Consider the following 72,089-nt stretch of genomic DNA (forward strand, 5'->3'; position numbering starts at 1 on the left):
GATTGGCTTAGACCCAATTGGTGTAACTTTATTTACTTATAAGTCTCTAGTATATAACAGGGGATACCCAGGGTCTCTAAGTTAAAGTGTCCCACCAGGGATGTAGCACTTGTTGTGCCACCCTGGATCTGACAACGTGAACACATGGCTTCCAGCCTGCCACTAAAGACTGGCAGAGAAGTTTTAAACTGCTAACTTGACTTCACCATTTAAACTAACAGCAAAGCCCAAACCTTCCTTTTCAATATATACAAGTCACCGCTACAGCAGGCCAATCGTGCCTTAATGTAGGGTGCTGTATATTAAAAAGTATTTTTATAAGTCCTAACAGTAAAAACCTCAAATTCTCATTTTTACTGCAGAAAAGCTAGTAGCCCCGTTGTCGAGTAGAGGGTTACTTGTTGACAACTCAGATTCTGAATGGGACTAATAAAGTTGGTACTCCAATATATCAAAATAATCATTGCATTAAATCTTTTAAGCTTTTAATTAAATGCAACTTTTAGAAAGTTGCCACTCTGTTGCCCAAGTTTTCCAATGGCCATTGTCTTGCTTCGCCTTTCAGATAATACAGCTCACACACGGTGGCTCAACACTCGGCGAGGCAGGAGACATTAACACAAAACAAACGACACCTTTAGAAAAGGGTTTTACTTTACAAAATGCAGAATAAGGCTTGGGGTTTTAGTTTACACAATACTTTTTAACAGAAAGGCTTTCCCAGATGCCAAATGCACAACATTCAAATACACAAATATATATATATATATATATATATATATATATATATATATATATATATATATATATATATATATATATATATATATATATATATATATATATATATATATATATATATATATATATATATATATATATATATATTACCTACTGGCGGTCGCCAGTAGGGTAGTTATAGTTAGGACCACATTTCCATAGGAAATCCGCAACATTCTATTTTGAATAACTTTGGCGCCGGTCGACGAATCCTCGCGAATTTTTCAAAATAGGTGGGGCGCTACGCTCCGCTCCTACCCTGAAAGTCTCGGGGGGATTCGTCAAGCGGGGGCTGAGATAAAAGGGGGGTCTCAAAACGCGTTTTTCCCATGCATTTTTCCATAGGACCTTTAGACAGGGCTACAGCCCGAACGGCTGAACAGAATTACTAGAAATTTGGCAGAGAGGTAGTCCTCAGGTCAAGGAAGTGCCTTTTGTAGGTTTGGTGTAAATCTGTTCAGTAGATTCTGAGAAAATAGCCTTTAAATCAATATATATATCTGAGCCAGCTTACGGTGCGCTTACGGTACGCTTACCGTACGCGTACGGTGGCGTGCGCGAGCGCGATTCTGATTGGCTCTTAGATCTTAGTAAACATTCGAATCGGCCGAAACCAGGAAGCGGCGTCCGCCATTTTCTCTCTCGCACTGAGAGTGATGTTTAAAATATAAAGGACAAAAACATGTAAAGGGGCTGTTTAGACAGCTCCCACACACATAGCCATGTGGAGGGGGTCCCCAAAGATCCCTCAAGGGCAAAAACGGAATTTTAATTTTTTCGCTAATTTCGCCGATTACACTTACCGTACGCGTACGGTAAAAAATTATAAAAAAAAAAAATTATCCACACTCTCCCCACCCCGTGTGCAATTAGTGGCCGAAGGCCACCAATTGAGCATGGCTTATAACCTGTGAGATAAACTATAATATTTAAAAAAAAATAATAAAAAAAAACGTATCCACACTCTCTCCACCCCGTGTGCAAATGGTTCCCGAAGGGCACCATTTGTGCATGCCTTATAAAAATTACGAAAAATTAAAATATTACCTTTCAAAACGAAGTGCATCATATGTCCTCCATGTGCGCACGGTGCGCGAAGCGCATCGTGCGTACATGGCCCATCTAGCGTAACGTGGGCACGCGGTGCGCGTAGCGCACCGCGTGCCCACCGTGCGTACACGGCACTAACTGCGTAAAGTGGCCGCGCGGTGTGCGAAGCGCACCGCGTGCCTACTGTGCGCACACGGAACGAACTGCGTTAAGTGGGCGCGCACGCCACGAATGGCGTAAAGTAACTTAGCATTTAAAAAACCATACAAATTCACTGAAAAAACCATAGGTTTCACACACGTTATAGTTAGGAATTAGCATTTAAAAAACCTTGCAAATTCACTGAAAAAACCATAGGTTTCACACATGTTATAGTTAGCGGAAATTTTACTGATAAAAAACCATTGAAATTCCCCCGTTATAGTTACTGTAGGCAACTATAACTCACGCGACCGCAATCTTCTGCTGATGACATATGTGTCTTTATGAAAAAAAAATATTTGTAATATATGTATAGCTAAAAATGTATGGAAGAAGACATGGGCAAATAAGTGTCTAAATACAGTATTAGCATCAGCAGAGGATTGCGGTCGCGTGAGTTATAGTTGCCTACAGTAACTATAACGGGGGAATTTCATTGGTTTTTTATCAGTAAAATTTCCGCTAACTATAACATGTGTGAAACCTATGGTTTTTTCAGTGAATATATATATATATATATTACCTACTGGCGGTCGCCAGTAGGTAGTTATAGTTAGGACCACGTTTCCATAGGAAATCCGCAACATTCTATTTTGAATAACTTTGGCGCCGGTCGACGAATCCTCGCGAATTTTTCAAAATAGGTGGGGCGCTACGCTCCGCTCCTACCCTGAAAGTCTCGGGGGGATTCGTCAAGCGGGGGCTGAGATAAAAGGGGGGTCCCAAAACGCTTTTTTCCCATGCATTTTTCCATAGGACCTTTAGACACAGCTACAGCCCGAACGGCTGAACAGAATTACTAGAAATTTGGCAGAGAGGTAGTCCTCAGGTCAAGGAAGTGCCTTTTGTAGGTTTGGTGTAAATCTGTTCAGTAGATTCTGAGAAAATAGCCTTTAAATCAATATATATATCTGAGCCAGCTTACGGTGCGCTTACGGTACGCTTACCGTACGCGTACGGTGGCGTGCGCGAGCGCGATTCTGATTGGCTCTTAGATCTTAGTAAACATTCGAATCGGTCGAAACCAGGAAGCGGCGGCCGCCATTTCGTGTGTTTCACTCAGAAAAAAAAGAGTGATATCTTGAAAAGGGGGCAAGGAGGAGAGTTACAGACCCCCTAACATTTGTAAGGGGGTCAAAGAAGGACAGAAAAGTACAAAGAAAACATTTATTGATTTTAAAAAAAATCGCGGGGTACGCGTACGGTAAGCTCAACGTACGCGTACGGTAGAAAAAAAATAAAATAAAAGAAATGAAATGCAGATTTAAGAGTTTAGATATTAGGGGGCTCTAAAAAGAGCCGTTGTGTTTATGAAGTGATTTTTTAGTGGTACCTACAAGTAAGTACCGATGCAGAGTCTAAGGTTCAAGAGGAAGACTCTGTTCCCTTCATCATTGAAGTGCACACCATCTCCTCTATAAATGTCTTGCATGTCGTAACGCAAGTTGTTGTGGTAAATGGAACCCATACCATAGTCACGGAGGAAAGCAGAAACAGATTTGTTGACGTGCTTTCTTGCTTTGTCAATCTGCGGACAGAAATGATTGGACCAGTTCCATTTTTGCCTTTGGCATATGTTAGAAAACACAAAGGCAGTTTTAGGGAAAAGTGAAAACAGTTGTGCAAAGGTGTCCTTCATAAGCATTTCCAGACCTACCCCAGTCAAAGTGCCTAGGTCATTGCCACCACAGTGCACTATTATGAGGTCAGGGTGTTGGATTTGCATGAAGGATTTCACCAATGGCATCAATTGGTGCCACTTTAACCCTCTCTGACCAATCCATTTAATGTCTACATTTGGCAAAGCAAGGTCTCTCACCATATCTGTTTTCTCTGCATACTTTTCACTCCAGAAGACATAGCTGTGCCCTACAATCCACACTGTGAACATCTTCAAAGGAGAACTGGATGCACTCAGGAGGTGTAATTCAGTAGAATGGTAAAAAGAAATGAAAGACAGTTTGGAAATGGAGGCAAACATATTTTTTTCATAAAAAAAAGAAATGATTGGCTGTTTCATACCATTCTAGAATAAAAACTAGGCTGTATGTGTAAATTAATAGAAGCATGTTTTGTATTGGTACAGAAAAATGTGTTACCAAAGAACAGTACTATGGATTTGCTGTTAGGTTTGAAAAGTCAAGCACTCTTGCTCTGTGGAATTGAAACATTGTTTGGTGAACTTCTGACCTAACTCCACACAGCAGTGTTCCATGAGCTGTTGCTATGGTAGCAGGCAGAAGTCAAGTTGGGGGAAGGGTACTAGGCAGAAGTCAAGTTGGGGGAAGGGTACTTTTGGAAAAGGGTTGGTTTTCAACCAATAGAAATGTGTGATTACATTTGAAAAAAAGGGGGAAGCACTGAGATTTGAAATTAACATGTATATGTGTGGAAAAAGAGAGGGAAAGTTTGCCATTATCTGGCTCTGCTGAGAGGAGAGAGGTGTAAAGAACAGAGATCCTGGCTCTGATAATCTGCTGTTTGAGTGCCACATTTCTTTCACAGCTAACTAATTTTAAAGGTGAGTTTAGAGTTTGAGAGGGGATGTATATGGTAAATTAAGAAATGAATAATAGAAATGGAATTCCTTTTGTTGAAGTTGTGTTTATTATTTTCTGTTTTGGGAGAAATTTAAATGTGAGGAACATGTAAAATAATATGGACTATGTTTTCACGATAAATTAAGGTGTACTGGTAAAAATAAAGAATACTTTAAGGGTTTGAGGTTGGACTCAGTAATGCAAATACATACAGCATCAGTAAGGCTGGTTGCCCTTGCTGGAGTGTAGGCAGTCACCCAGGTTACACATGGTGCTGGTCTGAAAAAGCAGTTTGGACATGTGCTTTTTTAAGAATCTGAAAAGTGGATTCAAAATGTGACAGACTGTAAAAGTGTTTATCACTTGCCAAAAAAAAGAGTAGTAAGTGTGCTTTCAACATGGCAAAGAAATTTCGTTTTGTGACTAATGTGAAAACATGACTCTGTGTGCAAATAGGAATTACAGGCAGAGATTTATTGCGTATTGCTCTGGTGATTTCACAGTTGCATTAGATGGAAAGGGGGAGCCATTTTTTGGTGCAGAAGCAGACTCTTAGCACACACCCAGCTGCTTACCCTGTGGAATCATGCACAGTATTCACAAGCGAGTGGGGTTTGAGGTTTCAGTCAGTAATGCAAATACATTCAGCATCACTAAGGCTGGTTGCCCTTGCTGGAGTGTAGTCAGTCACCCAGGTTACACATGGTGCTGGTCTGAAAAAGCAGTTTGGTCATGTGCTTTTTTAAGAATCTGAAAAGTGGATTCATAATGTGTCAGTCTGTAAAAGTACTTTTCACTTGCCTAAAAAGTAGTAGAAAGTATGCTTTGCAATTGGCAAAGAAATTTCGTTTTCTGCCTAATTTCAAAGCATGACTCTGTGTGCACACAGGAATTGTTTTTAGATATTTAATTGGTGAAGGTGTTATTGTGATTTTCATTTATAGGAAAGGGGTTTATAGTATTTTAAGATTTCTAAAGAACATAAAAAATGTAGTAATATATTTAAATAAAATAAAGGAATTTTTTTTTAGTTTTTTTCAGGTATTGCTGAAGAGCAGTGAACAAAATTTAAGATGCCTACAAAATCCAGAGTAAAGAAAGACCAGAAAAAAAAACTATATTTGAAGACAACTGGAGGACCTAAGTTAGTTGGAGATGCTCATGTTGGGAAAAAGAAAAAATCTTCTGGTAAGCAGACAAAATTTTTTTTAAAGAACATATTCAAAAAAAGGAAAAATGTACAAAATGTCTGTACTGGAAAGAATGTTTTCAATAGAAAAGGACAGGAAAAAATTGAGAATTTAGTTAATGCAAATATACCTTCTGCAACTAAAAAGATTAACTTAAACAGAAAAACAGCGTTTAAAGAGATACGTAGAAAAATGTTTCAGAGAAGAGTTATGTCCAATTTGATAAAGGATGTGAAGAAATATAAGCAAAAGGCTAAGTTTTATAAGAGAAAAAAAGAAATTGAAGCCATTGCAGCAAAGGCATTAGAATTAAAAAGGAAACTATTCATTTTAATTTTGAATAGGATGCGTACATTAGATAAAATGGTTAATGTACTGAAATCACAAAGCAAAAGGAAAAGAGTAGTGAACAGAACAAACTTTTCTAAAGTGTTTTTAGGAAAATGGATGCATAGTTCAAGTAGTGAACCTTTTTTTAATGAAGAGAGCTATTTTCAAAGTAATAGTTTGCTGCATGCAGTTGACACCAGAGGTCGTGCTTACGAAGTGAAAAATGGTTGCATAATGGAGAAGGAGATAATGGTTCCAAGAGATGAGGTACAAGTGATGGCGGATGAGGCTATGGGGAGACGTCCTAAAGCCCCAGTGTACACTTGGAATTGTAGTAGTATTTGCACTGTGCGTCAGGAATCTATTGATAAATTTCGTGAGTTTCTAAGAGAATATAGTAAAAAAAAGTGTAAAACAGAAGATTAAGGTGCTTCAAAGTCTAGATCCATGCAGAGTGAGAGAGAATACTGGTTTGCAGGGTCATTCTCTGGCTTGTCTATCTAGAAAAGTGTGTAATAGTGTTTTACATCATTTTAGGATGCTGGCTGTTCATCATACTGAAATGAGAAAGTTTGTGAGACGGTTGTATTTTGCTAAAAGTCCAGCAATAAAGTTAGATGAATTGAATAGGGCTCTGTTCCGTGGATCGGTATCAGATGTAGAGAAGGTTGTTGATGAAATTCAGTTTTGTTACTTTGGTCCTGAACAAAACAGTGCAGAAAAGGACACAGTAAATGAGGAAGAAGTGGAAGAGAATGTAGAACCCTCTGTAAGTAAGACATTTAATGATCACATAACAAAATTTGCAATAATCTCTAATGAAAGACCAAATATTACTTGTATTTGTTGCCGCAGAACTCATTATAGAAAACAAACTAGGAATGTTGATCTCTACAGAAAGAGTGAAAATGAAGATAATTATAAGTGGAAGGATTTTGCCACATATATATTTCTTGAAAATTGTTTTGAATTGGGTGAAGATCAGCGTATTTGTAAATACTGTTACAACAAGTTAGAGGAAAATAGAATGCCGACCAGAGCTGTACATAATAATTTAGAATTGGATGCTATTCCTGCTGAACTTTCTGAATTAAATACATATGAGTCTATACTCATTCAATGTGTTCATCCGTTCCAGACCATAGTACGTATGGAGCCCAAAACTGGTAAATTACCTCCTTCAGATTTACTGAGAGGTTTAAAAGGTAGAGTGGTGTATTTGCCCTTGGATTTGAAAAAAAATATGGAAACTATTGATGCGGATACTTTGGAAACTGAACCATTAATTATTCTGGTTAATGGTGTACCTACAAAGAATAAGAAGATTTGGCAGGAGCTGGTAGATGTACGGAAAGTACAAAGAGCAAATTTGTATTTGAAAAGGAATAACAAATGGTATGAATCAATTTATATAGAAGAAGAAGAAGAAGAAGATTTACAAGAAGACACAGAAACACCAACTGGACAAATTGAAAAAGTGGACAAGTCAAAGGAAGAAGAAATTTATGAACATTTTAGCATACATCCTCTTCATTCAAAAGAAGTTATGGGAGACAATATTGATCTGTTTCAGATGAAGAAAGCAAAAGGAACTCCCGTGAGTGTATGGGAGGAGAGCTTGGAAGCTCAATGTTTTCCCAGCTGTTTCCTAAAGGAAAAGGAGGACGATACGATGAACGTCCGGAACAGATTCCAGCTTCTGAGTATCGGACTACAAGACTATATGCTGAAGATCCCAGATTTCGACAAAGTATTCCTTATTTGTTCCATCTTTTATTTGAAAGCGACTTGTCTGCACTGTCTTATGCAGTAAATCACATTTTAAAAAGTGGAGTACATTTACAAAATGTGTCTGCTAAGGATTTTATGGAGAAAGTGCAGCACCGAGATGATCATTTGGAAACACAACTGATCAATCTGATGGCTTGTCAGCGTGGGACAAATGAATATTGGTACAGACGCCATGGTGAATTAAAATGCATGTTACGGAATTTAGGAACACCAACATGGTTCGTTACCCTAAGCTGTGCTGAGTACGCTTGGGATGATTTACTGGATTTTCTACGAGAGGCAAATTCAAACATTAAAAACATCGAATACAAGACAGCAGGAGAACTGTGCTCATTGGATCCGGTTAATGTTTGCAGATATTTCAATCATAGATTTGAGGCTATGATGTCGTTCATCTGCAATAAAAAAAATCCACCTCTAGGAGAAGTAGTGGATTTCTTTTGGAGAAAAGAGTACCAGGCAAGAGGTGCTCCTCATATTCATATGCTGTTGTGGATCAAGGATGCCCCAAAGTTTGGAACAGATGCTGATGAAGCAGTGTTATCTTACATTGATGAATATGCAACATGTGCTATACCAAAAAACACAGAAGAGAAAAAGTTAAAGGAGCAAGTTTTACGTTTCCAAAGTCATCGGTGTGGAAAATACTGTCGGCGGAAATACAAGAGCAAAGATAAATACTACACTAAATGTCGATTTGGATTTCCTAGACCTGTTCTTTCAAATGGAAGAGTAAACAGTTTTATGTCATCTGTGAGACATACTATCACAAGAAAATCACCTAAGAATACCTACAACCTTAAAAGAAAAGAAGAATCAAAAAATATAAATGACTACAACCCAGTCATTTTATCCATGTGGAATGCTAACATGGATATACAGTATGTAGCTGACAATTCCATTACTGTTGCTCGATATGTAACGTCTTACATTACGAAATCAGAAAAAACAGAATTGAAGGAAATGTGGGAAGAGATTTCTCACGAGAAAACTGTCAGTAAGAAGCTGTACAGTTTCAGTTTGAAGATGTTATCGCATCGAGAAATTGGATCCTACGAATGTTCAGATAGGTTATCTTCTGCAAGTCACTACTCGAAATCAAGAAGAATAATTTGGGCAAGTTTAGGCCTTGCAGCAATGAGAAATCGGGTACTTAAATCTGTTGGAGAAATTGAATATTTGGCCGAGAATGACCCAGAAAGTACAGATATTTTGAAATCAAACATGTTGGACACATATTATCCCAAGAGAAGTCATCATCTGGAGAACATGTGTCTCTATGAAGTGCTGCAGAACTACATTTATTCACGGAAAGCCACAGAAGACATCAACAATGGAAAATATAAAGTCATTGGTGAGGAAGGATGTTTGGTGAAGCAAACAAAAGGAAGTTTGATAAATCACAGGAAGCTGAGTTGCGACACTACTGACAAAAAGGAATTTTACTACTTGGCTCTTTTACTATGAAGATTCTTTTAATGCTTGCAAAGACAGCATACAATGCAGTACATTCTCAACTTATCTGCAAATGTTAAATGAAGAAATTGAACAGGAAACTACAATTGCAGCAGAAATAGCTAGAGACAGTTCTCAGGACAGCCAAAGTTCAGGAACACTCAGTCAAGATCCCCTAGGACAACCAATCGTTGAAAATGAAGCATCAATAGCCATGAATGAAGTGGAAACGGCTATGAATCAAGCTCAAGAAGAATTTATAGACTTACAAAATTTGGAAAGACAACTGAACAAAGAGCAGCAACAAATTTATGAAGAGATCAGAAACAAAATTGATCACGGATTTCTACATGAAAAAAAAGAGTGCTCATGCACATCATTTCATCCAATCAGGATGTATGTAAGCGGACAAGCTGGAACTGGAAAAAGTTTCCTAATAAAAGTCATCAGAAGCTACCTACAGCAAAAAACGGATTCTACTTTGTCTTGTGTGGTTACTGCTCCAACTGGGTTAGCAGCATATAACATAAAAGGAATCACTTTACATCGTTTGCTAATGTTACCAGTGGAGCATGAGAACAAAATACAATACAACAAGCTAACTGGAGAAGCATGCTTGGAAGTTTCAAGAGTATTGAAGAAGATGCAAGTTCTCATTATTGATGAGGTGAGCATGGTATCAAACTTAATGCTTGCCTTTGTGCATTTAAGAATGCAGCAAATTCTGAAGACAGACTTTGACGTGTTATTTGGTAGAAAACATGTCCTAGTTTTTGGAGATCTTTTGCAACTTACTCCAGTTAAAGGACAACCAGTGTTTAATACTGTGACACATGAAGACACGAAGAAGTCATTGGGAAGCATCGGTAATACAAATATTTGGTCCTTCTTTGAGTACCAGGAACTTACTACTAATATGAGGCAAGCAAACGATGAAGAATATGGAAGTATTCTGAAAGATATCAGAATTGGACTACTCACTGAAGCTGGCAAAAAAGCATTACAGAGTCGGTTGCTACATAATTTATTTCCAAAGGAAGAAATAGTTGCAGAGAAGATATACAAGAACATTGCAGAAAACAAAAGTGTCATCTGCTTAATGCCAACTCTACGTGAATGCTCAATATTCAATGAGGAGCTTTTGAAATTGGAAAAGGAAGATATCAGGAAATTGGAAGCAGTGGACAAAATTGAGGATGGAAGAATTTCTGTCACATTAACAGGCACACTGAAAAATAAATTGGATTCACTAGAGAAGAACATTTCCAAAACAGCTGGATTAGAAAAAAATCTATATGTTTGCATGAACTGTAGAGTATTTTTAAGGAGAAATTTGGATGTAGAAAAAGGTTTAGTTAATGGAGCTATGGGAAGAGTTGTGGGTTTTATTAATTATCAGAAAAAAGATGGAATTGAATGTATAAAAATAAAATTTGATCAGATAGAAGAAGTTAAAGTCATTTGTCGTTGTTCAGTTCGTTTCATGCTTGTGAAAGACTTATATGTACGTAGGAAGCAGTTTCCGTTTTCGCTAGCATATGCTGTAACTATTCACAAGTCTCAAGGATTGACTGTAGATTGTGCATTTGTGAACATTGGTTCAACTGTGTTCAAAGAAGGTATGGCATATGTTGCTTTGTCACGAGTGAAAACATTATCAGGTTTATTCATGATAGATTTTGATGATTCAAAAGTTAGTGCTGATACAAATTGTGTAAAGGAGTATAATAGATTAAGAAGAAGCTATGCTCCTCATTTAGGTCAGTATCCTGTGTTGGAGAAACGTGTAGTTTCTCGTAAAAGGAGAAATGAGAATATCTCTAATGAAGATGTAGAGAGGAGGAAAAAAAAGAGGAGTGATGTAATTGCAAGCAAAAAGAATAAGGAAAATGAAGAAGAGGTTGTAGGATGTCATTTTGAAAATAGCTCTGGTGTCAACTGCTACGCTAATGTAGTGCTGAATGTTGCATTTTATCTGGATAGTGTGCAAGAGCAGATAATAGTAAATCAGGGAAAAAGATTCTGTTCTGAGCTGAGTTTCCTTTTTGAAAAGCTGAGTAATGATAAAACTCAAATAGAAAGTGCTACTGAAATTAGAAAACTTTTAGATGTATGTTCAGGACGAACACAGTTTTCTCAAAATGTACAGCAAGACGCACAGGAATTCTTGATCTATTTTCTTCAGGTACTGGAAGAAGAAGAGGTTCCCATTGAAAATGTTTTTGGTCTCTCTAATAAATGGGAACATAGTTGTGAAAACTGTTATAATATATGTGGCTCTAATGTTGATAATGAAAGGTTTATTTATTTAACATTGCCAGAGAGTAAAACAGTCACTTTTGCTAAATTAGTTAAAGATGCTAATCATAGCATGCAATGCAGTGAGTGTCAATCTGAAATGTTTTCAACGTTAATTTTAAAGGAATACGGACAGTATGTAATTTTAATGATGCAACGCTGTAAAGCTGATGGTTCAAAATTAGATACTTTAATAAAGAAGTTTACAGGACAGCAATTATCAATTTCAGGAAAAACTTTTGTAACAGTTGCAATAATTTTCCATGATGGACCTACTGTAACTTCTGGTCATTACACAGTTTATCTTAAATGTGAAAAAGGCTGGACACTGTGTAATGATTCCCAATTGATTTTTAAGCAACGTTTGCCTTTTGATTTAGCAAATTCCTATCTAATCTTCCTGAAACCTAAATTTTAGAGAGATTTGGCAACATCTGGACAAAACAATTTTACCATTTTATTGGATTACCATTGGAATTTACAAATAAAAAGATTTTACAAATTATCATTTGGCCTAATGGAAAGGTAACCAATTGTAATGTGGAATTTATCCATTTTTTAATGAAACTTTGGAAAACCAAAAATTTAGAAAAAATCGGTAACATCTGCACAATTTAAATTTTGGAATGTTATTGGATTGCCATTGGAAATTTATTCAAAAAAGATTTTTAAAATTACTATTTGGCCATGCGGAAAGGTAAACAATTCTATTGTGGACTTATTTAATTATTAATAAATCTTTCGGAAACCAAAATGTTACAGAGAATCGGTGAGATCTGTACAATTTAAACTTTAGATTTTTATTGGATTACCATTGGAAATTTAATCAAAAAAGAATTTTAAAATTACTATTTGGCCTTAAGGAAATGGAACCAGATGTATTGTGGAGTTATTTGAGATATATTTTTGTGATTATACTTCTGAAACAAAAATATCAGACGGTATTTTAAAGAAATAAGTATTGATATTAGATGATATTTTTTAAGAATATTATGCATTTATATAAAGTTATGTTTATGCAAAAAGAGATTGTGGGCTTTTTTAAAACAATCTTTGAGATTGTTAATTTTTTTTTTGCCCGCTGTTAAATGATGAATGCAATTGCTTTCACAATTTATAGTGAAATGCAATATATTCTGAAAACAGCAAAAAAAAGGCAACAAATTGTTTTTGAAAAATATGTAAATATGTGTACTGTATTATAAAATGTTTTATTAAATATTAATACTTTTTTCTTTTTTTTCAGATTGAGATAGAACATTTTCGAAAACTAGAACCATTTTTAAAGCAATTAAAAAAATAATTTAAATGAATAAATATTGTTTTGAGTGGGTATGGTAAGTCAAAAATTTCATGGTCCCTTTTTTCCACTTCTCCACAATCACATTTTCAGTTTTTCATTGTAGTCTCTCAAGGACCTTGTAATGTGATAATTGATTTTTAGTGTTTTAAAAAAAAAAAAATAATAATTACGCGTACCGTACGCGTACGGTAAAAAAATAAATAAAAAAAAAGTTTTAAAAAATATATATAAAAAAAGTTGAAAGGTAAGGTTGACTCTTAAAAGAGCCGTTGTGTTCATGCAGGGACAGAGGAAAGAAAGAATGGGAATATTAGACGGTACGACAAATGTGCTGATCTATTTTATTGTTCACTAGGGAAATACTGGTCTCCCTATAACAAATTAGATCATGACAAGTGGCGCACCGTATTTCAACCCTCAGAAACCGAGGGTTAATTTCCTGAGAACGAGAAAAAGGAGATGCTCCCCCCACAGATGAAGGGCTCACCTGACCTGCCGAAGATGGACTCGGCACTGCAGATGATGGTCCAGGCTGAGCTGCTGTGGATGTGCTTGGTTGACTTACTGAAGGGTTACCTTCAGTATGTCGAGCATGTGTCCTTTTGTGTACATCCTTAAGGTGTCTCAACATGGTGTGATTCCCGAAGGAATACTTCTTGTTGGGATTCCCTCTTGAAAGTACACGCTTACACAGCTTACAAGTCACTAAGGGTGCATTTACCTTTTGCTGGCCCTCTGGAAAAGAAAAATACTCCCATATGTAAGAGGTCTTTTGTTTCCTCGTTCTCTGCCTCAAGGTAGTGCTGCTAGCCTCACTCTCAGAAGGGCTCTGCTGTTCTGCCATCGTATCACAAAGACAACCCAGCTCCTTCTCCTAAGGGATCACAAGCAGAAATGAGGGGAATGGGTGTGGTGTAGGAGAGTTCTAGAACTGAAAGTTGTAAAAACCAATCAAAAGTCTTGTTTCTTGATCACATGACCTACCGTACGCTTACGGTGCGCTTACGGCAAAAGAACGCATGCGCATAAAAGAGACACGCGCACGCGCGCATGTGCACAACAGGCACGCCCCTTCACTTCCGCGTAACGTGCGCGTGCAGCGTACGCGTTACGCGCTGTGCGCGCGTGACGTGTGTCTACGCAAATTGCGTAAATAAACGCAAACAGCGTAGAAATCTAACGTAATTAAAGCAAGACGTGCGCTTACCGTACGCGCACGTTAAAAAAAAAAAAAAAAAAAAGGAAAAACAAAAAAAAAAGTTATACTAATAAATCTTACCTGTTTATTTTATAAAAATGGTAAAAAAAACATATTGTAGAATTTTTAAAATTTAACCATAGTCTTTAAAAAAGGATAGAAAATAAAAATAAAAATATGTAAAAAAAAAAAGAAAAAAAAAAAAATTAGCATTTAAAAAACCTTGCAAATTCACTGAAAAAACCATGGGTTTCACTCACGTTATAGTTAGGAATTAGCATTTAAAAAACCTTGCAAATTCACTGAAAAAACCATGGGTTTCACACACGTTATAGTTAGGAATTAGCATTTAAAAAACCTTAGAAATTCAATGAAAAAACCAAAGGTTTCACACATGTTATAGTTAGCTAGACATTTCACTCGTAAAAAACCATTGAAATTCCCCCGTTATAGTTAGTTCAGCTAACTATAACTCGCGCGCCCGCAATGCACTACTGATGACGTCACATATTACATCACTCATGACATGGTCACTGACATCACTCATGACATCACTGATGACATCTCAAATGACATCACTGATGACATCACTGATGACATCATCCTTGTGATAGAGTGGCAGACCTCCTCTTCCCCTAATATAACCATTGAAACACACATTCAAAAATAGAAACTAAAATGTTCAAAATAATGAACATATCAATATCAGTTACAACAACCTATTCAGTAATTCTAAGAACCACATACACATACAGTCATTCACCAACAGTCCTCTACAGTCACTCATACATGTACTCACTCATCATATGTATTCATACACCTATACATCCTGTTACACAACGCCACTCATCCATAGAGTTACTCACACACATAGTCACTCATGCTAATAAAGAATCAAACATCCATTTACATGCATATACAGTTATACACACACCACCACACGTACTTCTACAGAAACTTACATATACTTACTCTTTTAAACAATAACTTATAGAAACACATACTTATTCATACAGGAACTCTTCCAATCTCTCACTTTCACATATACTCACTTATATACACCAATAGTCACATATACTAGTTTAAAACATATGTAGTTACTCATAAAGACACTATAGAGACAGTCATTCACTCACTAACACACCCATGCACACACTCATCCACCCATACAGTCCTGCACACATGCTGTATTCAACACATACAAACAGTGAGTCACTCATTCATGCACCTATGCACTAAGTAATACCCCCCACCGAACCATACAGAAACTCAGACACTCATACTGATAAAAAACCAACTAATAACCTATATAGACACTCATGTAGCTACTGACCAACCCATGCAGCCACTTATACACAAAGTAAGAAACTGATACAGATATTTAAATATTTAAAGATTACTCAGTAAGCCATGTATTCACTATGATACACTTAAACAGTCAGTTACACAAATTTTTTTTTTAAAAAAAAGCATCCATTTAGACACTTATATACCCATTTATTCTTCCATTGACCTTGAGATATACATAAATATAAAAAATATTTAATTTTCAGAAAAACACACAATCACTGGATGATGTCATCAGTGATGTCATCAGTGATGTCATTTGAGATGTCATGAGTGATGTCATGAGTGATGTCAGTGACCATGTCATGAGTGATGTAATATGTGACGTCATCAGTAGTGCATTGCGGGCGCGCGAGTTATAGTTAGCTGAACTAACTATAACGGGGGAATTTCAATGGTTTTTTACGAGTGAAATGTCCAGCTAACAATAACATATGTGAAACCTTTGGTTTTTTCATTGAATTTCTAAGGTTTTTTAAATGCTAATTCCTAACTATAACGTGTGTGAAACCCATGGTTTTTTCAGTGAATATATATATATATATCTTCCATCAACAAAAAGGCTCCTTCCGGGCAGCTGACACCCCAGGAGGGTGGCGCACACGCCAGCGGAGCACACTGGCAATAATCCAAATGAGGATTTTCACAAATACGTGTGCTCTCAGTTACAGAATCAGTCACCATCCAAGTATGTAAACAACCAGGTTTATTCCACCACAACGCGTTTCAACTGCATCCGCAGCCTTGATCACGTGTACTTCAGTGCACAAAACATAGAAAGTATCTTATAGCATCAGACGACTGGCACAACAACATAAACATAGGACAAGGCAGAACAGCTCATGCATTTGGTGGCCATGTTGGAGTGTTAAAAGAAGAAAATAAATGTTTCGGCAAACAGTTGCATAGCAGTTACATCAAATGAAAGACTACACGCATATAAAAAAGGAAATCCACTTTTAAGCGTGTTATACTTGATGCTGTATATATAATGTGGCCGAAATCTGCTATATGCGCACTAAGTAAAAAATACTAACATCGCTGTATACAAGTGTAATTAAAATGTAATCAGACCAATGTCCTGATCAGCGATAAATATACAGCCAATTGCTTGGTGCATTATGTTAGACCCAAAAGTACGAGAGTGAATTGGCCATGTGTGTACACAAATGCCATGTCTTATCCACGTAAGGGCGTAGCAGAGTAGTGTGACAAATGTCCTAACTCTACGGTAGTGACGTGCTGACCAAATGTGATACTACACATGCATCTAATTCCAGAGACAGAAAGATGTAACAGGATTAGCATTGTCCATTCAAATTACACTATATAGGAAGCACTACACTCATGGTGAAAAAGAGAATCCTAGAACACAAACGTGCTATCACAAACAAGGAACCAGAATACCTAGTAGCACGACACTATCAGGACAAGCATTTTTAAAACTCTTCCTTATTGGAATATGTCATATTAAAACAGGTCCGGCTGGACCACAGAGGAGGTAACAGGGTTCTCAAGCTCAGACAGAAAGAGTCAAAATACATTGTGGACTTGCAGACTAGGGCTCCCTGGGGCCTCAATCAGGATGAAGAACTTTCCGTACATCTTAAGGAAGAATAGCTCTGTTTTTTCACCTTGATTCTCTATCCAGAGTTTTTTCACCATGATTCCCTATCTAAAGCTTTCTCTTTCTTAGTGTTTGCTCTCCGTTATGTTCTTTCGCAGTTGTGTCAATAACTGATATGCTTGTTAGTTTACTTCCACAGTTTCAACTCCTTTATTAATTTGATTGTTGATTTTAAGTCTCCTCATCCTAGACACTGTGCATAGAACCACAGCCACTGGAACCACGCATCACAATGGCACTAGTCAAAAATCAACACTTAACCTGGTGCAAACACTGCATCTTAGCCCACTACTGACCAGGGGATTAACAGCTGTGGTTAAGAGCCTCAGCAACCAGGGTTCCGCACCGAAGTATACGCGTCCGTCCCCATTCAGATTCCAAAATCCCGGTTTCTAAGTCAACAACCCTCAGCTTTATAATCTCAAAACACACTACAATGTTCGAGAGAAACCTTCCCCCCTGAGCCAAAGGAATCTTACCAGAACTGGCCAGCTTCCAAGCAAGCATTCCCTGGCAGGAAGGAGTTCCCACGTCCCCTCTCCAATCTTGCATGTTCCGGCCTTTATCTTGACGAAGCTCATGAAAGCCTTCCAGGGTACAATAAACAATCTCTCACAAAACAATCCTTGAACGTGATTAACCCAAACAACTTGCAAGTATTGCTGTGCGCGCAGATAAAGCGCAAGCCAGGCAGAGTCAGAATTCAGCATGATGTGAGGCCATGTCAAAGCCAATAGTAAGAACTTCATAATTCTTATCAATGTACAACACAATGCACATTTGTGCACCACTGCTCACAACACTACACTTCGAGACCAAAAAATACATTCCACACCTCACTCTCTCTCATGCTTTCAAATGCACATCCCACACGTTTTGTTCTTGGCAAGGCTGTTCAACTCCGTGACAGCTCCCACTGAAAGACAGCAAGATTACAAGAAATAAACTTTTAAGAGAAGCAAGGCATATGCAGGACGTTGTACATTCAGGCTAGGATAAAATAACACACCAACGTCAATTAAAATATTGGTAGTCAAAGGTCATCACAGGGTGTCACACCACAAGAGGGCCTCTAGCACTACAGCCATTCACAGATGTTGGTCACAAGATAGCCTTCAGCCTTCCTGGGGGGAGGTGTGAACAACTCCCATGAGAGGGAACATTAAAGGCCTGCTGCTGGAAGAGGTGTTACCTCTCCCTGGCAGGAAGTCACAAGGTGTGAGGCCAAAAGGCGAACTTCAATGTGGAAGCTGCCTTTAAGGGCACATAGTGGAAACACACGAGAGGGGCTACTCTTTTGTTCAGGTAGACTGGTTTACGTCAAGGACAGAGAGGGGAGACCAGTTACCAAACCATTTTTTCCATGGGCATGTATCTCTCAGGTAGTCACACATCTCTATGGTGGGATAACAAGCTCCACATAACGAGAGAAGGGATCTGCCACTTTGAGATTGGGCAAAATAGTCCACTTTGGCAAAAGGCCCTAGTAGCACATTGGCTAGGGACTGTTGTATTGCCTGAGGGCACTTTCTGGACATAAATATGGCACCCCTAGCACCCAGATAGCAGATCAGATCTGAACTGGAGCAAGGACTGAAGAAGGATAGCCCTGCTGTTTTCTGGACTTGGTCAGAGAGGCTGCACCAACTACTGAACTGCAACTGTTGATCCTTGGGTTTGTAAAGAGAGGACTATGCCTGTGGGGCCTGGCTGAAAGAAAATTTGCTCCTGAGCCCCAGACAGAGGAGGTGAGCTCCAAGAGTCAGTTGGCTTACTTCCTGTAACAGCACCAGGGCCACAAAAAGCTGAGGGAGCCTGTCCTGACTAGTCAGTAGCCACAATCGCCTAACCATCTCTAACCACCGATGTGCAGCTGGGGAGACCAAGTCCAGATGCTCAAAAGTTGCACGGACGTCTGTTGGACCTTAAAGAGTCATCAGAGAACAGTTTGGTTGCCCAAGACGGGTAGTCCAGTGGCAACTGGAGTCTTGCTGGACCAAAGGGGACTTCTAGGGACATCAACCCATGATCAAAGTTGACCCACCTGGACTGGGGACTACGAGTTGCCCCAGGAAGCCTCCCATGAACCACACAGCATCCACATCATCTTACAGCATCTTAAGCATCCTGTATACCTTGCATCAGGCCCACTATGTTAACATCTATGGCGGTTCGCCTATAGAGCCTGGACATGGAGTTGAAACTGCTTTTGTAGCAAAGTAACTGTCTTACAACTCCTTACTGGGCACCTTGACCTTCCCCCTGCTGAAGTTGGTCACCCAAAGCAGGATGGAATAGCCAAATAGAACTTTATAAAAGTTTTACAAGATTTCCAAACTTTCCACTTACCAATTCTTGTTGGACTTTGGCATCTAAAGTGGTGATTTATGATCTTCTTAAAAATATATTTCTCCAGAACCCTTTGGTAATTTTTCTCATTTTGGTGTCAAATATTTCATAAAAATAAGATATTTTTTATAAGTTGTTGTCGGATTTCTTTCGTGTTGCATGACTTCTAAAAGCTTTAGACTTGTTCCTTTGTCTAAGCCTAAATGCTCAAAGCCACAGCTACCCCGGGTTAAGCTAAGGTTAAACAATCAAGCCTGACTTGACTCAAGTCGGTATCATGAGTGCATTACACAGTGAGTTGCACAACCACACCGTATAATACCCCACCTACCTCACAATAACTGAGACACCACCACGGAACGAACCTACAATGGAACAAATCAACCAGAACCTGACTGTGCCTGAAGGAGATCCTACTGGCAGTGAGAGAATCCAGAACAGCATCTGGATACTAATACACAATACATACGACAATTGTAAGAGTAGATTACCGTAGATCTTGGTGACAATGGAGTCATTTGGCATCATGGTGGAGTCGGTGCAGCAAAGCAGGGACCTGTACGATGGGGGTACAAGACGGAAGCGAGAAGCAGAAAAAATGATTTTACCTAATTTCCTCCGATTTTGCCAAGTTAAAGAAGGCAGGATTCCCACCACAGTCGCTACAGCTGAAAGGCATGTCGTAATCTAGATGGCGTGAATTTTGGCTGGAGTCCTGCCGACAGCTGATTCTGCCTCTACTGCCGTCTAGACGTTGAGAATTCCTGGTGAAGTCTGCAGGACCGTGGCGGTCTTCACCCAAGTGACCGGCCAACATCTTAATATGATGGTCGGACCACCAAGTCAGCGAACAGGAATACCACAGAAAAAGCGACGGCGGGTCCAATTCCGCTAACATCTAAATCAGACCCTAAATGACTAAAAATAGAAAGGTGAAATCAGATGTGTGCTTCCGGTTAGGTGGATAAATGGACTCTTCCGCATACAATGTGACAATGCCCTAGATTACGCAGATTCTGGGATCGGGTCTACATCTTGTCTCAGTAAAGTTGTGGGAATTATGCAAATGAAGGTAGTAACATTGTTACTACTACGTGTATGGGGTGATGGCTCACCATCAAAACATACACAACAGGGGTCGTGGCTAGAAGCCGAAGGGAATGGCCACAAGGTAACGCGGCTCCGGAGCCCTCAACATTTATCCTGCCTCTACTCCTGTCACAATCATCCTAAATTTCCCCCAAGTAGAGGGGATCCCAACCCTAAAGTCCCGAGGCACCTGTCGAAGGCGCAGTTCGGCTGGGGGAGGTGAAAACTCTATGTGAAACTCTCGACAAACCCAGAGCTCTGGGCCAAGATGGCGGTGTACCCTCGCTCCCTTACGTGATATGCTGGAGGTGGAGGGTGGCCAATGAAGAATACCGTGCCTTTCGGCTGGCAGGAACGGCAGCAGACCCCAGAGGCAGAAGCCGCTTGGAGATTGGGGTGTTCACCATTCTGCGGGGTCCCCGTTGTGCGCGTGTGACCAGTGGGAGCAGACCGCCGGCCGGGCTGGTAGTGGGCCGACCGCATCCATAATCGAGGCCCCGGCATTGTGGACCGGGAGAACCATCAGCGGAGCCAGGTTCCTGTCCATACCAGCGGTGAGTGCTGCTGCGCTGTGTGTCCCTTACCAATGACCCAGGCCAGAGCCCGGGGGGTGCGCTCAAGATAGGCAAGCTGGGGGAAAACTGAGGCCCCGGCTTTCTGGGCCTGGGAGGCCTAAACTCTGCCACTATCCTTATTGGCTCACAACGGAGGGGGTGATCATCACTCGCTGGCAGGTGGAGCAGCACCGCAGCCCGCGTTTCACATTGAACCCCCGGAAGGCCAAGTGTGGCAGCGAGAGGCGGTTGGGCGCCTCTACACATAAATAGGACCAAAAAGAGGAGCGGATCGAGGACATCCTCCAGGGGTCCTGATTTGCCAACACAGCGGGGCCAAATGTGGGGGTCAAGGAGATAATGCTGGAGGGACACTATTGCGGCACCAAGATACACGGATGAAGCTGGTGATGTGCTTGAAACTGTTGAGTGCCTTTCTTTCTCCCTGAGGACCACCTGAACATCGTGAAGCCGTGCACAGTCCCAAACGTTACTACACCTGTCAGCTCCCGCACAGCTCGGCGACCCCAAGACCTGGAACAGCACTTTGAGTTATAGACCTCTCTATACGTGCCTGGAATCTGCTGGCATGGCCTGGCGCCCTGTCTTCCGCCCTCTCTCCTGCCCTGGTGGGGTTTGACAACCGGGAAACCCAATAGGCCACCAGGGAGCATTTTTCTCTCCCTGGGTAGGCAGCGGCGAGTACTGGAGCGGACCCCTGAGAACCCCGGACATAGCCTGAAAATGGCGACGGGAAAGGCACCAAAGTCACAACGCAAAACAAACTGGCCACATTTGCCTTGTCGGGCACTGGGGAGGGGACAAAGACTGCATCTCAGGCGGTCCCAGGCTCTCAGCAAAACCCACCGCAGCAACAGGAACTAACGCGCCAAAACATAATGGTGGCTATTACGGGGGTGCGGACTTCTCTAGAAACTCGTATTCATACTGTGAATATTAAAGTCTCCCTCATCAGAACGGACCTTAGGAAAATGGACTCCAGAGTGAAAGAAATAGAAGATGTCAAGAGAGTGGTGATCAAAGACACCGCTGCACTCAAACAGCAAGTGACCCAGCTTCAAGATCAACAATCCAAACTTGAATGACAGCTCAATGAGTATGAAGGCAGGGCGCGTAGGAACAATATACAAATTCTGGGTGTCCCAGAACGTGTGGAGGGCCCTGCAGTAGATCTTTTTGTGGAGGACCTAGTCCTGATAAATCTACAACCCAAGAGACTTTTGAAGTATTTCTCCATTTAGCGTGCTCACCGCATTCCTGGAGGGTGGCCGAAACTGGGAGTCCCCCCAAGGCCGATTATAGCGCAAGTCTTTAACTTTAGGGACCGTGACATTATACTTCAAGCGGCACGCAATACACCACCACTCAAATTGGAGGACAGTGCTATCACTTTCTTCCCTGACTTCACCGCGAAAGTTCAAGTCCAACGTCGCAGCTTCATGGTGGTTAAACGGGCACTCCGGGACAAGGAGGTAAAGTATGCCATGCTCTTCCCGGCAAAACTCCGAGTTGAATCAGAGGGAAAAGCGTGGTTCTTCTCCTCCCCTGAGGAAGTGTAGGAGTGGCTGAAGGGATGGCGCCGAGTAGAGAAATCGAAAAAAGACCGGAGCAGAGGACACCGTTCCGGCAACTCGGATCACAACACAGGACAACGTAGTGAAATTGCCGCCAAAGAGAAAGAGACTGACTCTATGTCTTGAAGCTGAACAGAAGGTACACCTAGGTCTGGAATGGACACCTCTGCCGCGCATGAGTGACTCTAAGGTGGGAATGTGGTTTACGTTGCTGTCGAGGGGTCACCTCTCCCGAACTGTGCTCACGTGCGTGGCTTGGTCGTGTGTGCCTGAGACAGGATCCCCGGACAATCTACACCTCAGTAATTATAAACTGTGATGGGGCCGGGATATATCCACAACATATAGTGTACAGTGATGGTATCCTATCAAACGGGCGGGGTGAGGGAAATGGCTGTAACCCAATCACCTTTCAGGTAGGGGGTGGGGCGACAGGCACTCTGCCTTGTTGGGGTGTGGGTAGTTTGAAATCCACTGGCAGGGGGGAAGGGAGGAGTGGGGAGGGGGGAGTATGGTTATGTGGTTTTGTTTTTGTTTTCAAATCACAATATGGGGACAGTCACACCCACTCGATGAGTCTCTCACTTCACAGGTGAAATATGCAGACAAGCTGCTCCTTAGACAGATTACACCCAAAGGCTACTCTATGTTTCAGTGCTGGATTGTGCTGTGGCATGGTGCATCTGTTGCTCCTCGCGAAGGGCAAAACCACTAGAAAAGGGGAACCCCTGAATGAATGGAGGTAGAGCAGCAGGGGAAAATTCACAAGTAAATACAATACAGATCTGCTGTACCTATAGTTATTTTATAAACGCATCTAAGTCGTTACTTGAAGCAAAGAAGAACCACTCTTACTGGACTGTGTAAGGATTACAAAACACATAAAGATGAGGTATTAATCCATATTTTAATTATTTTTGAATTTTTAACCTTGTTAGAAAAATACTCATTCAATGGATACGTGAAATTCAGACATTATAACACCATTTTTATACCAACAAAAACCCAGGACCTATTTGTCCTACAAAGCATAGGTGCCCATGGACAATCTGTGGAATAAAATTAATCACACATACTCATTCATACTCAGACGCATTCATACATTATAACACAAGGCACATGGCCCTAACTACTAAAATTGGAACAAAATGCAGGCCCAAGATAATGGTAGGCGAGTCTTCTTAAGTATTAAGCATAAACCAACAGGTGCGAAAGAAGAATGGCATATGGTAGACAGAATGAAGTAACAAGAAAAATGTTCTTGTAGTATGTTAATAAATCTGTGTAGTGAACAATCCAGTTCAATATGCCGACGCGCGTTTCGGTGTGACGCCCCCTTATGACCGGGGCAACACCTTCTTCAGGGCAAGAAATTATTCAGACATAAGTTCCATGGGACCTATCAAGTGATGAATAACAATTAGTGAACACAAAACTGTTAATTCTGAACATTTCTATTAAATGATACTGATTATTTATAACATACAAAATACAAAATACATCTAAGATAGACACTGGTCCAGATAATTGAGTGGTTGAACATTAAACATATAAATGGTATTATCATCGTTGCACACATTATGGAGAATTACGAACAGAAAATCAAATGAGAGAGGAATTAATGAAATAATACACATACAACTATTGATTAGGTCATATTGGCGATTGTTCATAAGGAATCCTAAATATAGCTAGGACTAGATATAGTCGCCAAAAAATCTGGAAAACAGTATTTAGATAAACTCAGTTGATAAAAACTATCATTTGGGGATTCATAATTCATCAAGGAGATGAAATCAATTGGGGGATGGATAAGTTTCGAGGAGATTCATAAAAAATGCGGGTGCTATATCTGCATGAAGCTCATGATCAGGAAAAGGAAGATAAGAGGCATGCTCACCAAGGGATCAGATGGAATGATTAGAATAATTATCTCTCTTTCTCCTTAAGTGAAGCAAACTCAGTGCTTTTAGTGGTACACATAGACCGCAATGAGGAGGAACTTTTCAACTATTGGGCATGCGAGATCTAAGGAAGAAAGAAGATAAGGGAAGATTAACATTTCTAACATAAAATATAGTTGGTTAGATTTGAGAAGTTTATGAACCCAGAAATTTATAAGGGTTCCCTGTTCCCATTATTTGGGTAACGAATAAGGGTCAATGGATCAGGTAAACCGGTTACAATACACTGGGCTGGTGATTCATTGAATATATGAATCCTGGAGCTAAGTCATAAGTGAAGAAGTAAATCATCACCTGTTAGGTTTGGGGAGACCACCCCGTAATTCAAACTAGATGAGCATCTGTCCTCACGCTTCCATGGCTGGTGAGGGAAGCGAAAACGAAAATCAATTCTGCCACAGTCTATGATGAATCAGACAAAGTGATTGAGGTTAGCAATAGGCTAATTATAGAGAATGAGCTAATTACTAATCATTGCCCCGTATGGAGCGTGAAAACCTCCAAGATGTGATTAATCACCTTATATGGCGTGGCGTAGTTCCTGTTCGTCGCGTGGCTGGATGAAGAGAGAAGGAGAATGGGATCCCTCCGCAGTATCTGGAGGGTCAACTAACAAAATAATTAGCATTAGCACTCAAGCCTGATACAACAGAGCGGAGAAATTGAAGTCGTGGTTATTCCGTCTGTTATCCGAGTGCTTACCGGTTTTTTGATAACGTTCAGGCCTCCGCCTACGTCCAGGTGTACAGATTAATGTGGGCGCTGCTCCACATATTGCGCGGTTGACTCCACACGTTGCTTAGTCACCGTTTCAGTTCAATGTGTTTAACCGGGGGGGAAAAAAAGGAATAGAGTTCCTCCGCCGTATCTGGTGGGCGAGATGAACGGATGGTAAATAATTAACGAAACTGAGCAGATAGGGAGGGTGAGGGAGCTGATGTCTAGGCCTAAATGCCTATTTAAAACGCGCTTACCGAGAGGAGGCTTTTAGATGGTTTCAATTGTTCGTTAGATTCCAGGCACGTCGATCAAGGTAGATGCTGCTGCACTGCTGGTCCTCTGCTTACTGCGAAGCGAGCAACGACCGGTGTGATTAGAAGCAGCTGCTTATATGCTGACAGGGGCTGACGTCATGTCCTAGGATGAGATCAAAGAGGTGGTTGTGGATTCTGTGCCGGATTCGGATCGGGGATTTTTTTTAAAATATATGGTTACCGGAGTGATCGCAGTTGGTGATGCGGCACCTTCCCGGATATAGAGATCCATGACATTCATATAGTGCAGTCGAGAACAGGTAGATACGGGCTCAGGTTGGATGAGTTAAAGAGCGCCTTAATAGTATAGTGTATGTGTCCAGAGGGTTCAGCGAAGGGAACCAACGATCGCTGTTAGTGATGTGGCACCTGCCCTGATACCGTAGTCCTAGATATTCTGCAGCGCAGTCAGTAATAGGCTAATAAGGGCTCAGATAGAAAAGAGCACCTTGATAAAATTGTGTATGTGTGTAAATGATTTAGCGAAGAGAACCAATGGAGGATCTACTGTGTTAGTTAATGACAGAGATTAATAGTGAACCAAATCGTTTTTTGGTCTCTTTCAGAGGGACACATAGCTCTAATATAATGCCTAAATAATCGCATTCTCCCATGGCAATTCCTCGTTAAGCCCCCTGTTCTTGGAATCCAGGAAGTAGATCCAGAAGACTTCTCGTTTTTTGCGTATCCGGGTACTGTCAGTGCCTTTTTGCATGCGGACCCTTTCTAGGATTGTCCAACGTAGGTCCTTCTCAGTGTGGTTGGACTCCATCCAATGTTTGACCAATGGTGCTGCAAGGTTGTTTCGCCTGATGTTGGATTTATGTTCCCCTATGCGTATTTTGCATTCTCTGCCAGTCTCTCCTACATAGGGGGTTTTGCATGGGCATAGAATAACATAGATGCAGTTGGTAGTTCTACAGTTGGTCATTTCATTGAGATTAATGGTCTTATTGTTGATTACAAGGGTGTTGTTGACAATAGCGTTGGGGCATGCTTGACATCCTCCACATTGGTGATGTCCAAGAACCGGGGTATTGCCAAAAAGGGATCTCTGTGTCAAAGTATTCCGCTCTTGTGGTTTAGCTCTGATCAATAGGTTTTTTAGGTTTTTATTCCTCCGGAATGCAAATAAAGGCTTGGGTATCTTCTCTGCTTCATTGTCCAGATTTAAGAGGTGCCACTGTGAATTGATGATTTGTCGTATTTTGTGGTTTATGGAAGAGTGTTTGGTGACACAAACCAGTTTTTCCATCTTGTTTTCTCCCCTCTTGGGTGTAAACAAGTTATCCCGATTAAAATATCTGGCTCTCTTGAGGGCATCCCTAACAAGCCTGTTAGGGTATCCTCGTAGGAGGAATTTTTGTTTCATAGACTCAGCGTGTAACAGATAGTCTTTGATTGTTGAGCAGTTCCTGCGCAATCGTAAGAACTGACTAAATGGAATGCTTGATTTTTGACTGTTGGGGTGGAAGCTTTCAAAATGAAGCAGAGTGTTCCTGGAGGTGGGTTTGGTAAAGAGTGATACCTGAAGACGGTTGCTTTCATGTTTGACATAGACATCCAAAAATTCCAGCTTTTCAGTACTACATTGTGCTGTGAAATGAAGATTTGAATCGGCTAGATTGATCCAGGAAATGAATTCATTGAGGGACTCTCGGTCACCGCTCCAGACGAAGAAAATATCGTCTATGAAACGTGACCAGTGGCGAACATTCTCATAGAACGGGGCAACCTCGTTATAAATATTATGCTCTTCGAAGTGTCCCATATATAGACAGGCGACACTCGGCGCACAGGCTGCCCCCATGCTGACTCCCTGGACTTGATGGTAGAAGTCACCATCGAACTCAAAAAAGTTCTCTTCCAGAACCACTTCCAAGCATTCGGTCAAGAATGTGCTGTTTTCTAATGATGTCACGGAATTTATTTTGTCTTTGACTACTTCCAATGCATCTCCCTGAGGTATGTTGGAGTATAGGGACTCTATGTCCATGGTGACTAATATCTCTCGTTCAGGGTCGTACTGAAGGCCTTCTATTTTGGAAATGAAATGCCCTGTATCCTTCACATAAGATGGAAGCATTGTGACAAGAGGTTGGAGGAAACGATCGATATATTTTGATAGGGGTTCTGTTGCTGACCCAATAGTGGATACAATGGGTCTCATTGGGGGGTCCGTCTGGTCTTTGTGGGTTTTTGGTACTCCGTAGATAATTGGAATCCGAGTATAGGTGGGGGTAAGATATTCTGCTTCCTTTTCACAAATTTCTCCCCGTTCTACGGCTGACATAACTATTCGGAGAATTCTCCTTTTTAGTCTCGGTTCTGGGTTGACAGTAATTTTTAAGTAGTGTCTCGGTGAACCCAAGAGTGTATTCATCCTGTTCTTATAGTCATCCGTGTTAAAAATGACTATGCCTCCACCTTTGTCACATGGTTTCAAAGTGACATCGTTGTTTTTCTTTAGGGTGTTTAATGCGTTTTTTTCTTCCCTAGAAATATTGTTCGTCGGAAAGGGTACAAAGGCTGTTATTTTTCTAATCTTGTTGAGGACAGCTTTTTCGAAGATGTCGACTTCTTTACCAACTTGGTCGATGGTAGGTGTGAAGTTGGATGGGGGTTTTAGGCCTGAACGGTTATCATTGTCTTCAGAGGTGCTTCTATTCTGAAAGAATTTTTTGAGTCTGATTTTTCGGAAGAAGGCATGCATGTCTGCCATGAATTCAAATTTATTCATAGTAGTAGAGGGTACAAAGGAAAGACCTTTGGTGAGCAGTGTCTCAGTAGGGTCATCCATAGTATAACCTGATAGGTTAAATACTGGAATTTTGGCTATGTTCGCCAATATTGGTTCTGGCGTTGGGTTGGGTTTGTTCCTGGTATCTCGGTTGTGGTGCTTGTAAGCACCACAACCGAGATACCAGGAACAAACCCAACCTCAGAGATATATCAGGACCCGCCAGAACCAATATTGGCGAACATAGCCAAAATTCCAGTATTTAACCTATCAGGTTATACTATGGATGACCCTACTGAGACACTGCTCACCAAAGGTCTTTCCTTTGTACCCTCTACTACTATGAATAAATTTGAATTCATGGCAGACATGCATGCCTTCTTCCGAAAAATCAGACTCAAAAAATTCTTTCAGAATAGAAGCACCTCTGAAGACAATGATAACCGTTCAGGCCTAAAACCCCCATCCAACTTCACACCTACCATCGACCAAGTTGGTAAAGAAGTCGACATCTTCGAAAAAGCTGTCCTCAACAAGATTAGAAAAATAACAGCCTTTGTACCCTTTCCGACGAACAATATTTCTAGGGAAGAAAAAAACGCATTAAACACCCTAAAGAAAAACAACGATGTCACTTTGAAACCATGTGACAAAGGTGGAGGCATAGTCATTTTTAACACGGATGACTATAAGAACAGGATGAATACACTCTTGGGTTCACCGAGACACTACTTAAAAATTACTGTCAACCCAGAACCGAGACTAAAAAGGAGAATTCTCCGAATAGTTATGTCAGCCGTAGAACGGGGAGAAATTTGTGAAAAGGAAGCAGAATATCTTACCCCCACCTATACTCGGATTCCAATTATCTACGGAGTACCAAAAACCCACAAAGACCAGACGGACCCCCCAATGAGACCCATTGTATCCACTATTGGGTCAGCAACAGAACCCCTATCAAAATATATCGATCGTTTCCTCCAACCTCTTGTCACAATGCTTCCATCTTATGTGAAGGATACAGGGCATTTCATTTCCAAAATAGAAGGCCTTCAGTACGACCCTGAACGAGAGATATTAGTCACCATGGACATAGAGTCCCTATACTCCAACATACCTCAGGGAGATGCATTGGAAGTAGTCAAAGACAAAATAAATTCCGTGACATCATTAGAAAACAGCACATTCTTGACCGAATGCTTGGAAGTGGTTCTGGAAGAGAACTTTTTTGAGTTCGATGGTGACTTCTACCATCAAGTCCAGGGAGTCAGCATGGGGGCAGCCTGTGCGCCGAGTGTCGCCTGTCTATATATGGGACACTTCGAAGAGCATAATATTTATAACGAGGTTGCCCCGTTCTATGAGAATGTTCGCCACTGGTCACGTTTCATAGACGATATTTTCTTCGTCTGGAGCGGTGACCGAGAGTCCCTCAATGAATTCATTTCCTGGATCAATCTAGCCGATTCAAATCTTCATTTCACAGCACAATGTAGTACTGAAAAGCTGGAATTTTTGGATGTCTATGTCAAACATGAAAGCAACCGTCTTCAGGTATCACTCTTTACCAAACCCACCTCCAGGAACACTCTGCTTCATTTTGAAAGCTTCCACCCCAACAGTCAAAAATCAAGCATTCCATTTAGTCAGTTCTTACGATTGCGCAGGAACTGCTCAACAATCAAAGACTATCTGTTACACGCTGAGTCTATGAAACAAAAATTCCTCCTACGAGGATACCCTAACAGGCTTGTTAGGGATGCCCTCAAGAGAGCCAGATATTTTAATCGGGATAACTTGTTTACACCCAAGAGGGGAGAAAACAAGATGGAAAAACTGGTTTGTGTCACCAAACACTCTTCCATAAACCACAAAATACGACAAATCATCAATTCACAGTGGCACCTCTTAAATCTGGACAATGAAGCAGAGAAGATACCCAAGCCTTTATTTGCATTCCGGAGGAATAAAAACCTAAAAAACCTATTGATCAGAGCTAAACCACAAGAGCGGAATACTTTGACACAGAGATCCCTTTTTGGCAATACCCCGGTTCTTGGACATCACCAATGTGGAGGATGTCAAGCATGCCCCAACGCTATTGTCAACAACACCCTTGTAATCAACAATAAGACCATTAATCTCAATGAAATGACCAACTGTAGAACTACCAACTGCATCTATGTTATTCTATGCCCATGCAAAACCCCCTATGTAGGAGAGACTGGCAGAGAATGCAAAATACGCATAGGGGAACATAAATCCAACATCAGGCGAAACAACCTTGCAGCACCATTGGTCAAACATTGGATGGAGTCCAACCACACTGAGAAGGACCTACGTTGGACAATCCTAGAAAGGGTCCGCATGCAAAAAGGCACTGACAGTACCCGGATACGCAAAAAACGAGAAGTCTTCTGGATCTACTTCCTGGATTCCAAGAACAGGGGGCTTAACGAGGAATTGCCATGGGAGAATGCGATTATTTAGGCATTATATTAGAGCTATGTGTCCCTCTGAAAGAGACCAAAAAACGATTTGGTTCACTATTAATCTCTGTCATTAACTAACACAGTAGATCCTCCATTGGTTCTCTTCGCTAAATCATTTACACACATACACAATTTTATCAAGGTGCTCTTTTCTATCTGAGCCCTTATTAGCCTATTACTGACTGCGCTGCAGAATATCTAGGACTACGGTATCAGGGCAGGTGCCACATCACTAACAGCGATCGTTGGTTCCCTTCGCTGAACCCTCTGGACACATACACTATACTATTAAGGCGCTCTTTAACTCATCCAACCTGAGCCCGTATCTACCTGTTCTCGACTGCACTATATGAATGTCATGGATCTCTATATCCGGGAAGGTGCCGCATCACCAACTGCGATCACTCCGGTAACCATATATTTTAAAAAAAATCCCCGATCCGAATCCGGCACAGAATCCACAACCACCTCTTTGATCTCATCCTAGGACATGACGTCAGCCCCTGTCAGCATATAAGCAGCTGCTTCTAATCACACCGGTCGTTGCTCGCTTCGCAGTAAGCAGAGGACCAGCAGTGCAGCAGCATCTACCTTGATCGACGTGCCTGGAATCTAACGAACAATTGAAACCATCTAAAAGCCTCCTCTCGGTAAGCGCGTTTTAAATAGGCATTTAGGCCTAGACATCAGCTCCCTCACCCTCCCTATCTGCTCAGTTTCGTTAATTATTTACCATCCGTTCATCTCGCCCACCAGATACGGCGGAGGAACTCTATTCCTTTTTTTCCCCCCCGGTTAAACACATTGAACTGAAACGGTGACTAAGCAACGTGTGGAGTCAACCGCGCAATATGTGGAGCAGCGCCCACATTAATCTGTACACCTGGACGTAGGCGGAGGCCTGAACGTTATCAAAAAACCGGTAAGCACTCGGATAACAGACGGAATAACCACGACTTCAATTTCTCCGCTCTGTTGTATCAGGCTTGAGTGCTAATGCTAATTATTTTGTTAGTTGACCCTCCAGATACTGCGGAGGGATCCCATTCTCCTTCTCTCTTCATCCAGCCACGCGACGAACAGGAACTACGCCACGCCATATAAGGTGATTAATCACATCTTGGAGGTTTTCACGCTCCATACGGGGCAATGATTAGTAATTAGCTCATTCTCTATAATTAGCCTATTGCTAACCTCAATCACTTTGTCTGATTCATCATAGACTGTGGCAGAATTGATTTTCGTTTTCGCTTCCCTCACCAGCCATGGAAGCGTGAGGACAGATGCTCATCTAGTTTGAATTACGGGGTGGTCTCCCCAAACCTAACAGGTGATGATTTACTTCTTCACTTATGACTTAGCTCCAGGATTCATATATTCAATGAATCACCAGCCCAGTGTATTGTAACCGGTTTACCTGATCCATTGACCCTTATTCGTTACCCAAATAGTGGGAACAGGGAACCCTTATAAATTTCTGGGTTCATAAACTTCTCAAATCTAACCAACTATATTTTATGTTAGAAATGTTAATCTTCCCTTATCTTCTTTCTTCCTTAGATCTCGCATGCCCAATAGTTGAAAAGTTCCTCCTCATTGCGGTCTATGTGTACCACTAAAAGCACTGAGTTTGCTTCACTTAAGGAGAAAGAGAGATAATTATTCTAATCATTCCATCTGATCCCTTGGTGAGCATGCCTCTTATCTTCCTTTTCCTGATCATGAGCTTCATGCAGATATAGCACCCGCATTTTTTATGAATCTCCTCGAAACTTATCCATCCCCCAATTGATTTCATCTCCTTGATGAATTATGAATCCCCAAATGATAGTTTTTATCAACTGAGTTTATCTAAATACTGTTTTCCAGATTTTTTGGCGACTATATCTAGTCCTAGCTATATTTAGGATTCCTTATGAACAATCGCCAATATGACCTAATCAATAGTTGTATGTGTATTATTTCATTAATTCCTCTCTCATTTGATTTTCTGTTCGTAATTCTCCATAATGTGTGCAACGATGATAATACCATTTATATGTTTAATGTTCAACCACTCAATTATCTGGACCAGTGTCTATCTTAGATGTATTTTGTATTTTGTATGTTATAAATAATCAGTATCATTTAATAGAAATGTTCAGAATTAACAGTTTTGTGTTCACTAATTGTTATTCATCACTTGATAGGTCCCATGGAACTTATGTCTGAATAATTTCTTGCCCTGAAGAAGGTGTTGCCCCGGTCATAAGGGGGCGTCACACCGAAACGCGCGTCGGCATATTGAACTGGATTGTTCACTACACAGATTTATTAACATACTACAAGAACATTTTTCTTGTTACTTCATTCTGTCTACCATATGCCATTCTTCTTTCGCACCTGTTGGTTTATGCTTAATACTTAAGAAGACTCGCCTACCATTATCTTGGGCCTGCATTTTGTTCCAATTTTAGTAGTTAGGGCCATGTGCCTTGTGTTATAATGTATGAATGCGTCTGAGTATGAATGAGTATGTGTGATTAATTTTATTCCACAGATTGTCCATGGGCACCTATGCTTTGTAGGACAAATAGGTCCTGGGTTTTTGTTGGTATAAAAATGGTGTTATAATGTCTGAATTTCACGTATCCATTGAATGAGTATTTTTCTAACAAGGTTAAAAATTCAAAAATAATTAAAATATGGATTAATACCTCATCTTTATGTGTTTTGTAATCCTTACACAGTCCAGTAAGAGTGGTTCTTCTTTGCTTCAAGTAACGACTTAGATGCGTTTATAAAATAACTATAGGTACAGCAGATCTGTATTGTATTTGCTCCTCGCGAAGGGCACCCGGGCCCATGTGTACTTCCCTTACCGGTCCCACGGCTGGGAACTTGATGGAAACATCCCTCTCCGTTCTGACGTGGAAAGTCAATGGGTTGGGGGACAAAGTAAAACGAGGGGTTGTGCTACAATACCATAAAAGACAAGCCCTGGACCTGGTTTTGTTACAAGAGACCCATTTAGTGGGCAACAAGTGTCATGCCCTTACACGGTGGGATATAAACTTCTGATTCATGCGGGGTTTACCTCTGGCTCTAGAGGCACCGGTATCGTCATCAGGAAAAACCTTGCACTCACCCCGACAGGCACATGGGCAGATCCCCAGGGGAGGTCTGCAGTCCTGGAGGCTAGCTGGGAAGGAAAGCCGCTCAATGTGGTGTCAGTGTATCTTCCCCCCGCACTGGGCAAGGAAGCGCATGCTGACCTGAGGAGAATTGTTGTAGATTTCCCTGTGGGCACCCTAATTCTGGGGGGCGACTTTAATATGACTATGGACGATCAAAGAGACAGATTTCCACGACGGCCTCCAACACGTCCCACTACACAGATGGAGGATTTCGTTCAAGCCATGGGCCTCACAGACGTGTGGTGCTCTCTGCAACCAGACACGGCACAATACACTTATTATTCCAACGCGCATACAAGTATGTCCCGAATTGATTCTTTCCTGACGCATATTACAGATATTGGGAATTTCCGGCACCCAAGTGCCTTGCCGCGAGACATCTCAGACCATTCTCCAGTGTGGGTCGAGCTTACCTATTTTCGTAAAAAGCAGCGTAACACCATTGTCCTCAATCCCTGGCTGCTATAAATTCCAGATATCAAAGAGTCTTTGCTTACGCAGACGGATCACTATTTTACTGAGAATGTAGGCTCAGTGGACTCAGCGCAGACAATATGGGAGACCTATAAAACTGTACTGAAATGGCAGGCACTGGCACTTAAGGTAGGGTATGTCCGGCATCAAAACCGGCACTTACTTGGGTTGGAGAGCGAACTCCAGCAGTTAGAGGTGCAAAGTGTCGCCTCGCCCAGTGAAGCCACCACACATCAGTTAACTATCAAACAGCTAGAGTATAAAACCCTGGCTAGGGAGAAGACATGGGCCAAATTATCGCAAACACAACATAAGATATATGAGATGGGGGATAGGGCTGGGAAGATACTAGCTTGGTTGGAGAAACGGGAACAGGGAGACCGATGAGTACCCAGATTGACCCTTCCAGATGCAGAGCAGATTTCTGACCCCCAAGAGATTGCAGAGGCCTTTCAATCCGGGAAAGCAATGGGGCACAATGGAGTCCCTATTGAATTTCTTAATTCAGCGGCACTTCGGGTCGCGCCACATCTTAAAAACATGTATAATGAGAGCTTCAGGAAAGGCATTTTATCCACTGATCAGCGTCTGGCCTCTATCGTGGTCATCCGAAAGCCTGGAAAACCTGCCGACAGCTGTGGTTCATATCGACCGATTTCATTGATTAATGTTGAACCTAAGGTTCTGACCAAACTCCTGACCAACCGCTTACTATCTGTAATCCCGTCGTTGTTCCACGCTGACCAATCGGGCTTCATGCCCGGAAGGAATACGGCGCTGAATATTCGTTGCCTTCATGATGTACTCGGGAGACAGCAATGTATAGAAGAAGATGCCGTGGTGCTCTCTTTAGATGCAACCATGGCATTTGACTCCATAGAATGGCCATATCTGGAATGCCTGGGGTTTGGCCCGAAATTCGGGCGCTGGATCAGGCTGCTCTATACAGAGCTGAGAGGTCAGGTTAAGGTTAACAATTGCACATCTCGGACATTTGTCTTAGGGCGAGGCACCAGACAGGGTTGTCCCCCCTCCCCCCTGAGTTTCTCCTTAATTCTAGAACCATTGGCGTCCTGGGTGAGAGGGGCGGTGTCCCTTAGGGGCTGAAGTGGACGGAGACGCACGAGGACAGGATATCGCTTTACGCGGATGATATCCTGCTGTACCTGGTGTCTCCCTACAAGTCCCTACATGTCCTCCTAAATATTTTTACTAATTTCGGCAAGTATTTCGGATATGTCATTAATTGGAATAAATCCGTGCTGTTTGTCCTTCGAGGTCCTGTCCCTAGGCGTCGAGGTCGAAGTGGCCCTTGATGGCTTTCGTTACTTAGGAATCTTTATTACCCCAGACCCTAAACTTTTTCATGAAAAACATCTCACCACCCCACTAGATAGACTTTGTAATGATGTCCTACACTGGAGATCTTTGCCGCTCTCACTGTTGGGCCGCGCGGCCCTGTTTAAAATGCTGGCTCTCCCGAGATTTTTATATATCCACCAAAATTGCCCATACAAGATCCCTGATTCTTATTTTGATAATATCGAGAGGGAGGTCCGTTCACTGTTGTGGAATGGTGGTGCACCCCGTATAGCTCTGCACAAATTGACTTAAGGGTGGTATGATGGGGGGATCGCACTCCCAGATATAGGCCTCTACTATTGGGCTTCACAGCTGGTGGCAGTGAACCACTGGTTGTATCGCTACCCCTTAGACCCAGCCTACATGCTAGATACATATCAAATTGGCAGAGAGGGATGCCTGGGAGCTCTGTATGTGAAAATCCGGAAAGGGAGATATCTGGGCCCCACTGCTCGAATGGTGGAAATTTGGCATCAGGCGACTCAACGTCTGGGCTGGTGTGTTGACCCAAGCCACGCCGCTATGGTCCACCCCCAAACTAGGCCTTCTGTGTTACCAACCGGGATTTGATAAATGGGATATGATCGGACTCTCCGCCATCGGTCACCTAGTTAAAAAAGGTAAAATCCTCACGTTCAGGGAACTAGAAGAGAAATATGACCTAGCACAGGGGGAGGCATTCCACTACTTGCAGATCCGTCATGCTCTAATAGCAGCAATCCCGGATATGGGAGATCTCCCAGAACCGTCCCCACTGGAAGACTGGCTACTCTCTGAATCAATCCCAGATAAAGCCATATCATTAACATATCGCAAGTTATGTAATAACCTGCCAGATCCCTTCCAAGCTCTCCGACATAGGTGGCAAGCTGACATAGGAGACATTGAAGACGATGAGTGGCAAACAGCTCTGATGTCCCCAAGGGAGGCGGCTATCACGCTTCGCTTCCGCTTAATTCAACTGAAAATCCTGCATCGGACTTACCTTACTGGGGTTACATTGGCAAAAATAGGAACTAGGCAAGACACATTCTGCCTGCGCAGCTGTCACCAAGACGCAACCTTCTATCACTCTATATGGGACTGTCCCTACATACGACGCATTTGGGAGGGGGCCATGACGAACTTGCAAGAGGCACTAGGGAAACAGTTCAATCTTAGTCCCTCATTGGGGCTCCTTAACATCTGGGATGCAACTGATCTCACTGAGTTAGAGCAGCAGTTCGCTACTTTGGGATACACACTATTAAAAATAGCTATAGCAATAAAGTGGGGGGAGGCGGAGAGACCATTGACAAGAGCCTGGGCGGCTGAACTCAACAAATGCATGATTGCAGAAAAAGAAGTATACAAATCTAGAGGATGTCCCAAGAAGTGGGATAAGAAATGGAGTGGGTGGAATGCGCATCGTGGAGATTTATGTATATCACCGACTGTAGAAATGGAACTGTCAAAGGAAAAACATCTCTTCGTCTGCAGTGTTTGACTGTTTAATCATTGGCTATTTCAATACGTGCACTTGATGTCATACGGCTGTAATGTTTGCATATCGATGTCAGTGATTATATGCAGTTTGTTATCAATAAAAATATATACTTTTTTAAAACATACACAACATTTTGGTATTTTAGGAATCATGACTGTGCTTACATATATTATTAGGAAGTGGAGAAGCCCAATGAAACGGTGCAAAAACTTTGACTGGTGCATGCTAGCTGAAAAAAATTATAGATTGAGGACATGAATGCCCAAAGAAATACCAAAAGTGTCATGGAGAAATTATGAAGGCTTTAGGTGACAGAGTTAAGGCTTAGTGGTAAGAAGTACAGCGTGAAAAGAAAGATGTATAATAAGTGGACACAAAGAATGGGGTAGGATGTATATTGCAGAGGATACCTAAAAAAACCTGTACTTTAATATATAAATGCTCTGGCTGTGTGCTTTGTTAAAATGATTGCTTACAGGAATTAAAATAGTTTAAAAAGTTTAAAAAACAGTCACACCCCCCCAGCTAGTCACTAGACACAGTCATTTGTTCTTGGACAACACTAAAGACCCTCAGTATGCCTTTGGATACCCCCAGATGGCCTTCAGTCACTACTCAGAGACTGTTGGGCTCCCTTTAGACACCCACACTAGGGAATCTTGGCTGCACCCCTAAAGAGCTTCTGTCTGCATTTATATAGTCTCTGATTTCCTTTCACCAAGCCCAGTCGACCCTCAGGGACCCTCCGCACATCATCAGACATCCTTACCTAGCCTTCAGTAATCCTTCCATGGCCTCCTATTTCGAAAAGGGGTTCACACATTTGGGGGTCATTGTTAATGTGGCTGAAGGGAACGCAGTAAAATCTATGGTCCTATGATTATACCAGATCTTGGAACTTGGGATCAGGATTGGACAAGGTCTCACATGCCTTCCCTGGTTGGTGAGCTTAGGTTCCTATTTAGAAAACAGGCACAAGCGTAGGACCGAAGGCTCTTCTTTTACTGGAAGTAAAATAGGTGAATGAGGACACAAAAAAAAGAAATCCTTGACTCCCTCCAAAGGTCTTTGGCTGATGTGTAGACACCCTCCAATGGCATTCAGAAACCCCCTGCAAGCTATCTGTGATCCTCAGCTGACCTCCACATAGCCACATTGTTCCATAGATATACGTAGCCTGCAATCACAAATGTTCAAATGGTGTCTACACAACAGTTCAGCTGGCAATCACACACCCTCAAAGATCTGATCTTTAACAGGCCCAAATATCTTGATATTCCCCTATTCCCTTTTTAGTTAACGACCCCCACCCAGATATCAATACACTAAAGGCAGACTTAAAAAAATACTTGGCTACACTTGTGATTGTCATGTTTTGGGAGTTTCTGGTACAAATGTGCCCAACACCATCTCCAGCATGGCTTATTGGCTATTATCAAGGAAAATAGGAGTGTAGATCTGTTGTCCACCTGTGAGGCTACATGGGTGTGCATATTAACACAAGCATAGCAATTTACATGCTACCTTCCTGCACAAAAACAATAGCCGGAAGAGTTTTCCTCTTTCTATGTGTGCTGCAGAACACATAGAAAGAGGAAAAATTAGGAGAAATAAAGGTATTTCTCCTCGCTACGCCTCCCTTGTGGAGGCGCACAGTTTTGATGCATTCCCATGTTTACAGTCCCTGTAAATATGTGAATGTGTCAAAACCCATGGGTGTTGCATGGGAAAGTCCACGCAACGTTTATGGAATGCCTCCTTGAGGTAGAGTAAGGCAACAGAGCGCTTTGCACTGTCTTGCCTTACTCCATATCTATGAGGCCTTGCAAAGCCACTCAGGGTGGCTTTGCGTCGCCTCATAGATATGATTGTGAGGCCTGCGCCACCGGGGCATCATAAAAAGTGACTCTTGTAAATGAGGCCCTGTGTATATGTTTCAAGCATGTAAGTCACTATAACTCTAGGGAGTTTATTTACAAGTCCCTGTGCGCCGCCGGAACATCGTTTTTATTGACTTTACGGCATTGCACAGTGCAGTGCCGTATCTACAAGGCCATTTAAAGCAATCCTGCATGGCTTTTCATGGCCTTGTAGATATGTGTGAGGCAACGCAGCGCAAGTAGCAGCGTTGCCTCACACTGCGATGGAGAGGTGTGCCATGGGCGTTACGGTGGGTGTTCCCATGTAACACCCATTATTTGACACATTCCTAGATTTACAACGTTCTATAAATCTGTGAATGCGTCAAAAGCCTATCGCTCTGCAGTAGAGGCATAGGGGAGGCCCTACGAGGAGAAATAACTTTACTCCTCCTGTTTTTTTCCTCATTCTATGTGTTGTATTCAGCCGCATATATAGAAGGAGGAATTTGCCTCCAGTGATTGTTTTTTTGGAAGAAGGTTTTTATTCCCGCACAAAAACAATCATTCCAACAATTGGACTGTAGTGCAGGGGTTCCTGCCTTGGCACATGACAACCAATTGTGTGCCAGCGCTGGGGAAGAGGACAGGAATGCGCGTATCTTCCTGCCCTTTTCTTTTGAGGTAGGGCAGCACAGCAAAAAGGCTTGCGGCTCTGCCCTACGGAAAAAGTTTGTAAATGAGGCCCTATGTTTTATTGGGATTGCCTTGTAGACAATGAGCTGAGACTCACAGGGCTGTATCATTAACAAATATAGCGTTGATGATCAATTCGTCAATGTAAGTTTCATTTATGCGCTTGACTCGCAGTACTTTGGAATAATAGGATTGATGAACTCTGAAGAAAGAGTGAGTGCGACATAACCTGTCATTCATTAAATGGGCAAGTAGACCACAAGCGATAGGTCATCGTACATACAACTGGTATTTGTGGAGTCAAGAGAAGAAAGAAAATGTATCTCAGTGTACTATAACGTAGGCTCTTCTGTTTGACAAGGGCAGCATGATATTGTCAAATTCTTTAAAAAAACGCAAGCACGTTTTTACACCCGCGAACTCCTAAACATTCTAAAAACAATGCGGACATTGTAAAAGCATACATAATTGTCTGGTATAGGATGATTAATATCAGCACACTTTATAAATATTATATAACCTATGTTTTTCAATGGCAAATCTATAAAAAAGTGCAATGTCTAGGATTTACAGTACATCTATTTCACCAGCAGGTGGCGTCTGGTGGTAAGATATCTGTAGGTAGCAGTTTATAACGGAAATTTCTGAACCTTTACTATGTGCAAAGCAGATGACAGGGAGGAGGCCTTTCTGCCCCTGGGGGTGTTGTAAAGAAGCCACCCTGAATGTTGCAAAGACGCCCACAGTGTCAACCCGCAAAGAAATGAGGCACATCTTGAGCTAGTAGGGCATTGCGATTTGAAGAAATTAATAATAACTCATGTTGTGTGAATGTTGCAAGATTGGAGGTGCTGAATTTTATAACCAATTGTGACAGGATAGAGTTATCACAACAATGTACTGAACGTATGAAGAACACATGCAAGCGTCTGCTTAATGTTAACACTGCGTATGTTGGATATAGGAATGCGCATCTTGATAAATGCCTGTCTCGTAGGTGAAGGTTCAATCCTGCAGCAGGATATAGATCGCACTAATGCTCTGACGTGGAGAGAGTGGGAGCAGAAGGGCGCGGTGCACATGGGGCTGAGGTCACAATGCACATACTGAATAGGTTAAGCTATCTTCTGAACAAAGGGGATTATTTATTAAGAAGTCATGCAGCGGAGCACTGCAAAGCTGCGTGACGGAAAGGGCAGGAATGCACCGTATTTATCATAATACAGCACATTCCTGCCTTTTCCCAGCGCTGGCACACAATGTGCTGCCTAGCGTCAACGCAGGCACTCTTTCACCACAGTGCAATGGTGCCTGCATTGCAGGCAGGATTGTTCATGTGCAGGAAGGGGCAGAAATGCACCGTATTTATCATAATACTGCGCATTCTTGCCATTTCCCAGCCCTGGCGCACAATGTGCTGCCTAGCGTCAACGCAGGCACTCTTCCACCACAGTGCAATGGTGCCTGCATTTCAGGCAGGATTGTTTTTGTGCGGGAAGGGACAGGGCAGGAATGCACTGTATTTATCATAATACTGAGCATTCTTGCCATTTCCCAGCTATGGCGCACAATGTGCTGCCTAGCATCAACGCAGGCACTCTTGCACCACAGTGCAATGGTGCCTGCATTGAAGGCAGGATTGTTTTTGTGCAGAAAGGGGCAGGAATGCACCGTATTTATCATAATACTGCGCATTCTTGCCATTTCCCAGCTCTAGCGCACAATGTGCTGCCTAGCGTCAACGCAGGCACTCTTCCACCACAGTGCAATGGTGCCTGCATTGAAGGCAGGATTGTTTTTGTGCAGGAAGGGGCAGGAATGCACCGTATTTATCATAATACTGCGGATTCTTGCCATTTCCCAGCTCTGGCGCACAATGTGCTGCCTAGCGTCAACGCAGGCACTCTTTCACCACAGTGCAATAGTGCCTGCATTGCAGGCAGGATTGTTTTTGTGCAGGAAGGGACAGGGCAGGAATGCACTGTATTTATCATAATACTGCGCATTCTTGCCATTTCCCAGCTCTGGCACACAATGTGCTGCCTAGCGTCAACGCAGGCACTCTTGCACCACAGTGTAATGGTGCCTGCATTGCAGGCAGGATAGTTTTTGTGCAGGAAGGCATACCTTCCTGCACAAAAACAATCCCCTCAGGCATTTTCCTCCTTGGGTCTCGCCCCCAACCTTTTTGAAAAGCCCAAAAGAGCACTGGTGGACCTTGCCATCGAAATACTTTTTAGCTTAATTTGTGGGCCCCAAGAACCCTTATGATCGAAAAGGACGCCTAGGTATGGGAAGGTACGTACCCTTGACACCTCCGCCCCCTTACAATAAAAAGTTTTTAGTTTACAGCTGCGGCTACTTCTACCCACGACCATGGCATGAGATTTGTTAATATTCACCTTCAAGTCAAGCTGGTCCATAAAAGAGTCAAAAGAATCCAGCATCCTTTGCAAGCCCACCCCCGTACGAGCCAGTAAGACAACGTCATCCGCGTATAGGAGAACAGGGATTGATAAAGCTCCTACACGCGGAAGGTCTGCCCTTGTGGTGCCCAGAGAGCTATCCAAGGCGTTTATATAAATAGTAAAAAGGAGGGGGGCCAAAATACAACCTTGTCTAACCCCCCTCTCTGAACTAAAGTGTCGAGTGCATCTTCCCTCTTGATTTGCCCTAATGGTGGCAAAAAGCTTTTCATGTAGGGCCGCTAAAAAGTTAATCAGTGGAGGATCAATGCCAATATCGTGTAGGATCCTCCAAAGCTTGGCCCTGTTCACCATGTCAAAGGCCGAAGATAGGTCCATGAATGCCATAAATAAGGACCCATCCTTTGCCACCGTATACTTGCTTATTAAAAGATGTAAATTTAAGCATTGGTCCATGGTACCCCTTTTTTCTCGAAAGCCATATTGTAAATTAGAGAGCACCCTTAGCCTCTCCACATTTTCCCTGAGTCTAAATAGAAGGACTCTGCCCAAGATTTTAACGGCGGAGTCTAGCAGGGAAATGGGCCTATAACAAGAGGGGTCCATGCGCTGTCCTTTTTTAAAAATCGGGACTATGACCGAGGTGGACCAAGAGGCTGGAAAAGGGTTGCAAACAGATGCATTAAAAACATTAGTTAAGATATTTGCCCAAAAGGTCGGTGAATTCATATATAAGTCAGCGGGGACGCCGTCTGGACCCGGGGCTTTATTTTTTAATGTCTCTTTAATTGCTCTTTCGACCTCCCCCCGATTAAAATTCATTGGGGGCAATGGGTATGATATTTCGGGGGGGCCCCGGTTACTCATTGCACCAACACCGTAAACCTCTTCAAAATGGTGAAGCCAAACATCGTCTTGAATGACACAGTCTATATTAGTATTCTCTTGGCCGGAGAGGAAAGGGTCATTAATGACAGCCCAAAACTTGCCACTATCCCGCAATACATCTATTGACAGTAATTTATCCCAAGCCTCCTTTTTAATTAACTTCTTGCGCCCTTCAATTGCTAATTTATATGCCTTTCGTAAGTTGGCTACATTCCCCCTATCTCTAGGACTTGTTTTTAGTGCTAGAAGTAGCGCCCGATGTGCCTTAGAGCAACTACTGTCAAACCACCTAGGGTCAGAGTTGCCACTGTTGCTTTTCGTATTAGTGAGGTCCACCGCAATCCGGGAATTTCCTCGAACGTGCTTATGATCTCTTTACCTTCGCGCACACTATCCAAACAAATGGACATCTGACTTCCTACCTCAGTAGTTAAAATCTCTAAAAAGGTGTCGGGCACAACCCTCGTCCACTTTATTCTCCGACCTTGGTCCTTTGCAACTAGGGGGGCCCCCACCCTGTATATACGGCTCTCGGGGGTAGAAATGTCCCCCAGAATCAGCTCAGGAAACACAGGGTTATGATCACTAAAGGACGACGGGACTGCCCCGTATGTCCCCACCAGTTGCAAAAGGCCCGTGGAGATGAAAAAGTAGTCTATCACTGTACCCGAGGATGAACCCTTAAAAGTAGGAACCCTATACACCCCTTCTATGAGGTCAGGTTCAAAAACATTGCAGTTAGCTAGGAGTTCCTCAAGGGCCTCCCCCTGCCTGGAGTGCTCAAAATGTGGTATTGCAGCTCCAGGCGGACCCTCAAAAGCCCCCTCATAGCAACCATCCCCACAAGGGTGGATATTAAAATCGCCCATTAAAACAAGCTCGAGAGCAGTGCTTTGATTAAGACTATATTCGGAGATAAAAGATCCCAGGGCGGCTATGTGTGTATTTATATTTTCCCTCTCCCTGTGGTTATAAAAATTTATCAAAAGAATGTTTCTGAAATTGGGAAGAACCCATTCTACTATTAGGGAGTTACGAGAACCAGAATCCAACTGCCTAAAGGAACCTACCAGGTTTACAGAAAACGAAAGGATGAGCCCGCCCTTAGGTCTACCCATAGTTCCCATCATAGCTGGAACCGTAAAACTAGTATACCCATCTAAGTAAAAACTTGGTGCAGTGTCCCAAGTTTCTTGTGCCGCAATGATATCGTGTTTTTTTATGAAATCCACCCAAATGGCATCGAGCCGCTTTTGCCTGATGCCAGCGACATTCCAGCTAATAATTTTACAACCTGCCGGGCCAACTCCTGGGATAGGATTATCTATTGGGGGGCCATCTATGGCAGACCGTCAATCGTTGGAGTCTCGGTCTGAAAGAGCGTTGAAACGGTTACCTAGCAGCAAAGGTGCCTGTGCCTGGTGTATAGGTTGTTGGGGAGATATACCATCAGTGCCTTCTGGAATTCGGGCCCCCCATGTCACATGCCGGGGGACACTATATTGTACCAAGTTTGAACTACGAGGAAAAAGGACCTTATGACAGGCAGAGTTATTATTAGAAGGTCTGGTGGTGTCCGCGCTTAACGGTACGGAGGGGTAAAAAAACTGTAGGGGGACTGGTCTTATCCCATCCTCTGCAACTTTTGAACCATCCCAGAACAATTTATATGCTGTGTTGGGGTTATTAAAATTGACTACAATACAGTCCCCCCTAACTGCCTTTGGGCGGTGCCCTATCCATCCCACCCTTCTGGCCGTAATTATACTGGCGGCGATATCTTTCCATCCGCTGCAGTAATTCGCGGACCAAGAACTGACCTTCCTCATTAAGGCACCTGTTGTTTCAGACTCACCGGCCTGTAGATGGGGAACGCCTACAAGCACTGCTACCAGAGGAGCTGCCTCTGGAAGCAAGTAAAGTCTAGAGGGGTTATCACGAGCCGGGTCGGCTAAACTGGGGGATGGTTGGTCGGGGGTGCTACTCCAAGCATCTTGCCCTTTACCATAAGGACCCCTCAATGTCTTACGTCCGGATGTGGCTTGGGGGACACTGACCTTACTTCTAACAGGATTATGCAAGCTAGGACTGTGACTTAGTTGGGGTTTAGTCGTGTGTACTTCAGCATTGTTCCCTGGGGTACTAACAACAGTCGCAGCCAATGTGGTCTGCCCCCTAAACTCCTTCATGAAATCATCAATTTTAGCACATTTTGCCAAAAGTCCAGCAACACAAGTATTCAAAGTGTCCACAATATCCTTAGCCAGGTCTGTAAGGATAGGCTCCAGCCGTGATGTAACCAGTGACTCTATCAAATCCCCCAAATCGTCCGCAGATGTAACATTACCAGGCTTGGATAAGTCTTGACCTTTGGTCTTCCTAAGTTTTTTCTTCTTAGGGCCCGTTACTAAGCCCTGTGTAATTGTTACTGGGGGCTCCTGGCTGTTGTTATTAGCTGTCCAAGGGGCAGCCAGGTCAGTAGTGACAGGAGGGTTGGCTATGGTGACTACAGGCTCCAAGGGGACACGGGGGGTATTTGCAGCCGGGGAATCAGACTGGGTGCAGGGGGGAGTGGTCGATTGTAGGCCAAGTTCCAACTCCGCGTTTGCTATTTCTTTCGTTAACGCCCCCACAGCTGAAGATAAATACGAAATTATAGACTCAGACTTCCTTGGAACTTTGGCGTTTTCCCCCCTTCCCCACAATGGAGCTGCTTGCGCTTACCCATTAAGACGTTGTTAGATGGGTGGCCCAGCCCGGCCTCCTTTGGCCCCTGACGGCCACAGACAGCCCGCCCTTTGCCCGGACTTCGTCCGGCGCCGCCCGAGCGCGTCCCGCGTGGCGTGGAGGAGGTGCTCCTAATCAAGTCCTTGCCAAGTAGAGGGTGGGACCGGGAATGTTGCGAGGCCCCTTTGGCTCCTGGGGCTTGTGGTCCTCTGTGCTTGTGCTGCTCACCGCTCCCGCTGACCGGCGCTGTGTCTCCAGAGAAGCGGGAGGCGCGAGGTGTTCAAGTAGCCCCCAGCAGGTAGAGGGTGGGACCGGGAATGCTGCGAGGCCCCTTTGGCTCCTGGGGCTTGTGGTCCTCTGTGCTTGTGCTGCTCACCGCTCCCGCTGACCGGCGCTGCGTCTCCAGAGAAGCGGGAGGCGCGAGGTGTTCAAGTAGCCCCCAGCAGGTAGAGGGCGGGACCGGGCATGCTGCGAGGCCCCTTTGGCTCCTGGGGCTTGTGGTCCTCTGTGCTTGTGCTGCTCACCGCTCCCGCTGACCGGCGCTGCCTCTCCCGCGAAAAGAAAGAGTTCTGCAGCACACATAGAAAGAGGAAAAATGAGGAGAAATAAAGATATTTCTCCACGTTAAGCCTCCCCTGGGGATGTGTAGCAGTTTAGGCACATTCCCAGGTCTACCACTTATGGTAAATCTGGGAAAGCATCAAAATCCATGAGTTTTGCTTGGGAACACCAACGCTCTGCCCATGAAATGCCTCCCTGCAGTAATGCAACACAGCGATTTGCGCTGCGTTGTATTACTCTCGTTTTATCAAGCCACTCAGGGCACGTAAGGGGACTCTGCGTGGCTTGATAAATCGCATCTTAAGGGTTGTGTCACTTTTGCACCCCGTTGCATGGTGCAAAAGCAACGCAGCCATCTGATAAATATGGCCCGTAGTACTCAATGCATTTTCTCTGCTTTGGCTATCTGCTGGAGCTATGGGTGAGCATAAGATCACAGATGTGAGTGAGGCGCACTACAGCACACATAAGATCCCCCTTTTACAATAGTCCAAAAAGACTGTGCAGTATTCACTGTGTGAACATGTAAGTCTTTCCTTTGAAGAGCACGCAAACTCTGGCAGCAGCTAGACTGATGTCGCCACTCCACGGCTAATTAACTCCTTCCTTGTGTTTTCTGTTACTCATGCTTGTAGAGTTGTGCAGCTGTCACCTTATTAAGATCAGGAACGACAAGGAGTGAATCTCTCTTTTCTCCCTATGTTTAACTTTGTTGTTGCTCTAATACAATCCATCTTTCCCTCGCAGGACCATTAGCACAGTTGTTATTTCCACCTGCCCTACTTTGTGTTAGGTGTTTGAGGTAATTTACTGTTTGTCAGGCAGCTCACCATGTAGGCCTGACATCTAACCTCTGACGGCGAACCCCCTGCTGTATGTAGAGATTCCCACCTTCTTGGCTGTACTCAATATGAAAATAAATAAGTAGCAGGTCAAGGGTATTTTACAGGAACCCACTGCAGATTGCATCCCCCACTGCCCCTGCCAGCACTGCCAAATGTCATCACATTCCTACAAATGTGACCATTTGGACTATTTCAGGTCACATACATTTGTCCTGCGTGAACTGGTATTGAATTGACAAACGCTCTGCTCATGTCCTGTGTTTACAAATAGCAAAACAGCGCCACTATGTGGTGGACTGTCATAAGCAAGTGCCGGGGCTGAGCACCTGAAAACACAGGCACAAATTAAGCACTGCTTCCTGGCGGAATCCTTGTGATGAAAGTGCACCCATAGCTGTGGCCGATGCACTTTTGTCACAGCTTAATGTTCGTGGTTCACGCTCGGCATTCATTTTTGCTTTTTAGATATAAGCTTCCAAGCGCTCGTTTATTTCTGAAAAGCAGAGAGACAATGACCATGATGTGCAAGGAGTTTTCTTCCTATGCGTGGGGGTAAAGGGGACCGTGAGAAAAAGGTGAGGAATAGATTCATGAACCTTGGAGAAAGGAACAGAACAAATAATGCCGCCGAAGGAAGTTGTTCAGGCTCTCAATCCTGGTGTTTAATGAGTGAGGAGCATGTTCTAGAGGTGGGCAAGCCAAGAAATTAACAGAGAGCGCTGAGCCTGAGCCGGTGCCGTGGGTGGGCTTTGGCTCTAAGAGCCCATGCATGAGCTGAACCTTAAAAATATTTGGCATGTAATTTATGGAACAAACTTCATGTTAGAAAATGATATGGTGCCTTTAAAATCCAAACACTTGTTTCTTTACCATTCAGAAGCATTTAACCTTAGTACATCAGATAATATCACTGCATTGAGAAGTATTTATTAAGTGATGGTTTTAAAAATGAACTGAGACACATTCCTACCCACTGCCCCGCCCTGATGATAATGCTATTAGTCAGAGTCGGACTGGCCTACCAGGCACGGGGCATTTTGGTGGGTTGGCAGAGTGGGGGCTGGTTTCACTGCTTGCGGGGGGGCTTCTTTTGTTGGTGGGGACCCCCCAGCTACATCCCTACTTGCAGCGCTCCTAAAAAAACTAAGGAAAAACAAATGGTTTTAAAGTATGCTTTAAGCACACCTTAAAACTCTTTGGGCCTCCTTTACGATATTTTGACGCACGGCAGCGCAGCAAGCCATCCTGCTGCTCTGCCGTGCATCAAATGAAAAGGGCAGGAATGCACAGTATCTGCAAGGTACGGCGCATTCCTGTCCTCTTCCCTTATGCTGGTGCATAATGGGCTGCCATGCGCCAACGCAGGCACCCTTACACGGTGGAAGGATGTCTGTCTTGTAGGGGTGTGGTTTTTGTGCAGGATGCGGCAGAAGCACACATAGAAAAAGGAAAAACAAGGAGAAATAAAGGAATTTCTCCTCATTGCGCCTCTTCACGCCTCTCCTTGGGAGGTGTAGGAATCTGACGCATGTCCAGGTTTACGAAATCTTGTAAATCTGGGAATGCTTCAGGTTCCATGGATGTTGCGCGGGAACACCCATAATAACACCCATGGAACGCCCCTTTCACGCAGAGTAATGCGTAAAAGGGGGCCATATTTACAAGGTCATGAAAAGCCACGCAGGATGGCTTTACGTGGTCTTGTAAATATGGGCAGGCACACTGCATCCAAGCTCTGTTAAAAAAAGTGATGTACCGGCAGCGCAGTGGGCTTGTAAATAAGCTCCTTTGTTCTATTTTATGTTTATATAGAAGCACTGCACGTACGGCAGATCCCCAGCAACAAAACATTCCCCCACCCTGCCAGCCACTGAAGTGGCAAGTGAATGGTTGGACAGTCCAGCCCTGCTATTTGTGAACTAAGAAGCAAGGCATTTGTCATGTATGTGGCCTAGATTCCTATTATAAATGGAGGAACGTGTATTATCTATCACACCAAACACAAGAGAGGTTTTTATACAATCCTCACCCTGAACACACCCATTTGAAAGTGCTCTGATATGTAATAATGAGCAAAATGGGTCTCAGTGAAATAAAGTATTTGCCCAGGAGCATACAATTTGATCAACCAGGTAAGCTGGAATGAAGCCCAGATTTTCCAGTTTCTTACTGTGCTATTCAGCCACTAGATGGGTGCCTCTTTCTGACATCAATTAATCGTGCTTAATTCTTGGGGGATTAAATTAAAGCATGGGTAACAGACAGAATCCATATTTTATTTTTTGCAGTTTTACAGTGTGAACCTTGCCCAAGGACACAAGAATGCTTCACAGCAGACACAGACTACATTCCACAGTTTTTTTTTCTGCACAGTGTGATTTGTCCGGATTCATAAGAAGCTGAGCTGAGGCCGTGATTCAAACCTGACTGCACACATTATCTGGTCGGCAGCTGTATCCTCCAGAGGATGCATGTACAAAATGTTTTAGCATTCATTAACCTGCAGATTATGTAAAACAGAGGGTTTGCCACGGCTAACACACTTTGTGAAGTTTACTAAACTCAAGTAACAATTTGGAAAAGGTTTCTCGAATCCTTAAATTGATTAAGTATACGTTAATGAACTACAATTTGGAAGGGGCCAATTAGGGGCATCCCTTCCAAATACCGATTCTTTAAGAAACTGGCGCACAATATAAATATTTTTCCATCAAATCTAAATGGATGCCCTTCGGAACCCTTTTCCCTTTGAGAATGTTGACAAGAACGTTTTTAGGAGTAGGCAGTGGGCCATGAGACTGCTGCCTACTCCATAAAAAGGTTTGTTTAACTTTTCATTTTTTGAAATGCGCCCAGTTTTCCTTTCAGTATAACGAGCTATATTTAAAAAAAAAATGCTTTGTTTAAAAGCAACCATAGACATGGTGGTCTGCTTACCACAGCAAGCAAACATGCCTTTGCCTCTAGCCATTCACAGTGGATCACAATTTGTGACCTGCCTTATGCATATTGATGAGCAGTGACAGTCAGTAAGTAGAACTTAGAGGGGTGAGGTCCATGCACACTCACTTACACCCATGCATTCACATGCAGACACGCGCGTACACACCCATTCACGACACTCACTCACAAATACACATACATACATGCATGCACCAAACAGTTAAAAATACAACACTTACCTGCTGCAGTTCTGGAGGAGGGAAGTCTCGGAGGTGGCAGGAGGGATGGGACTGCTGTATTCCATCATTGGTTGACTTTAGGCCAGCCAATGAGGGGAGGTAGCAGTTCCTACCTCGTCACAGAGTAGGATGGGGTCTGAGAGACTGCTGACTCCACCCACTCTGTGACTAGGTGTCAGTGATAGACACTCGGCCTGGCACTTCAGGTATTAAAACTAAAGCACCCAGGTATGAGGCTATTACTGACACTCTCCCTCATCATGAGGGGAGGGTCTCCAGAACCTTGTGCTGAGCTGAGGAGGTCACGCTCACAGGAGCTGTGACATTCTTAGACCAGCAAAGTTCAACTCAGATAGTCAAGAGCTTGCACATTTAGCGCATGCCCAGCTTCTGGCTTCCAGACCTGAAAATAAAGAGTGTCTGGCAGGCTGACCCTTGCTCAGCTTCACAAACACACTTTATGTCCAAAAGATTTGGGGGTGTGGCCCCTCCGCCGTTAAGGATAGGACACTGCTGTTGATAAGGTAGATCGATTTGTGACACACTATGAATCGGAATTCTGTGAATAGACCTATTAGTACATCGGTTGGTTCAAAAAACGTATTTCCATTGGCAAAAAGTTGGTGCACAATTTGGGGCCACTTTTTTGTCCCGTGAAAGCTCTTCTAATTTTGGACTTCTGGTTCCAGAAGGACCTCATGCTGAGCCAAAGCCACCCTTCAGGCTCAAGCCTGGCTTGAGCTTTCAGTTGCTTGCCCACACCTGGCGGTGGCCAAAGGAATCAGCAAACACCTGGAAAGGAGACAAAACTTGGCAAACTATAAACCTGTGAAACAAACCCACAGAACAAGGCATACAGGCAAACCATTGGGAAAAAACGTTTATTGAAGAACAGCACTTACTGTCCCCTGTTGTTGGAACACAAAGGTTAGTGCAAAAGTGTAGTATATGACATGCATGCTCACTTTAACATTAGGGAGATATACAGCCTGTAGATGCTGCAGGTCAAGGCAGTGTAGATTGCATGCTCTTGCTGCAATCAGAGTTGTTGCACTTTATCCACCAGGAGTACATTGAAAGCAGCAATTCAGTTTTCAAATTCACCAAGAGCCAGATGTATCAAAGGGTTATCTCTATGCTGTGTTTATGGGACAATGCTTCAGTACATATGGGCCAAAATCCTTTATTTGCATATCCCACCTGTCCTGCACTTGTGTTTTAGTTTGTGAATGCTAATTTTTATTTCCGGATGTCTTTCTCTTTACCAGCTGTGTCTGGAACTATTGTGTGGAGTTAGTTCTCCATGGCTGTCACTTCTGTGCTTTGACTGTTTTTGGAGGCCCTGGAGGTTGCAAGCAACAGGTAATTCAACTGTGTCTTGTGCTAACACACAGTGTTGTCGTAGTTATAGTTTCCTTAAGCTAAACTCTAGGCAGTATTTTCTGTTGTTTGAAAATTTGCTCTCCAGCACTTGTGTTCCTCGTCTTCTTCTCTTTGGGTGTTACTGGTAAATCCCAGTCTACACTTTCTTTGTATTGTGAAGCAAGTTGTAAGATTTGCTTTGCTGTACAGTTGGAAGCATCTCACACACTGTTGTTGACAATCGGGCAGGTATTTCTTTGCATAACACTTCTCCTCCATTTTTGACCTCTACTTATCTTTCTTTGGAACCAACCACTGGTCTTACTGTTCGTAGTGAGAGTTTCCTGTGGTCCTCTGAATCAAAGTTTCTCTGTCCCACAACCTTGCATGAAAGCACGCCTCATGGTCACAGTCTGCCTCAGAACTTACTGTGGTCTGTTGCATGTCTACTTGCCATAACATAACATAACATAACATAACATAACATAACATAACATAACATAACATAACATAATATAACATAACATAACATAACATAACTTCCTGTTAAAAGTTTGAGGTTATACTTTTTCAGAACTTGTGTTTCTATGCAAGTACCCCTGTTTCCCACAGTGTTTCAACCAAAAATAGTCCAGGTGAAAAACAAACACACATCCATGGGCTAACTACATTTTATTGGAAATGCAGTGATGCATATATCAATAACTCAAAAGCAATGCAACGTGGCCTGTGTCTGCTGACTAGAGTGGGTCAGGCACCTCTATCAACTGTGGCATAATAAACATCTGCTAACAACATATTGTCAGTTGATGGTACACCGTTGCCACTTCCTGCCCAGAGATTGTTTGTCAGTCTGTAGGAAAAATAGTGTCACAATAGTATGTAAGAACTGAGGGGTAGAGCTGCATCTACATTGTGAATCTAGCTAATAGATTCAACACTCCAAAAGGGGATTGGCGGAGTCACAGGGAATCATCTACGCTAGATGTCTTTGAATCACACCTGTACATTGCCTAACAGAAATGTATAGACTGTTTTTCATTTTAAAATGTTACCAATATAGTACTGCCATTGTGAATCTACATTTTTACATGGACTGAAGGGAGTGACGGTGGGGCAGTGAGGCGGGCGGGGGAGGGGCAGGGTGGTAAAATGTAAACACTGGAATATGGATGAACGGAGGTAAGTACACATTTAAATAAATAAAACAAATTCCTTTGCGTGCGCTGCATTGCAAAATGCGATGCAGCGCGCGCAACGAAATTCGTTTTACTTATTTAAATGTGTACTTACCTCCGTTCATCCATATTCCGGTGTTTACATTTTACCACCCTGCCCCTCCCCCGCCCGCCTCACTGCCCCACCGTCACTCCCTTCACAGACCGCTGCTGCTAGCCAGATATGGGCAGAAATCAGTCAGACATTGGTGAGAGCATTAAGAACCTTACTTAGGCATGGGTAAACTTTGTGGTGACTAGGGCAACAAAGATCAGAGTAACACAATAATTACCATCCATGGTGTTACTAAGCATGTCATGTTTTAGTTAGAAATCTGCTTTAGTCTCATAAATGTTTTAGGACATGGTACTATCAGAGCCAAGGGAGGCCCTGGCTGGTGAAGTTATCTCTCCAACTGCTAAGCCAACGAAGACCATGTATTTTAACAATTCACAGTACACTTGACCTTAAGGCTGACACTGACAATGTTTTCTGTTGAAAGAGTACTCCCTGCCATTTGGAATGGAGTACTCTCTACAGAAAACACAATGGTACTGAGTTTCTATTTCCCCGAATGGCTACTACATCATAATGTAATACGTACCTATACACATAATTAGAAAGCAAATACTATATAAGGCACTTGTTATAAGGTGGATGGCCTATCCTTCACACTGCCATGAAGTAACTTGTCCAAAAAGTAATAAATGTGACCCAGTACGGCCCCGAATATAATCCTTAATGGAACCACACAACATTGAGTGATGGCCAAAGTAAAACAACATGCACTTTGACTTTTCGCAACAATATTCAAAAACAAACAATAATCGTGATGAGTAAGTTGTTTGACATTTTATTTTCTCACAGTGTAACGGATATCCCATCCATCTTATAGTATATTATGCACTAGTAATGAGGTGGATGGTATAAACATCCAGGTTTAGTCTCAGTAGCTTGCCAAATAAAATCTCAACCAGCCCCAATATAAGTTCATTAAAAATATTATCGTATGTTGGTTTGATGTATTGTGATGTTGAACAAAAGATGATTAATTTTGTTTTATTTACCTCACTGTAGGTCAGCCCACTACAAGAGGAGGATCTGGAGGGCAATTGCCAGGCAAAAGCCCCAACAGGTGGTTCTCAAGCTTCGAAGGCTCTCCCAGAAAAAAAGTGGTGGCTGATCTCTGTGATGCGGCACCATCTAGCAGTGGCTACGTTAACGTGGATGGTGAGTTGAAGCCAATGGAGCAGCAACAAGGAGGTACGTTTATTCATTTGAAATAATATGTATGTTATTCTTACCGATTCTTTCCAGTTACCAAATCGCAATATAACGTCACCATAATAAAAATATAATGAAGTTCCAATTATAAGTGTAAGGAAATGGGACCCCCTGGAAATAGATCAGGGTTCCAGGGGCAGGAAACAAATCAACAGTGTAATGAAATACCCTTGGCAACCACTAACATTTTCAAATAATTCCATAAGAAAGGCCATCTGTGAACTTGAAAATTATGATATTTATAATATATTTATTTATTCATTGCTTGTTGTGTATTGTTATTTATTTCAATATATAAATGAATTACAAAATCAGTCTATATGGAGACTGTCAATAAAGTGTACAAATGATGACAGACAATGAAATGTAAAAATAAACCACACCACTTCTAATAATATAAATGCAATGGGAATACACAATGAATATCTACATTATACAATACAAATTTAAGTCAATTACAAACCACATAATCCACATACACAGTAGTATCAGCATAATACCATTGACAAACAGATAAAAATCATGAAATAAGTACAATCTCAATATATAAACGACAAATTGTTCTCTAATGATTATATTGAATTGTTTTTTAGTTTGGACAATGTTGTGAAAACCCTTCTACGCAAGTTTCGGCATGAAACCACACCTTCTTCCGGAAGAGCCATAGTTGGAAAAGTGTTGTGGAAAACCTGTAGTCATATCACATTTTCGGATATGGCCATAAGAAAATTCAAATATTTTTAAACCTTCTGAGGCATCTCAGAAACAAAACTAATAACATAGGTCAGAATTGTAGGTAAGGAGAAAACAGATGATTATAGAAATATATATCCCAGATAAAACCCAAATGGATTAAACTGTGAATTTGGAATCAAAAACTCCCTATATAAAAAAGGAAAAAGGATGGGCATATTACAATTTCTGCACAGAATTCATCATGCTTGTGATTAGAAACAAAGAGAAAAAAGGTTGTAGGTTTGTGTGCTCAGGAAACAAAAAAAAGGATAGCATAGGGTGTCTCATGCAAGATGGTACGCTGATTAAGAGTTTACGGCAGAAAAAGACACAACACAGAGAACCAAAATGGATGAATACTAATTGTGTTGACTCCTGTTGTCTCATGTGTCAAACAGTGTATAGACAGACTGGTTCAGAACCGCTTTCTTATATATTACCTCTTTGTCTAAGTATATCACTGAATTGATATATGATGGATGATTAATAAACAATCCAGGTGCCAGAAAAACAATGCCTTGGGGGCCAAATGTACTGAGAATGGAGCTGGAATCAAACTGAAAAATAAAGATGTGTCAGGCAAAGGCCATAAATTCACTAGAACAAATTGATTGTCACAGTGATAAAATATAATGACTCTTTATCTCTATCCGGATACAAGGGAAAGAGATTGAAAAAGGAGATTCGATACATATCACATCATCTGTAGATGAGATAAGAGGAGAATAGAAAGTGCAGGTCTCTGTTTTCAATTTTTAAAAAGTCACCACAAGTAGGAAAACATTACGAGAAGAAATTCAATTTCAAGAAAAGCGTTTTGATACACACCTGATGTGTGCTTCTTCAACGCTTACAATACCATTTAGGATAAATATAAAGAAACAACAAAAATAAATGAAAATAAAACTGAATATAAGTAGAAAGAAGAAATATATTCAGGAACAAGCCATGAATTTTGTGTTACAAGCCGACTATTAATGATAGAAGATATGGGCTATCAAAGCATACTCAGGCACAAGTGGATGAAGTTTGGAAAGAAAGATATAATTGTCTCCGATAGTCTTCAGCTAAGTACCTGTATATGCAAATACTGCATACAGAACCAATAAATATAGCCAGCATAGTCTCCTTTGTCTTGTATTACTTCAATTGCTGCTGTGGAAATGGTTTCCCAGCACAGGGCTAAGGCCAGCATTTGTAGAAACTAGGCAAAAAAGTAATGAGCAGAACTGTAAAAGGAAACAACACTTGCATAAAATTGTTGATAAAAGATGAGAACAGTTTAGCCGAACAAGAATGTTCTATACAGACCGGTTATAACAACAAGGTGCGGCCTGTGAGTATCATAACTTGTCCTCCAGTTACCTCTCTTGTCTGAATCTGACATTTATAGGGCCAGTATGCTACGTATAATTGAGGCTGCTAGCATACTCAAAGGCAACAAGCGCTAAGCATACTAGACAATATATATTTGTGTCTTACCTCACTCTTGACATGTCGTCTTCTTGGGATAATCTCAAGGGACCGCAACAAGCAATATCTCCCATGAGTCTTACAAACGCAGTTGCCGAAGGCTCGTCAGCGTATCCCATATATGGTGGCAGACATATGTCAACTGATATGTACATACGCATGGTACGTCAAGAAGAAAGACTAGACTCGGTAAGTAGATAGTCTTATGGTTGCATATGGTGCAGTCAACAAAAAAACTCTGCCTATTTTCGAAAAGAGAAATACAATACTTAGAAATCCGATAAAGCAGGTGGGCGTGTATGTTACTGCGGCAGCTCCTCCCCATCTCCTCTATGAGCATAGAGGAGGATGACAAGTCTACAAAATAACGGGGAAATGTATATGAAATCTGACCTATATTATCAGTTATTTTTTCTGAGATGCCTCAGAAGGTATAAATATATTTGAATTTTCTTATGGCCTTATCTGAACATGCGCTATGTCTGTAGTTTTTCCACAACGCTTTTCCATCTGAAGAAGGCTGTGGTTTCGTGCCGAAATGCGCGTAGAAGAGTTTTCAACATGCTGCCCATACTAAGAAACAATTCAATATTAATAATTAGAGAATAATTTGTTGTTTATATATTGAGATTTTACTTGTACATATTTCATGATTTTATCTGTTTGTCAATGGTGTTATGTTGATACTACTCTGTATGTGCATTATGTGGTTTGTTATTGTCTTAAATGTGTATTGTTTAATGTACATATTTATTGTGTATTCCCATTGCATTTATATAATGAGAAGTGTTATGGGTTTTCTTTACATTTCATTGTCTATCATAATTTGTACACTTTATTGAAAGTCTCCATATTGACTGATTTTGCAATTCATTTATATATTGAAAGAAATAATTATATGCGACAAGCAATGAATAAATAACATACATTATATAAATATCATCATTGTCATGTGCACATATGGCCTTTATTATGTAATTATTTGAAACTCTTAGTGGTTGCCAAGGGTTATTTCATAACTTTCCAATTATATGTGCCTTGGATATCTTAGACTTTGGCCCAGATTTAGAGTTTGGCTGACAGCTACTTCATAGCATATGTGAAAGATATCCCGTCCACCTTATTACAAGTGTCATCGCATTATGTACTTGTAATAAGGCGGACAGGATATTCCCCACATTTGTGACACAGAAACACAACTCTAAATCAGGCACCTTGACAATAATGTATTTTGAACTTTGCTGATGAGATATCTGTAAGTAAAGGAGTATGACCTAAAAAAAGTTGCAAAATACCCTTTCATCAAGTGGTTCACAGCCCTGTGCTGCATGCACAATATTTTGTACATGGTCATATCGATTTTAAAATTGATCTGCCACAACTGTGCTTTTAAAAACATTCTATGTCATGGATAGTATCTATTGGTGCTTACATCTGGCTGTATTTTGTCTTGGACATCCAGGGGCTGGACAAGTGTGTGAACACACTATTATTCTATGCGTGACCTAGGCTTTGACAAACACACAGGTTTAGTTGGCGCTTACGTCCAAATAGTCGTACAAGTGTGATAGCAGATATGTACCATTGTGAATGCTGGGCATGGACAATGAGTATACAATATGTGCGGAACATTCCTGTCAACAATATTTCAAAGTAAAAAGGTAATAATATGTGCCAGATTTTGATTTTGCCACAAGAGATAGTGCTTCACCACATCACAGAAGACACATACACCATTTTCCTAGAGCATTAAAGCATATCTAATTTGTAATGTGTTTGCCAAAATGTATGTCACATTGGTGACAGTAGTACCCACAAAATAATCTGTGTAGATGTGAGGCACTGTTTGACATTGGATTAAAATTGGACATGCTTAGGATATTTTAGCTTTACTTGAAATGAGTCCATTAACAGATATAGTGCATGATTTTGAAACTTGCAGATGGGTAGTCTGTCACAAAAACAATGGATATTCCATTGGTCCTATCAAAAGTGCTTGATAATAGAATGCACTTGTCATAAGGCAGACAGAATATCCATAATATGAGATGGAGCAACCTGTCTGCTGAAATCAAAATATGGCAAATTATGATGTTCCCTTGTGCGCCTTTTATTGAGATTCGTATACTAAAATGTCTTGTGTTTGGACCTCTCTTCTGTGTGTACTTTTTGTGATTAGCCTCTCTAGTATGTATCTGAAGTGTGAATCTGCCTCCTTTTAGCTTTCTTACCGACTTTGAGGCACCAGTAGGAGAGCCACTGTAAATGGATTGGGGTCTCCCTTGCCCCAAACATCTCTCCCCCTACCCCATCCAACCAGCACTGGTGCTAGAAGAGGCACTGGAGGTTCTAAAGAGCCTCTCAGTGGGACAGACATTGCTGTATGATGTCAAGGACAGTACTGCGATGTGGAGGGAAGACAATGGAGTGGAGCCTACTGTAGACTGTGATAGGACCCTTTTTTTGTTACCCATATTTGGAGTTTGCTTTGAAATATTATATTTTTATTGCGCTTTAAAGACTCAGATGAGGACGTGGTCCAGCTGTATAAAAACATGCATCAGCACATCATGATTACAATTTGTTTTTTTTACATTACCTACGATAAGCAGTCAAACCACCCAACATTCACAGAAAATGAACGTTTTAGTATACACCAGCAACCTACTTGGCCAGCTGTCACATCATGCAGGAGGCACCATTTCATCTCCCTTTGTTGCCCCTTTTTATTATTACTGTATTTAAATGTATAATTCAACATTTTATGTCTGTTGTTTACTTGTAGGTGTGTTTAGATTTGTTAAATATTATAATGTTTGTAATATGTTGCTTGATTTAAGTTAAATACTCCAGTTTGGAGATATAATTAGTACACATTTATTTTGTAGTAGTAGTAAATCTTTATTCGGTTATAATAAAGCAATAATAACCATTAAAGTACATACATAAAACATATCACAAAGAATATACATGTTATAAAAGGCTCCTTATATTGACTAAAATGCTTTAACCAAGGTTCGCTCTGTGTTTAAAAATACACTTTAAAAACGTGCTTACGCATTTCGTGGTCAATGTAGTATTCAGGAATTGCAAATACAACATGGCAGGGCGACACCTTCTAAAACCGAGAGTTCTCAGCAGTGGGGTTAGCCAGAGGTTACGATGGGTAGAATAGTATTTACAAAGCAATACAGTATGCATGGTTGATTGTTCCGACATCTCATCACAGGGGCATAACATTAAACACTCATTCCAATTTGGGTTTTTAGGAAAGGCTACAAGCCTGTGAAAAACATTCAGTCTAAATCATGTCAACAAAAAACGTTCAAATTGTGACTCGACATAGGCCAAATAAGGTTCCATTTCCAATGTGGTCATGACTATTAAGGCGTGTTGAACAGATGTTTTACTTATCTCCTTGCTCAACCGGGATTCTTCCATATAGCTGAGGGCCTTTATTTTTAAATCTTTCTTCGAGATCTCTGCAATCAATTCGGGGTTAACAAAATATTTGTTAAGGCCTAGATCTGTAAGAAGGTTTTTCACATAAAGCAGCCACTCAATTTTCCCCATGAGTTCTAGGGACATACAGTCGGCCACTATGTCTTTTGTAAATGAGTTATCTGTTGACGTCCAAATGCGGCGCCACAACAAAAGGGGTTGAATCTTAGCCAGGTCTTCGATGTGGGGGATTCCAAGTTCTGCATGGCAGGCAAAGATCGATGCTCGCTTTGGTGCCATCAGAAGAAATTGCATGAATGTATTCTCTGCTACCTGCAGAGCATTGGTATTTTTGTATCCCCAGAGGCCCGCCCCGTAAAGTGCAATGGAATGGCACTTGGCTTTATAAATGCGGAGAAGCTCTACTGGTGGTCTCTTTCCTAGCTTCTGGGAGAATTTTATGAGAGCGATTATTGCTCGCAAGAGTTGGTGTTTGCGAGCTTCAATAGCCGCCTTCCAGTTGAGTTTATCATCTATCATGACCCCAAGATATGGATATTGTGTAGTCGAATCAATTCTCTCTTTGTCAAGGCAAATAGTGGTCCTTCCCCTTTTCTTTCCCTTTCCTGCCACCATCACATATGTTTTCTTGGTGTTTATTTTAAGATCCAAACTGCCCATAAAATTTGAGTATCTATCTAAGGCTTTCTGCAACGCTTGCGGGGTACGTGCCAATATTACGGCGTCATCCGCGTATAAAAGCGCAGGCACGAGGCGATTTTTTACTCGTGGGAGGTCCTGGGCCCCTCTCAACATCTCAGCTTCAAGACTGTTGGTGTAAAGAGAAAATAGAAAGGGGGCCAGGACACAACCCTGCCTCACGCCCCGCTCTACCTTAAAAGAGTCGGATAGTTCGCCCTGTGTTCCAAAACGAACCCTGGATGAGGCGTTGGAATAAAGTGCACGAAGGAGGTGTACTAGGTCAGAGTCTATGCCCATATCACTGAGCACTGACCAAAGTTTCGAATGGGAGACACAGTCAAATGCCGCAGAAAGATCGACATAGACCATGGATAACCTTCCTTGCTTTGCAGATACATATTTTCCCACCAATAGGGATAGGTTCAATGCCTGTTCAGTTGTTCCAAACCCCTCTCTAAAGCCGAATTGGATGTCGGATAATATATTGTGATCATTTACCCATTCCTGGAGACGCTGACGAACCACTCTGCCCAGGACTTTCCCGAGCGAGTCCAGTAATGAGATTGGCCTATAACAGGTCACGTCTTCCCTGTCTCCCTTCTTAAAAATAGGGACCATAATCGATTGGGTCCAAGACTTGATTAGCCCGCACTTCATTACTGCGTCAAACACTCGTTTTAAAATTGGAGCCCATAAATCTAGTTGGAACTTAAAAAAATCAACCGGTACGCCATCTGGACCAGGGGCTTTTCCGCGTTTACTTTTTTTAACAGCATTTATAATTTCATTCATTTCAAAGTTTAAGAGGATTGGAAATAAACAATTTTGTGGGGTCTGTTCACTTTCTTCTGGTAATTCAGTTCCTAATGTTTTGCCAAAAACTTTGGAGAAATGGTTTACCCATGTTGGGCCCTCAATTGCTGCTTCTAGTATAGGCTGATCACAAGGATCGTTCAGAAAGGGGGTCTTTACGACCTTCCAGAACTGCTCGCTATCTCTGTTCTGGGAACTCTCATATAGTTGATCCCAGAGCGCTTTTTTCAGTTCCTGTTTTCTGGTTTTGCAGGCTAGTCGATAGGACCTCCTTAAGGTACGGATCTCCTCTTGATCTCTTACGGGTTTTGTCAGCGCTTTCTTTAAGGATTTATGTGCCAAGGTGCATTCATGGCCGAACCACCCTTTTTTCCCGCCCCTATTCCCTTTCTTGTTACCGGTTAAGAGGTCCTTTACTGTCTCCATAATTAGGCCGAAATTGTGAAGAAGATCTTCTTCACTAGTGTCGATATCCAGGCACTTCATAATTGCGGAGTATACCGCATGGACTACCTTGTTTGTTATGGCTGCTGGGTCTATCTTTCCCCAACCTAAGGCGTAGCCGATTATTTTTGTGAGGTAAATATTATTCTGGGCGAGTGCGCTCATCATCAATTGGGGTGTAAGTTGCACCTGATCAATAACCAATTCAAAGACCAATGCGACATGGTCGCTTAGAGTGTTGGTTAATAATCTAAAACTCTGGGCCTTGTTCTCAAATGTTGTTGAGACCAGTATGTAGTCGATTGTCGACTCCCATCCCCTGCCCAGATATGTAGCCTGTAGCTGCCTAGTAGCGGTGTTAATTTCGTTTAAAATCACTAGACCAAGTTCTGACAATGTTTCATTTAGCAGGTCTCCTACCTTGGTGTGACAGAAGTGGATCATATTATTTTCTGTTTTTTCTGCCATACCGCAGATATTGGTGTTTTTTTTGTCGCAGGGGTGATGATTTAAATCACCGCACCAAACGATATTTGGGACATCTAATCCTTGCATCTTTTTTGTCAGAATTGAAAGTTTATTACGGATAGTCCCAAGTAAGTTTACTCTCTCCTTTTCTGGTAGATTATCATACATGTTTACTAGAATTATTGTCCCATTCTTCGGGAATGAGATTTTCAATATCTGATAATTAGAATATAGGCCAAGAGGTGCTATTTTTAGCCCCACTATGGTATTTTTTATGAACACCGTCAGACCCCCCTTAGCCCTTCCGTGGGCGCTAGCCACTGCCGATGAAAAATAGGTTTTGTAGCCTATCATGTGCTGTTCGTCAGTAGACCATGTCTCCTGTAGGCAGATTATGTGGTAATCCTGAGCAAAGTCAAACAGACTCCCATTCATTATTTTTGTACATAGGCCGGCAATGTTCCATGACATAGTTTGTATTATTAAGTCATTGTTTGTACGATTATTTATACGGACTACCTCTGCGGCTAATTGGTACTCTACGTCTCCCTTCTCCAAAAATTGATTGACGCAACTATTCCCCGGAGTAATAATGTCGGGTCCTCTAGGCGATGTTAAAATGGATACTGGGTAAGGGTTACTATTTTCCATTGTTTGCATTTCTGCACTAACTGGTGATAGGTTACTATTTTCCATTACTTGCGTTTCTACGCTTTCGCTACAAAGAACAATATCCTCAGGGGTAGTTTGATTTACCGTGATAAGTTTTCGTAATCGTGCCTGTTCTACGCTGAGTCAATCTACATTTTCCAGATCACTCAAAACTGAATAATAGTTTTGGGTGGGTAGATTGAACCTATGATGTGACTCAGAGTAGTTATTCTGAGGTAGATGATTTAGGCGCTGGAATGAGTGATGATCATTAATCAAGCGCCTCCCCATAGGATGCGGGTTAAACAGGTGATTACGAGCGTTTTGATAGGGAGTTTGCTGGTCTACTTCTCTCCAGTCTGTGAAAAGGTTTTTTGCGGGGTAAGATTTAAAATGGGAAGCCAGTTCTCGTGGGTAAAAATAGTTGACATAATGCGTCGAGATAGCGTCTCCCCCTCTGGCTTTGTACCAGTCTCCAATACATCTCACAGCTCTGTGGTCCCTAAAGTTTATAATTATCGCGTCCCCCTTCTTTTCTTTTGGTCTAGTTCCCACCCAGCTGGTGCGTCTCACCATTAAAATTTCCCCATTTATATGGGCGGGAAGTGGTCGATTTTGATTTAACCAATAGATGATTTTGTTTTTTAAAGCATAGAAGTTCTCTCTGGTGCCCTCTGGAAGTTCGGGTACCCCTGTCATAATGATAGTATACGGGGCTGATTCTGGGGGTAGATCCACCCTTCTACTTGATGTAGTATTCTTGGACTGGATTAGCCATTCATCATTCCTAGCATCCATAATGTCTTTTCTCCTCATATTATTTACATCCACAGGATTGCTTTTGCTTTCTTTTTTTGAGTCTTCAGCATTTCCTGTCATTCCGGGTGTGAGTCTACTGTCCACCCTTGTCTCCCTACCTGTTTCTTTGTCTTTAGGTGGGGGGATAGTTCCACCCATGTCTGTAATTTTTTTGGATGGTTTTTCCACTGACTTCCCCCCCAGAGCGGTACGCATTTTCCTGTGAATACCACTGATTGATGGTTGTTCTGACAAGGTAGAGGGAGAGATAGCTAGATCAATGGTACTAGTTTTATTCTGGTTTTTTAGGAGTTCGGAGAGGGTCAAATTATTCCCTTGGATTTGTTTGGCCAAATCATCCAAATGCAGACTTATTAATCTTGTCCTCTCTAAGAGGGGGAGTAGGAGGGACTTAATCATGGTCTCAATTTTGGTGAATAATTCACCCATCAGATCTTGATCAGTGGGGATTCCTATGGTGTTAGAACTAGGGGAAGGGTTATTTGACACTGCTGGACCAGTGAGAGTCGAGGATTGTACAAGGGATCTAGTCTTCTTGTTTTTAGCTAGAGGTGTTTTGACAGAAAGGCCTTGTCTCTTTTTTGGAGTATGTCTATTCTCGGGAATCCCTATAATCGATGGGGGAGAGATATCCAGGTTCGGTGAATCTGATAGCCCTGATGTAGTTAGGCTAATTAGATGGTCTGACAAGATAGGCGTACCTGGGGAATTTGACAGGAAAGTTATTATATCCTCCTTTTCAGGAATAGAGCCTGATCTCTCAATTATCGCCCCCGGAGAGAGTACCTTCCCAATTTTACCCAAAGAGGAACGTTTGCCAGTTAGCAAGTCAAGGGATAGGCGCTTTTCGGTATTCGCAATTTCCTTCTCCAGAACAGTAGTCACTCATTTAAAAAATCGATCTATTGTGCCGGAAACGGGTCCATACGAAGTATTAACAGTTAGGGTACGTGATTTCCCTGCTTCTGAAGGCATGCTAATAAAATAACCGGCAAAATACTGTACAAAGACTCCGATTAAACAAATCCAAGATGGAGGGAGTACACAGTACAAAATGAGGGATACAGATGACAATAGATATAGGAAGCTGTAACGTTTACCACATGGTAGAAGTTAATAAGGTGGCCCGTCCTGTCCTCGGTCGCCCTCGGACGGCCTCAGACGTCCTGCTCTTTGCCCGGTCTTCGCCCCGGTGTGCGCCCCGCACGCGTCCCGCGATAGCAGGAGTAGTTCTTATGGTGGGGTGAAGAGAGGGGGAGGGGCCGGGAAGAGGCACCAGGTGCGGTGTGTCAGGGCGTTGCAGGGCACCCTGGGCCTCGCAGTCCCAGCGGGGATGGCAAACTTCAGGAGCAGATTGCGCGATGGCAGATTCCCCAGCGACTCCTCAAGGGTCCGTAATGCAGCCAAAACCAAGTTCCACGCCTACGAGCGGCTCCCGCGAAGCGGGGGCCGCGAGGCGTTAGGAAGGCACAGATAAGAAGGGGAGGGGCCGGGAAGAGGCACCGGGTGCGGTGTGTCAGGGCGTTGCAGGGCACCCTGGGCCTCGCAGTCCCAGCGGGGATGGGAAACTTCAGGAGCAGATTGCGCGATGGCAGATTCCCCAGCGACTCCTCAAGGGTCCGTAATGCAGCCAAAACCAAGTTCCACGCCTACGAGCGGCCCCCGCGAAGCGGGGGCCGCGAGGCGTTAAGAAGGCACAGATAAGAAGGGGAGGGGCCGGGAAGAGGCACCAGTGCGGTGTGTCAGGGCGTTGCAGGGCACCCTGGGCCTCGCAGTCCCAGCGGGGATGGCAAACTTCAGGAGCAGATTGCGCGATGGCAGATTCCCCAGCGACTCCTCAAGGGTTCGTAATGCAGCCAGAAAACCAAGTTCCACGCCTACGAGCGGCTCCGCGAAGCGGGGGCCGCGAGGCGTTAAGAAGGCACAGGTAAGAAGGGGAGGGGCCGGGAAGAGGCACCAGGTGCGGTGTGTCAGGGCGTTGCAGGGCACCCTGGGCCTCGCAGTCCCAGCAGGGATGGCAAACTTCAGGAGCAGATTGCGCAATGGCAGATTCCCCAGCGACTCCTCAAGGGTCCGTAATGCAGCCAAAACCAAGTTCCACGCCTACGAGCGGCTCCCGCGAAGCGGGGGCCGCGAGGCGTTAAGAACGCACAGGTAAGAAGGGGAGGGGCCGGGAAGAGGCACCAGGTGCGGTGTGTCAGGGCGTTGCAGGGCACCCTGGGCCTCGCAGTCCCAGCGTGGATGGCAAACTTCAGGAGCAGATTGCACAATGGCAGATTCCCCAGCGACTCCTCAAGGGTCCGTAATGCAGCCAAAACCAAGTTCCACGCCTACGAGCGGCTCCCGCGAAGCGGTGGCCGCGTGGCGTTAAGAAGGCACAGGTAAGAAGGGGAGGGGCCGGGAAGAGGCACCAGGTGCGGTGTGTCAGGGCGTTGCAGGGCACCCTGGGCCTCGCAGTCCCAGCGGGGATGGCAAACTTCAGGAGCAGATTGCGCGATGGCAGATTCCCCAGCGACTCCTCAAGGGTCCGTAATGCAGCCAAAACCAAGTTCCACGCCTACGAGCGGCTCCCCCGAAGCGGGGGCTGCGAGGCGTTAAGAAGGCACAGGTAAGAAGGGGAGGGGCCGGGAAGAGGCACCAGGTGCGGTGTGTCAGGGCGTTGCAGGGCACCCTGGGCCTCCCAGTCCCAGCAGGGATGGCAAACTTCAGGAGCAGATTGCACTATGGCAGATTCCCCAGCGACTCCTCAAGGGTCCGTAATGCAGCCAAAACCAAGTTCCACGCCTACATTTAAAATTGCTTAGTTGAAGAGTGTTAGCATGTATTGGTCCGGCTTTGTTAATTTGTTAAGAATGTGAATATACTTACCGGCTTGAGGTGCGGAATAGTAAAACTATATTAAATGAGTATTTAACATGAATATGTAGTGAGAGAGGTGGCCAGACAGGGGGACAGGGTATGTTGTTATTAGATACATAGGTGCCGATCACGATCCTGTAAAAACCGGGTACGAACCGTCGGACGGAGCATATTCTCCGTCCGACGCGTACCCGGTCGTCAAAACTTACAAACATGGAATTACGATTCGCACGGAAACTCCATTTCCGTACGAATCGTACAAAACCCCGACCGACGAAAATAAACATACAAATGCGATCCGGGAAAGCGCCGACGTGACGTCGGGACGCACGCAGCCTGCCATTCACGAACCAGGATTCGCACCGACGTCATCCCGCACGGTGAATATTTTCCGACTGCCAAAAACTGCCGGGAAATCAGGACGACGCAAACAAGGAGTACCTGCACGCGACGGACAGACATGGACCCGAACCTACGTGTCATCCCGGCCCTCATAGCAGTCGACCTCCTCTACAGGTTTGGACGCAGACGCCGCAGAAGGTCAGAACAACAAAGGGAGGGGGGAGAGGGGGGGGGCAGGACCAGGGGCAGGCCACAAAACCCCCACCAGAGTCACACAGCACACATGCCCTGGACATACCTGACCCCCAGGCCATGGTCACTACAAGGGGGTGGGGGCGTGTCCAGCAAAGCCAGCGTCCGCCACAACGGAAGTGCTGGACGACGCGAACCGGCAACACAACAATACAGGTACGTCCCGTACCCACGCCTTAAGAGCGTGGGTACGAGTCGTACCCCGCCCACACCTACGTCACCCCAACAATGGCGGGAAGGCTGTACCCACGTGGCAAAGGCCTGGGTACGGCCCGCACAAGCATCACATAGCGTGGGGACGGATATGTACGGACCCTACCCCCACCCCTCCTATGCATGGAGCGTACCCCCACCCCAACAGTGTAAGTACGACCCGTACCCTCACCCGAGGACGTATGGTGCGTACCCCCACCCCAACAGTGTAAGTGCGACCCGTACCCTCACCCGCGGACGTATGGTGCGTACCCCCACCCCAACAGTGTAAGTACGACCCGTACCCTCACCCGCGGATGTATGGAGCGTACCCCCACCCCAACAGTGTAAGTACGACCTGTACCCTCACCCGCGGACATATGGAGCGTACCCCCACCCCAACAGTGTAAGTACGACCCGTACCCTCACCCGCGGACGTATGGAGCGTACCCCCACCCCAACAATGTAAGTACGACCCGTACCCTCACCCGCAGACGTATGGTGTGTACCCCCACCCCAACAGTGTAAGTACGACCCGTACCCTCACCCGCGGATGTATGGAGCGTACCCCCACCCCAACAGTGTAAGTACGACCCGTACCCTCACCCGCGGACGTATGGAGCGTACCCCCACCCCAACAGTGTAAGTACGACCCGTACCCTCACCCGCGGACGTATGGAGCGTACCCCCACCCCAACAGTGTAAGTACGACCCGTACCCTCACCCGTGGACGTATGGAGCGTACCCCCACCCCAACAGTGTAAGTACGACCCGTACCCTCACCCGCGGACGTATGGTGCGTACCCCCACCCCAACAGTGTAAGTACAACCCGTACCCTCACCCGCGGACGTATGGAGCGTACCCCCACCCCAACAGTGTAAGTACGACCCGTACCCCCACCTCGTATGCATGGAGCAAACCCACACACGTGTATGTTCTAAGCGTACATATTGTTAAATAGGCGGGGTGTGTGCAGAGTCCTCCCAGCAGTGCCCAGAGACAGGAGGGGTGGGTGCAGAGTCCTCCCAGCAGTGCCCAGAGACAGGAGGGGTGTGTGCCTAACACTCCCAGCAGTGCCCAGAGACAGGAGGGGTGTGTGCAGAGTCCTCCCAGCAGTGCCCAGAGACAGGAGGGGTGTGTGCAGAGTCCTCCCAGCAGTGCCCAGAGACAGGAGGGGTGTGTGCCTATCACTCCCAGCAGTGCCCAGAGACAGGAGGGGTGTGTGCAGAGTCCTCCCAGCAGTGCCCAGAGACAGGAGGGGTGTGTGCAGAGTCCTCCCAGCAGTGCCCAGAGACAGGAGGGGTGTGTGGAGAGTCCTCCCAGCAGTGCCGAGAGACAGGAGGGGTGGGTGCAGAGTCCTCCCAGCAGTGCCCAGAGACAGGAGGGGTGTGTGCCTAACACTCCCAGCAGTGCCCAGAGACAGGAGGGGTGTGTGCAGAGTCCTCCCAGCAGTGCACAGAGACAGGAGGGGTGGGTGCAGAGTCCTCCCAGCAGTGCCCAGAGACAGGAGGGGTGTGTGCCTATCACTCCCAGCAGTGCCCAGAGACAGGAGGGGTGTGTGTAGAGTCCTCCCAGCAGTGCCCAGAGACAGGAGGGGTGGGTGCAGAGTCCTCCCAGCAGTGCCCAGAGACAGGAGGGGTGTGTGCCTATCTCTCCCAGCAGTGCCCAGAGACAGGAGGGGTGTGTGCAGAGTCCTCCCAGCAGTGCCCAGAGACAGGAGGGTGGGTGCAGAGTCCTCCCAGCAGTGCCCAGAGACAGGAGGGGTGTGTGCCTAACACTCCCAGCAGTGCCCAGAGACAGGAGGGGTGTGTGCAGAGTCCTCCCAGCAGTGCCCAGAGACAGGAGGGGTGTGTGCAGAGTCCTCCCAGCAGTGCCCAGAGACAGGAGGGGTGTGTGCAGAGTCCTCCCAGCAGTGCCCAGAGACAGGAGGGATGTGTGCCTATCACTCCCAGCAGTGCCCAGAGACAGGAGGTGTGTGTGCCTATCACTCCCAGCAGTGCCCAGAGACAGGAGGGGTGTGTGCCTAACACTCCCAGCAGTGCCCAGAGACAGGAGGGTTGTGTGCAGAGTCCTCCCAGCAGTGCCCAGAGACAGGAGGGGTGTGTGCAGAGTCCTCCCAGCAGTGCCCAGAGACAGGAGGGGTGTGTGCCTATCACTCCCAGCAGTGCCCAGAGACAGGAGGGGTGTGTGCAGAGTCCTCCCAGCAGTGCCCAGAGACAGGAGGGGTGTGTGCAGAGTCCTCCCAGCAGTGCCCAGAGACAGGAGGGGTGTGTGCCTATCACTCCCAGCAGTGCCCAGAGACAGGAGGGGTGTGTGCCTATCACTCCCAGCAGTGCCCAGAGACAGGAGGGGTGTGTGCAGAGTCCTCCCAGCAGTGCCCAGAGACAGGAGGGGTGTGTGCAGAGTCCTCCCAGCAGTGCCCAGAGACAGGAGGGGTGTGTGCCTATCACTCCCAGCAGTGCCCAGAGACAGGAGGGGTGTGTGCCTATCACTCCCAGCAGTGCCCATGGAACGCAAAGGGTGGAGTAGCCACAGATACCATGCCCACAAATGTCAGTCAGGTGCACAAAGACCCTGCAGTACATGTACCACATGTGTGGGAGGCTCGGAGTATACGCATGCATAGCGCCGAAAAGAAAACATGTCCACATGAAGTCATGTCAATAGTCCACATACACAAGTACAATGACTACTAAGGATGCCACGAATGATGCAGGTGGAGACATCGCTTAGCATGCATGTGCAAAGTTGAAGGAGTCCGTCACACACCCAGCTAATGTACACACAGCTCAGCGCTCAATATTGGGAACACCCTGCAGGGAAGATGTCAGGGTACACAGAGGAAGGAATACACCTTGGGACAATTTCACCATGCAGTAACTGCTTACATGAACAGAGAAACCTAGCCAACACCGTGTGATGGCACACAGATACCAGGGTCCCCCCTATGACCAGCACACTACTACATTTCCCACACACCCAACACATGATTAACACGCAAACTCATGTAGCAGCCCCACCAACAGCAACATCAGAAAAGCTGTAGTGTTCAAAGGAAACAAAAATGGCTTTAATCCCTTCCCCGCTCATGACGGAGCCGCTCCGTCATGAGCCACGGTTGCCGTGTGCTCATGACGGAACGGTTCCGTCATGTTACGGCCGTTGGCGGCCGCTCCGCCTACGCGGCGCTGTTTCCCCGCCTGTGCGGGGGGACAACGCAAATGGGCGGAGTCATGACGGAACCGTTCCGTCATGAGCACAGCTCAACCGTGGCTCATGACGGAGCGGCTCCGTCATGAGCACAGCGCCACCGCGCTGCCCCCCCGCACCCCCCAGCACCGCGGCGGAATTCCCGCCGCGGCGAAAGGGTTAATCAGCATGATCTTAAATACTGTGTTCGTAGAAAGTTCAATATTTACAAAGCCCATAGGGCAGTCCATGAGTCACAGCTGGACGGGGGTCACAGTGGGACGCGTGTCCCCTAGCTTGCCTGCACAGTCAGACTCCTTTGTCTTCCACAGCGGGGAGGGCATCATGTTGGGGGGAAGGACCAGGCACCGCAGGGACAGGAGGCGAAGGGTAGGCGTCGTGGGTGCAGGGATGGAGGACTCCACCACAGGGGTGGGGCAGGGCCAAAGGCGGAGGCCAGGATCTCGCTGCACACCTTAGCAAGTTCCTCCAGCGTCTCCCCTGCACCCGAAGGAACCACAGGCCCCAAGGAGGGGGGGGCGGAGGGATGGGTCGCAGCGCCACTGGGGGAGGGTGTGGACAGCGGGGGGACTCAACCACCCTGACCGGGGACTCCCTTGACCGCTTGTCACAGTGGGACTCAGGGACAGAGCGGCCATGAAGGAGTCCTTGCCAGATATGTGGCCAGGAGAGCTGAGGGGAGGGGATTTGAAGGGAGTGGATTGGGTGGAATGTGGACTCCCACTCTGGCTGCGTGTCTTACGTTTGCCCCCCGACCCAGTGGGTGTGCCTACCTCACCCTGTGTGTGCGTGCCAGGAGGTGTGCGTATGACCTTCCCTGCTGGTGTGGTGCCTGTGTCTATTGTGGTGTGTGCATGCGTACGTCTGGGTGTACGTGGGACAGGCATGGGAGTGGGAAGTGTGGATGGGGCAGGGGTAGGGGGTGGGACGTAGCGCTGCAGGAGACCCACTGCTGCAGTCAGTGTCGAGTCTATGGACCTCAGCAACTGGCGTTGGTCAGCCTGCGACGAAAAAATGCCCTCCAAGTATGCCTCCATGTTGTGCAGCACTTGGCTGTGGCCATGGAGGACATTAAGGATCGCAGCCTGACCAACCTGCAACTGCCGCTGGATGTCCACAGACTCGGCATTGGCGGCAGCAGTGGAGACAGGGGCAGGGGGTGCAGTGCCTGGCAGGAAGGAGACATGTGGTGACCGTGGACGTTGGGAAGGGAC

The sequence above is a fragment of the Triturus cristatus genome, chromosome 8 (genome assembly GCF_964204655.1).
Source record: "Triturus cristatus chromosome 8, aTriCri1.1, whole genome shotgun sequence".
In the NCBI taxonomy this organism is placed as follows: domain Eukaryota; kingdom Metazoa; phylum Chordata; class Amphibia; order Caudata; family Salamandridae; genus Triturus; species Triturus cristatus.